Source organism: Rattus rattus, chromosome 11 (assembly GCF_011064425.1).
Source record: "Rattus rattus isolate New Zealand chromosome 11, Rrattus_CSIRO_v1, whole genome shotgun sequence".
Classification (NCBI taxonomy): domain Eukaryota; kingdom Metazoa; phylum Chordata; class Mammalia; order Rodentia; family Muridae; genus Rattus; species Rattus rattus.
Genome location: NC_046164.1, coordinates 66,870,026 through 66,939,019, shown reverse-complemented (window position 1 = coordinate 66,939,019; position 68,994 = coordinate 66,870,026). Strand labels below are relative to the sequence as shown.

Below are 68,994 nucleotides of genomic sequence, written 5' to 3'. Positions count from 1 at the left end.
CTCCTGAGAGCTGGGATTAGAGTAAAGGCATGCAGCACCACCTCCTGTCTTGAGACTTGAGAATTCTAATGCCCCAGGAGCCTCATCTTGGCGTTCACAGGCCCCTGGAGTCAGTGCCCAGTGAATCTTAGTTGTATCATGTTTGTGTTTTCCAATCTGATGACGCTAGCCCAGCCTTTCACGGTGCTGCCATGGCGATGATGTTCAGCAGAGAGGCACCCGGCCTTTGCAGCTTTCTTGAAATGCGTGCCCTGAGACACTTTGAGTCCTAAGAGGCAGTGTAGCCTGGCAGCTGGGAGCTCAGGCACGGGTCTTAGCTGTACCTCTCCACCAGCAGAAAGACTGTAGCCTAAGACCTTTGAACTCTGACCTGTGCTGTGCTCAATCAGTACTTAACAACTGAACCCCAAATGAAGTGGTCCCTCAGATCAGGGGAGCAAGTGAAGCCCTCCACATCTCATGCCAACACATGTTGTTTCCTAGTTTCCTCACACGGTCAATGAGAACCATAACAGTAGAGACACTGTAGAACTGCTATGAGGATTCACTATCCCTATCCCATCTCTACTGTTTTCTGCCTCTGCCTCTCTGCACACACAGCAGCTTCAGCCCTTTAAAGCTGGTCTTGTCTCTTCCCACTGCACCTTGGAATTGACAATCTGCTATTCCCCGGATGCCTTTCATCATGGGTCAGACTTTACCTTAGTCACGGCTGCTCCCTATTGAGGGAGCCCTTCTGCATGCCCTGGATGAGTGTCAAGAAGTTTTGTTTGCACGTTTGCTTGTTTGTTTGTTCTATGCTTCTCCCAGGGAGGGTAATGAATCCCATGAAACAGATGAATGTCTGCTGAGAGCTTGGAAACCCTGTCGGGTCATACAGCAAATGGCAGGATCTGCACTGATCAGGATTTTTCTCTGTCCCAAATCTTCCCTAGGTCTCCCCTCACAGACCTTGTTTTCATGTGACTTGTTTTGTTTGTTTGTTTGTTTGTTTGTTTGTGGCAGGGTCTCACTATGTAGCCTTGGCTGGCCAGGCGCTCTCTACAGAGACCGGGGTGGCCTCAAACTCACCAAGTTCTGATTATCTCTGCCTCTTGAATGCTGGGATTGATGGTGAGTGCCACCATGTCCTACCTGAGTTCTTTTTGTCTGTGGTTTTTTTTTTTTGTTTGTTTTTTTTTTTTTGGAGCTGGGGACCGAACCCAGGGCCTTGCGCTTGCTAGGCAAGTGCTCTACCACTGAGCTAAATCCCCAACCCCTTTGTCTGTGTTTTAAGAAGACAACCAACCCAGGGGATTTCTGGGTCACATGACCAGAAAGCACTTTTTATTTTGTTGTTGTTCAGTGATGACTTGGGGTGCAACTCAGGTCCTTGAACACTTACTTACCCATTCCCTACCACAGTACTTAAGTGGGTGACAGCCATTCAAAAATACGAAGGCATGGGCTGGAGAGATGGCTCAGCGGTTAAGAGCACTGACTGTTCTTCCAGAGGTCCTGAGTTCAAATCCCAGCAACCACATGGTGGCTCACAGCCATCTGTAATGGGATCCGATGCCCTCTTCTGGTATGTCTAAGTATAGTGTAATCATATACATGAAATAAATAAATTAATTAAAAAATATGGAGGCCAGAGGCGAATGCCAGCAGCAAACCACTGAACTGAGAACGGGACCCCTGTTGAAGGAATCAGAGAAAGAACTGGAAGAGCTTGAAGGGGCTCGAGACCCCATATGAACAACAATGCCAAGCAACCAGAGCTTCCAGGGACTAAGCCACTACCCAAAGACTATACATGGACTGACCCTGGACTCTGACCTCATAGGAAGCAATGAATATCCTAGTAAGATCACCAGTGGAAAGGGAAGCCCTGGGTCCTGCTAAGACTGAACCCCCAGTGAACGTGATTGTTGGGGGGGAGGGCGGCAATGGGGGGAGGATGGGGAGGGGAACACCCATAAAGAAGGGGAGGGGGAGGGAGTAGGGGGATGTTTGCCCGGAAACCGGGAAAGGGAATAACACTCGAAATGTAAATAAGAAATACTCAAGTTAATAAAAAAAAATACGGAGGCATATGCTACATTGAGGGTATGGTTTTATGTGTGTTATATTGTGTGTGCAATGTACTGGTGAATACATTAGCGTGGGTGTATGGATATGTGCTTGTAGATGAGCAGACATGAGGAGCTGAGCCTAGAGTTGGGTATTAGGTAGTTTTCCTCAATGGTTCTCCGCCTTTATTAATTAATTTAGCTTTTACATTACATTCTAAAATCACCTTTTCCAGTAGTTGTAATCCACGAGAACTGTCGAGCCTGTTCTGTTTAATGTTGTCCACCTTTGTATTGTGAGGCAGGGCTGCTCGCTGAACTGGAAGCTGAAGGCACTCGTCAGCTTACACACATACCTATCCCTCAGCTCTGGCTTACAGGCACCAGCTGCCATGTCTACTGGGCGCTGGGGACCTAAATACAGGCCTCACACTTGCATGGCAGCATTAACTGGGAGATTTTCCAGTCCTGAGGAACTCTTTTTCTGAAAGGGAAAATGTTTTGGTCCTGTGTATACAGGTGACAAAAGTTGGCATCAACAGTCTAATTTTAGGTATGTGGGGAGGGCACCTCTATGTCCTCAGGCTTTGCCAGTATGATGGTGGCTTAGAACAGGGCAACTTAACCACACACTGTCCTTTCACAGAACCAACACTCCCAGATTGGGCCAGAAATCTCCAGGAGCACTTGGGGACACATACAGTTAAGGGTGCCTGCCTGCCAGGTGACTCAGTCCCCAGCCAGCTCCCTGATTCCCTATGACACTTCTCTTGTAGTCTTAGGAATGGCACTTTTCCTGCCCAGGTTTGTTAACTGACACCAACACCTGTCACCTTCTGGAAACAGTCAGCAGGGCTGGGGATGCCCTGTTTTCCCCTGTGAGGTGGATGACTTGGGACTTAATGAGGCTGTCTATGCTCTTGGTGCCCACCAGGGTCATGGTGACTCTCTACTCCACCAATGAAGTCAGGCTCATGCACAGACTCCCCTCCTACTCTTGCCTAAAATCAGAAGCAAGGCTGTTGGGGACTGAGATGGTTACCAGAGGAAGAAGACAGTGGCCACAAACATAATACCTTTTTTTAGGATGATCTTGCTATCTCTTTGTGGCAGACATTAGGGCTATTGGACACTCGCACCAGCCTGATTGAAGCTATTTTCCCTTCTGACCTTAAGGAACTGTCCAGAGAAACTCCAGTGTTTATTTTTAAAGTTCCGCATGGATTCCGTGATCGCAAAGTCTGTTTTGACTGTGACTCTTGTTACTTTGATGATTGGGGTCAGCTTTGTTCGTCATAGAACTTCTTCCAGAATAGTGAAATGACTATTTGTAAGCAATAACAAGGCTCATAGATGTGCTTGACTGGTATTTACAATGTTTTCAGGGTGACAGGTCTGATCTGGGGCTGATGTCCTAGTAACTCAGCAAACCCTGAAGCTACAGTGGCTTTGAAGCCCACAGACATTCTGTTTTCCAATAAATATGTGGCCATGTTAACATTCAGTTTATGTTAGACTGAGTAAGGCATCGACAACAACAACTATGAGTAAGACGGTCATAATGAGTGTATTGTAATGAGACTTGTATAAATCTCTCTGTCTCTGTACGCCCCTGCCTGGCTGGCTGGCTGCCCCCTCCCCACAGGGTGGCTACCGCATACAATGCAGATACTTTAGACAAAGGGGGCGATGTGTCCCTTGTGGGAGAGTGGGATGGTGCTACTCAAAAGGACAATTTCAAACTTATGAATTATTTAGTATTGGAATTGTCCGTTAATCCGGTTGGTTTGCTGTTGGCAGTGGTAAATGACATCTCAGAAAGCATGGCCCTTTGCGTCGCCCTTATCCAGGGAGAAACTTCTGGTGAGCAGAACCCTTAAAAGGCTGCTTGACACAGCTTTAAGAAGTGAAGCACGGGGGGGATGTTTGCCCGGAAACCGGGAAAGGGAATAACACTCAAAAAGTATATAAAAAATATTCAAGTTAAAAAAAAAAAAAAAAAGAAGTGAAGCACGGGATGAGAGGCATGGTTTGAGGACGATAGAACCAAAAGATTGAAACAAACCAGAAAAGTAGATCCGAGACTCAAAAAATATCCATGGTGAAAGTAAGCAAAAAGAAAATGCTCCCTGAAGAGGTCACACATGTGTGTATAAATGTGTAGTCCAAGAAAAGCATGTTAAAACCACAGTCTCCCCTCACCTGTCTAACGGGAAACACTTATCAAATTGAGCGAGTTCATTGATGGAGAAAGTGCAGAAGATAGATGGTTTCATCTGCCCCCTGCTGGCGGGAATGCAAAGTAAGCCCCCTTTTATTGATAATGTTAGCAAATACTGCATGACGTTAATATTTGATCTTGCTATACCATGGTAACACTATAGCTCTTGTGGAAGTAGCCAGACATATGTGTGAAGAGCTACATATGTCATTAATTTTTTTATGAATGAGGGCATTTTTTCCCTCAAGGTTTCTTCTTAAAATGAAAGGCTTTAAAATGCTATTTATTAATACTTATTGGGTGCCTTCCAGGTGATGGGTGCTTCACTAAGAGCTGTGCATGTATTAGTTTTCCCGGAGGTTCTCCTGGACTATTTGCTGATTTATAGGGCAGCTACGGAGCTCAAAGGAAAAAAGAGGGCTGGATCAGTCTGGCCACAGGGTTGTAGGAACAGGAAATGACTTATGTTAGTGATTCTTCCCCTTACTGTGATAGAATGGCTGATGGAAACTTAACAGAAACAATTTATTTTGGCTGGTGGTCGCGATCCATCCTAGCAGGGGTGATTTGTAAAGTTCCCAGCCGTGGGACTATGCAGCAGGGTTCCTCACATCAGGACAGCAAAAGGAAGCAGGGAATGGGACTAGACATGAAGCAGGGCAAGGCCATAATCCTCAGAGGTTCTGCCCCCGCAGTGGTCCACGTCCATTAGTCACATCTTTCACCACCAAGGTTGTACGACCTACCCACCATATCATCCTGGGGACCCAATGGTCAGATTCATGAGCCTGTTGGGGGAAACACTTTATATCCAATCACAACATTACTCAGAAGAGCACTGGTGTGGGGGAGCTGACTCAGTTTGTGGAATGTTTGTCTCATAAGCCTGAGGCCCTGAGTTTGCTCCCCAGAACCCACAGGGAAATGGAAGGCAGAGTGGTGCATGGCTGTAGTCCCAGCACTGGGGAAAGGGACACAAGGTGATCTCTTGGATTCACGGGCCAGCTAGTCTAGCCTATTCGGTGAGTTCCAGACCAACGGCAGACCCTGTGTGAAAGAAGTGGCCAGTGTTCTTAAGGATGGCACATGAGGTTTTCCTCTGCCTCCATCTGCACCTGTAAACAGATGTGCACCCACCAACATACAAAGACATGCATATTCATAAACTTAACACATGTGTTGGGGGTGGTTAAGAAAAATGTATAAACTCTTCGCAAAGGATAAAGGATAAAGACAGCCACACTTAGTCCAATAAGGCCTAGACCTTCGAATCCTTCTCAAATAGTGCCACTCCCTAGTGACTTAGCATTCAAATATCTGAGTCTATAGGGGCCGTTCTCATTCAAACCACCACAGCCAGTAATGATGGCCAGTGAGGCTACCAGCTCCAGAGCTCACATCGAAAGGTTTGATTTTAGTTCTGTGTTTGTGGGGGTGGAGTGGGGATAGAGTTGTTCACACGTGTGCAGGTACCTGTGGAGGCCAGAGGCCTCAGCTACCTTGGAGTCTGAGTTACAGGTGGTTGGGAGTGGGCTGCCTGGCGCTGGGAAAAGAACGTGGGTCTCCTTCAAGAATGGCAAGTGTTCCTAACCACTGAACTATCTCCATAGTCTCCTGGGGTCCACATTATAAACTGGTCTACCTAGGGTTCAGGAGGATCCATGAATGGGAACCCCCCCAACACATGTGTTAAGTTTGTGAATGTATGTGTATGCTCCAGGGACTGAGAGGTCTGGTTTCGGTCGTGTTCCTCTGAGACAGCCTCCTGAAAACAACCAGGACCACAGCAGGAAGGGAGAAAGGTGGGAGGTGCCGTCTGTGATTAGGTTATAGAGTCCCAGATATGTGTTCCGTATTTGCCAGACAATGAGACCATGACTGCCTCTTCTCTGGTCCAACTGAGGAGAATTTTGATAGGTGGAGAATGACGATCAAGCTTGATAATTGGAAAGGATGACACGAACAGTGGGGATCTAGATTCTAAGGACAAGAAAATGATGAATGAACAAGTGGATCAAGGCTGGCCATAGCTCAGTGGTTAGATCACTTCCCTGGCAAGTGCACAGCCATGGGTTTGACCCTCATCAGCATGTATATCCATACACATGCGTGCACACGCGCGCACACACACACACAGACACACACACACGCAGACACACACGCACAGACACAGACACAGACACACAGAGACAGAGAGAGACAGAGAGAGACATAGACAGAGAGAGACAAAGAGAGAGACAGAGACAGAGAGAGAGACAGAGAAACAGAGACAGAGAGAGAGACAGAGACAGAGAGACAGAGACAGAGAGAGAGAGACAGGGACCGAGACACAGACACAGAAAGGGAGAGAGACAGACAGACAGAGACAGAGAGACAGAGAGATAGGGGAAGGGCACAAAATGTATCAGATGTCGGATCTTGCAGGCGGGCAAGCCTAGAGAATGGCAGGTACCACTGTCTGAATGCGCAGGCCACAAAAGGCATGGAGTGATGCTATCAGAACGGAGTTATCTTCCTTCGAGTATATGCAACTTCATGGATGAATAGACTGGTATTTATCACTTGCCCCAGAGCCCACAGACAGGGAGCAGGATTCAATAGAGTATAAACATGTGGACTTAACTAGACAGCTAACGGGGCAAAGGTCACAGTCAAATTCATTTTCTCCCACAGGTAATCAACGTTGAAAATGAAAATTTCTTTGTTGGTTGCGGCCTGTATCGCATATCTATAATTAAGGTGTCACGGTGAATACACTGAAGGACTTAGGAGACGGGCCTCGGCAAAGAAGATGTCATTAAATATTGGACTGGTTCCAATCAGCTTTTAAGTATCATCAACATGGTGTAAAGGCAGTACCGTTAAAAATACCAGGGGAGATACCTGGAAGGATTTCAGATCTAAATACAAAGTCTTCAGAAACACCACAGGGGAAACTTGACCTGACCCAAATATACCACATATGGAAACTCCAGAATGGCTGCGACTCTCGTGGGACTATCCAGTTTCCAGGGAGACCCAGCAGTGACCCTTCTTAGTTGATGGGACAAACTGACTGTTCTGTTAACAAGACTTTCTGATCTTGTTCGGGGGGAAAGGGGGAGAGCAGAGAAGAGCTGAATCTGGTTCTTTAGGATCCTGGAAAGAAAAAGAAAAACCAGGAAAAGGGAGTTATTGTTTAGAAAGGCCATCCGATCTGCTCAGCAGTTGCTCTTTGCCTCAAAGGACGTAGAAAGGCTAAAGTAACAACAGAAGCAAATTCAAAGAAACATGACCCCTTTCTGGACTATTTCTTCATCAGCCCCCAACACTATATGGAAGAGTGTTCCTGCTGGGATGTGATGCTGTAGTCAGCCCACCTCTCTGCCTTCCTTACACACCCTGGCAGAACACACGACCTCTCTTCCATACTCCCCAAACCCCGCATGCTGATTTCTATTATGGCACCGTATTGACATTATCTCCGCCATTACATTCCTACCCTGTGCTCAACATTTACTGTCAGTAGTTGGTCAGAAAAATGTTGCTTGGATTAATAATAACGCTTCTGGACATTTCTAGTAGCCCTGTACTATCTGCTATATCTCAGGCAGGTTTTGAACCGGGGGCACTTGAAGAGCAAGGTCAGTTCTTACTCATCTTGTTTCCATACCCTGGCCTCATGCAGGGCAGTTCTTAGTAAACAGCAGGTGCAATAAATGCTTGACTGGTTAAACGCAAACTTTCTGAGCTCGTGACTCACTAGGGAGAGTAGGAGAATAAACAATAGGGTTCCTGATAGACAAAAAAGTTGTGATCCAGTGAAATGCACGTTATGGACATTGGGTGGTGGGAGCAATTGGCTGGAAAAGCAGGCTGGTTCCCACAGTCCAGAGAGGGCCGTTTTTCACAAGCCCAGAGAAGAGGCTCTAAACCAGTGGTCTTCCCTTAAGTCCAACAAATCAGATATAGAGGTGGATATAATGTCTATTAGGCAGAAAGGCAAATAGCCTTGGGTTCTTTTCTTGCCCAAAGACCTGCAAACTGTCGGTATTACCAGAGACAAAATGAACAGAACACCAAAGTAATGATCACAGAAAACAAAAAACCAAAAGCAAACAAAAAACTTATCTGCAGCAAATGGGAACAAGGGGAATTGCTTCTAAAATGAATTCCCAGAAACTGGGGAAAGCTGAAGTTTATTTTTAAGAGGAATGCAGACTCTGGAGGCAAACGGTGTCATCACATCTGGGAGGGAGCGTCCTGCAGAGTTAGTCTGATAGCAGCATGCTTTCACTCTTCTAGGCTATGAAAGTGAGAGTTGAGGATCTTGAGGCATTATCATCTGTCTCAGAGTTATACTTCTGAACAACCTTGAAGGTGAGGGAAAACACCTCATCATTGGGGCTCAGAATACTGAATGGGAACTCTGTCACTTTCTTGCTTTTTGGTAAACCGACTGGGGTGTGGGGGGAGTGCGATTTATTTTTATCTCAGAGGTTGCTTCTCCCTGATATGACAGTTCTCTGCTCTTCCTGGGACTGCCTACAATTCATCTCAGACTAGCGGAGCAACCCTCTCAGAGCAAGAGTAGCCAGGAGACTGGAGTTCAGGCTTGGACAGAAGGTTTTCTATGCTTAGAGGCTGGAAGCTGGATGTTCTCGGGGTTGCGGAGCCAAAGGCAAGGCTAATCTTGGTCGTTTAGAGCTTCCATAGATAGGAATAACCCAGGGACTAACTGCTCCTGAGACCAGAGATCAGTATTTTAAAGTTCAAATTTGTCTTGGTGATTTAGCGCAGGTTCTTTGCTCACTAAAACCGCCAAGGTAATACAGTTTTAATCCGAGCGTCCGGAGACTCCGCCCCTGGGCCTGGCGTCGGAAGTGCTGCATGCAGTCACTTCCGTCGCACTGGCGGGCGTCAAGATGGACGCTCCGTGGGCTCGGGAACAGCTTCGGCGGCGTTACTTATTTCCTCCCGAAGTGGAGCTGGACTGCGAGGAGGAGGCCAAGCCAGGTGAGGCTCCCCAGATTCTCGGTCCCAGGGCTTACCTTGTAGGGCCGCGAGTCGGTGTCCAGGGTCCTGACAGGTCTTGCAACCCTCGCATCCTCCCCTGAGCTGCATTTCCGCATTCCGTGGAGAGCTGACTTAACACACCAGTTTGGAAACACCCTTGAAAATGAAAACTAACCGTATTTTCCTAGCCTTAAGAATTAACCCAAGAACCTATACAAAGACGTATGCAGAGTGTTTCACTTCAGCTTTGCTGTGATATGGATGGATGGATATACCTAGCTGCCTGTCAGCAGAAAGCTAGCTAGTTTGGATGAGATATATCTCTGCCTGGTACATCAGATAGACTTTTCTATGTCTCCTTGGGTAGTTTTCAGAAGGAACCTTAGAACAATACTTGACATGCCACCATTTGGGTACCAGCTACAATCCGTTATGTGTTTTTTCCCCCCTGTGGATGCACAGAATAAGAAAATTCCATAGGAACTGATAATGTTGGTTGCCTATAGGCTGGAGAACGGCAAGGATGAGAGACGGTTTATTTTAGAGCCATTTGACCTGGATGTTGTAGAACCTTTGTTTATTTGTTAGCTTTTCAAAATAAACACTGGCAACATTGTGCCAAGGCATGAAAGTGTATACATTTTGAGACTATCTTCAAGAATTTGTGTTAGGGCTAACCTCTCCAGAGACTCTAATAGTCATCCGGACCAGTGCTAACCTCTCCAGAGACTCTGATAGTCATCCGGACCTCACTTGGAGACCAGCAGTCCTCATGTGACAATACAGAGAGGGCATGCTAGAATTCCTTCATTTTGTTTGCAGGGAGAGCCATGACTTGCCTATCAACCCTGCAGTCCATGCTGTGTTCTGGGGCTAGAGCTCTGGTGTTCCATTCCATGTTGGAGCTACCCCAAAAGCTGATGTCTGTTTAAAATACCTTGTGTAAGTTTTACTGTGTTTGGCATTTTCTTTTTGTTAATGTATGCACACACATTAATTGGTGCACGTGCTTTTGGAGGCCCGAGATTATTAACGTTGGGCGTCTTCCTCTGTTGGTCTCTGCATTCTTTTTTTTTTTTTTTGAGACTAGGTGTCCCTTGGCCCCAGGATCCACCTGTCTCTGTCCCAGTGTTGGAGTTACAGTCATACACTGCCATGTTCAGTTTTATGTGGGTGTTGGGGATGAACTCGGATTCTCATGTTTGTGCAGCAAGCATCTTACCCACAGAATCCTTTCTTTCCCATGCTTTTGACATTTTATGTAGTTAACATGACTAATTACTTTCCTAGAGGAAATGTGAAATAAATGACCATACTTCTGGATGCCATTGCTGTATCTAGAGGATTACGAAAGTTTAAGATTCCAAGATTCTTTTTGCAGGAATAAGTAGTATATTGAGCATATTTTCTAGTGAGCACCTATTAACCATTTCAGCAAATGTTAATCTACCTTTTTAGTTATTTGTTTGGTTGGTTCTTGGTGTAGAACTCAAGGCTTCATGCATACTGAAGATGTATTCTACCATTGGGCTACATCTCTGCCCCTCCATAAACTTATGCTCATGGTCTGACAGAAGGAGTTGGCACTGTAGTGGGTGGGGGTCTAGTTCCTGGGAAGCTCTAGGACATGACTTCATCTGGTATAAAACACTGGGCAAGTTCATAACTCAAAATCTCCCCTATTTTATAGAGACACCCACAGCTGTTGAGAGAAAGGAGAGGCCTCTTCCAAGACTTAACATTCACTCTGGATTCTGGATTTTGGCATCCATCGTTGTGACCTATTACGTTGATTTCTTTAAAACCTTTAAAGAAAATTTTCACACCAATAGGTAAGAAAATCTTGTTTTGACAGGTATAGTGAGTGACACGTGCTCTGAATCCCAGCACTCGGGAGGCAGAGGCAGGTAGATCTCTTGAGTTCAAAGCCAGCCTGATCTACACATCGAGTTCTAGGACAGCCAGGGCTACGTTAGCGAGACTGTCTCAAATAACCAAAAAAAGAAAGAAAAGAACAAAATCCCTCGTTGCTTCATGTTCCGTGTGTTTTAGCTTGTCAGTTGAATTCTCAAAACAGGTAAGAGATGGTGAGCTGGCTCGGTTGGTGAAATGCTTGCTATTACAAGCACGTTGACCTGAGTTTGATACCCAGAACCTACATTAAAAGACAAAGAACAGAAAAAAGAAGAAAACAAGAAAAGAAAAAGCCAGTTTGGTGCTTACAATCGCAGCTCTGGGTAGGTGGAGATGGGGATCCCTGGACTTACTGACTGAATCAGGGAGCTCCACATCTGTGAGAGAAGGTGGAGAGTGACCAAGAAAGACACCCAGTGTTGACCTCTGGCCTACATATACACACATGCGCATGCACGTGCACATGCATTCAGGCACATATATACATGTGCGTGCACACTGTTGACCTCTGGCATTGTTAGTCTCTATCAGACATGATGTTGAATCAACTGTTGGTGATACAGAAAAAAGCAAGACGCTTTAGCCAAAAGGTGCAGGTTTGCACATATAAGCCTAGTAAGTTTCGGGGGTACGGTGTATGTGAGATCTTAGTCATCCTATGTCGTCCTCTCAGGACCCCTTCCATTACCCTTATATATACATTGTTAGCTACCTGATGTAAGCTGATTCTAATAGTCATTTTACCATGTTACATGCAGTAGATTGTGCCATTGTACCTTGTATGGATGCAATTTAAAATTGTTACTTGTGCCTCCAGAAGACTGGAGAAGAAAGGCCTGAGAACCAGAGGAGGAGTGGGAACTGTGACCCGGGAAGGGTGTGTTTCAGAGCAGTTAGGGCCGAGTAGTTACCACGGGGGTGATTAGAGGGTGTGACTCAGAGTTAGTTGCCTTGAAGGTCAGTGGGAGGAGTCAGGCGCTTAGGTCTGAGTCCTAGTGTCAATTAGCCCTTCATACCCAAGGGCGGATCCTGTCCTCTCTCATCCCAGGGGCTGACCACGGAGCAGAGGTTATGTACCATGCGTGAATAATGTGGAGGCTGTCGGGTATCAGAAAAGGGGGAGATGTAGGTGGTGTCTGACCTGGCACATGAGGAATACGTTTAAATGTGCCAGGAACAGTGGCTAGACACAGCAGCAGAGCCATAAAAGATGCAGACAGGAACTTGGTCATGCGGAATCATGGGAAATGCAGTCCTCCAAGTCTCCAGGTAGAACCACTCGAGACGTGAAGTGGCTCATTTAAATTCTGAGAAAGAGACTGCTCGATCTTTTATGAGGAAGCAATGTTTTAACACTATCATCCCCACCCCATGCCTGTTCTTCCGTGTGTTGGCGCTTTGGTAGGTCATGTGACTTGCCTAAGTGAGTTTTACATGGAGAACTGGGGCCCAGCACCTTTCTCTTGAGTGTCTGCTTCCTGAAGGGGGTGGACTCCGCTCGCTCTCCAGGCTTTTATTTCCACACTCCCACAGGCCACACGGACAAGGGGGAGTTCGGGGTCTGGAACCAAGGAATGTCTGTGTGTGGGATTTAGTGTCAAGAGAAGTTCTGTTCGCACTCCCCAGAGCCACGCTCTTCCCTCAGCTCCATCAGTAACAAAACTGACACATGGTTTTAATCAGCCGGCCAGCTTCAGCTCTCTGCTGGTTTAGAACCTGCTGGGAGAGAGCAGAGTATCTGAAATGCCACCTCAGCGGCTGCTCTTATGTGACCTATAACTTGGGTGGTGCTCAGGGTGGGTCTGGCATGGCGGCAGGGACGCCTCTGATTTCAGCAGCGTATTTTCTGTTGTAGCAGACTCACTACCAGGTGTCATGGTGCCTGCTTGGCAGGGCTTGGGCAGGATGCCAGGAGGGCCTGGGGGTGTTGCTTGGTGCCGCCATGCTGGGAAGGTCGACTCTTTAGGGTTTTAGGTGTGTGTCCTTTCATTAGGCTTTCCTAGGACTTGAATGTGAGCGAAGTAGCCATCAGAAATGACCCCACACAGTTCAACCACAGCATGAAGTGGGGGGCCTGGGACCACATGCCCTCCAGTGGCAGAGGCAGTATAGACATTAGACACTGGGCCAGGGCTGTGGGGATGAGCAACAGTTGAAAGCACAGGCCTGGTGTCAACGTGGTGAATGCCCAAGGCCCCCTACCAAGCCAAGGCTATGGCCTATACTTCCCCCAGCACGGCTGAACCCGATTTCTTCCTCTTTGTCTCCACAGTTGGTTTCTCTTTGGTGGGGCCTTGTTGTTTGTCAGCCTGTCAATTGCATTTTACTGCATAGTCTATCTGGAATGGTATCGTGGGATTGAAGAATATGACGTCAAGTACCCAACGCTGGTGCCCATCACAACCGCAACTTTCATCGCAGCAGGGGTCTGGTGAGTGGATGTTGAGTGTGAATGAAAAGCAATCACTTGGCGTTCGGGTAACGATGAGTGGGACCCAGAACCCAAATCAAGCCTCGAGGTGCACCAGGGAAAAGGAGGTCCCAGGCACACTGCTCTTTGGGGATCTCCTCTCAATTTCTTTCTCTCTTAATCAGCCTTAGTTCTTTAAGACAGAGAAGGTGACTTCTGCGCATACTCTGCGATGTGTTTTGTTCATTAAGTGTCTTTCATTGTGATGGATGAGACAAAAGGAAAACCAAGTGCAGCCGAGTGAGCTGATCACAGGGCGAGTGCTGCTGCCTTAGGTTGGGGAGGAGTAGAACTGCTGTCCCGATGGTCCCTCCTGACCCCTCCCTTTGCCTCACTGTGCCTTCCTGCCACGGGCAAACGCTGCCCCCTCTCTGGCCTCTTTGTGCATCCCATAAACACTGTTCTGTTTGTCTGTGTTTTGAACAGTACAGTCACCAGTCTTTAGTATTTAACTCTACACACGCAGTGTGTGCTGTTCACGTGTAGTTTGCTCCCAGCAGCTACTCACTCCAGTTGTCACACCACCGTGTAACTGAATCCTAGTGTATCTGTTATGCAGCCACACTGTCGGGCTGTTTACAGTTGGTGCTGCTTGGAAGGATGTTAGGAGCCCCCTGCTCTCTGCTGGGCTTCTGTGTGTATGCATATACCCAGAAAGGTAAGGCCTGTGCATCTAAATGTCCATTCCTCCAGCTTCCTTACATAGCATCAGGCTCTTCCTAGGTGGTTGAGCTGTCTCACCAGCCACTGTCCCCCAAAGTGAATGTCCTCTGTGTTAAACATGTTCAGTCCTTTTTTCTCCGTTGTTCTCTAAACAACACAGTGAATAGCGCCCTGGGCAGCAGTTCACAGTGTGTGGCACTGCAAGGATCCTAGGGATTTGACATAAGGACGTGGGGAAGGTCGCAGGTGCTCTGCAGAGGCAGTGCTCCCGTAAGGCCACTGAGCATTTCGAGACTTGGTGTCTCTGCAAGATTTTCGAGCTAATGATCCCTAGGTAGGAAGGGACGCCTGTCATGCTTTTCCAGATTGTCTAGTGGCACGCTGTAGCGTGTAGTTCTTCTGCAGGGGAAGTAGCTGTGCCTTTTAAAGGTTATATGCCTTTCCCAGTGTGCACAGGCCAGGACTGTTCAACCCATTCCCTGTTGCAGGCGGGAATCCACTTTGTAAATTCATGTATGCTCAGTGAAGAAATGAGGCTATTTTAGGAAAAGAGAAAAGGAAAGGTAACACTTGCTCACTGAAGAAAAACTTGTAAATAACAAAAAAAAAAAAAAATGTAGAGTAAACCAAGCTTCTGCTCTTAGGGTTTTCTTTATGTAAACTGGATTCTGCTTTTTGGGAAAATCTTAATTCTTTATGTACATTCCGCTCAAACGCCCTTTCTTTGACCCAGTTCCGCCTGTAGTTGGACACTTGCCACTGTGAGGTCAGGGTGGACCAAGGCGAGGGTGGACCAAGGGTGCTGTTTTACTTTGCATTCTGTAGCAGGAACATCCCAAAAACCATCAAATTAGTTTTAGTCCTATGGCTTGTGGCTATTTGACATCTCTATTTCTCCAGGATTACAGATTAAAACCCATAGCTGTCTGGAGAGCGTATTTAATTTTATATGCTTTCCCTGATAGCTTCTGCTTCTATCAGTTCAGTCACTGAAACTCAACTGCTTTTTGGAAGTGTTTTATTTGATTTGGTGACAGGAATACTGTTTTTTGGGATGAAGGCTTTATAGCATCATGCACAGCATTGGTTTTTCATGCTATTTTAAGAGCCATTTCACTTTTTTCCCATGATAATACCTGAGACGATAAAGTAGTCAGCAGCCATTTGAGTTTGAGGGCCATCCCACATGCTAGCGATGAGAGGCCGTGTTACCCCAGGTCACAGTGCAGCTTCTCTCAGCACAGGCAGAAATCTCCTTCCCAGGGTTGAATAGATGGCTCAGCGGTTAAGAGCACTGACTGCTCTTCCAGAGGTCCTGAGTTCAAATCCCAGCAACCACATGGTGGCTCACAACCATCTGTAATGGGATCTGATGCCCTCTTCGGGTGCGTCTGAAGACAGTGACAATATACTCATCATATATATGAAATAAATAAATCTTTAAAAAAAGAACTCTCCTTCCCATCAGGTCATGATGCCGGGTCTGAAGACCTGCATGGGTGGACATTCTCAAGCAGAGCTCCCACCCGGACTCTGGAGGGTAATATACTTGTGTCATCCTTGCTGGTGTCAGCTGTTTGGTTTGGTTTCTTTCAGCTTCAACCTGGCTCTGTGGAATGTGTGGTCATTTTTCACTCCCTTGCTGCTGTTCACCCAGTTTATGGGGGTCGTGATGTTCATCTCACTCCTCGGATGAGCTCCAGGTAAGATGCCTATTTCTCATGGTGAGCTGTGGAACCTTGCAGGTCCTTCCTGAGAGCCCCCTGACAGGCCGCCTGGGAATCGCTTCCTGTTGTGTCTGTGCTGTAGCATTTCACCAGTGAGCACGGCTGCAAGGACCGAGGCCACCTCCCAAGCTGCAGTTTTAAGTGCTCAGCTTTCAGAGACAGCATCATGCCTTTCAAAGACAACATGTTCGTCTCAATGTAGATAAGCTCACAAGAGGCCATTTTACCTTGTGTGCATGACTGTTGGCTGGATGGCTCCTAGAAGTAGTATGGGAATCAGGAGATCCTAGCCAGCTTGGGACAGTTCTGCCATTTTCTATAGATATTGGGTGAATGGTACCCTAGCCCTTTTTAAAAAATTCTTTTCGGGGACTGAAGACATGGCTCACTGGTGAAGATCACTGGTTCCTCTTGCAGAGGGTCTGCTTTCAGTTCTTGCCATCTCTGTTGTGGCTCACAACTTCCGTAACTCTACATCCAGGAGATCTAACACCTTGGCCTCCGCAGATGTCAGGCGCACATGTGCTGTACATACACAGACACACACACAGACACAGACACAGACACACACACACACAGACACACACACACAGAGGCAAATAATCAGGTGCATACAATAAAAATGAATCTTAAAAAATTCTGCCCTTTTTCTACTATTTAGAGAATTTATGTGTCCCTGTGGACCAGCCCCTGCCCAGGTTGGGAGTATTGATAAACATTTATTAAATAAGTGTATAGGGTGTTAGGATTAGGGTGAAAGAGACATTATAATTCCTCCCCTCATGCCAGATACATCTGACTTGGAGAAAATCCTCTTGAAAGGGGCTACTTGCACACAGGGGAAGTGAGACTCAGGGAAGTGGAGGTCAGAATGATGGGCGGGGCTCAGGGCCAGGGTGTTCCAGCTGACTGAGTGTGTGCCCCCTGCGGCCCTTAGTGTGGAGTGTGGTGTGGAGGTACACTAGTCAGAGGCAAGTTGCTGGCCATCATCACGCTGACACAAACGTCTTCCAGCATCAAACTGTGTCCAGAGACCAGTGAGACCTGTGGGACCCCTCGTTCCTGTGCACGTCTCACCTTAGGAGGTTTAGAGTCCCTGTATCCTATCCCCACAGCTTGGCTGGCCCCGGTTCCCACCTTTCTCTCCTCACACCCCTGCCCCAGTGGATGGAGATCTTGGGCTCTGACGATTTGGCTGTTCTTAGGTGTTTGGGTGCTTTGGACTTCCACGTGCCTGGTGTATGGTTGACAGTGAGAGTAGTGTGGTGCTGGGAGCCGTGCAGATCGCCCTGTTTTTCTTTTTTAAGTATATATTTGTGTGTATGAGTGTTTGTATATATGCTTGTTTGTGTATGTATGCATCACATGTGCCTCTGGTACCCTCGGAGGCCAGAAGAAGGCACAGGATGCCTTAGAACTGGAGTTAAAGAGATGGTGAGCTTTCATGTGGGTGCAGGGAATTGAACCCCAGTCTTCTGCAAGAACAGCCCGTGCCCTTCACCACTGCACCATCTCTCCAGGTGCAACACTTTGTTTTTAATGGGAATTCAAGAGCTTGCGATGTTTCACTTGGCACATAAATGCTGTTTTCTTCCAGACTTAAGAACATGACCATTTAAAGTGAACAAAGCGTCCAGCTTGTCCGCTGACACAAAGGAGAAGCTCACTGTGCACTAGTGTCTCTGAAGTGAGTTGTTTCCATGGAAAAATGGTGACTTTCTAGATCTGCTGTGGAAATCAGAATAAATGATCTTTCTCTTGGGTGTTCAAAACAAGTGATTGATTTTCAGCAGTTTGTGTTAGACAGAGCTATTGAGCAGCAAGCGTTAATCTGTCAGATTTTGGAGACGGTAGTGGCTCCTCACAGGAGCACAGTCCCACAGGTTTACAGAGTCTGGCCCATCTACTTGAAGGCTAGCTGCCCTTGTATAGGTGGTTGGGTGAAGCATGACAGAATCGTGTTGCCACTGTTAGTAGTCATTGGAGAGCTCGTATTTGTCACAGCTTTTTAGGTAAGAGGACCGAATGTGTCTTATGGTTTCCTGTTATTCTGGATTTTATCTTATGTAAGTTATTGGGTTTTTAACATTTTTCAACTTAAGTTCTTTTAATAATGTTCAAGTATATATACTTTTTTTCTGTAACATCAATAAAATATTTTTATAACTTTCTTGTGCATTTGGTTAATACAAATTTGGGGCTAGCTTCCGTCTTTTGCTGTTTGTATTTAGTTAACTAGAAATAATGTAGCCTCTTCTGAGAGTAGGCTACCCTGTTCTTAAGTGACTGGCACACAGTAGAGGCATCATCAGTGAACAAGAATAATGAGGGAAAGAGAAACTGGGTTGTATGAGGGCTCAGACACAGAGTAGACTCAGTAGAGCCAAGCCAGTTTGTCGTCTTGTGTGGGGAGGTCTATGGAGACCAGGCCAGAGCCAGCTGGACAAGGACGTCAGCACTGGTGGCCCAGGACAGGCTGGCGGACCTACCAGTGGCTACACGTGGTAGAGTGGCTGTCTGGCCTTGTAGTGAACATGGCTCTGATAGTCACTCACATAAACTGTCCTGGCTTGAATTTTTAAAATTTAGTCTACGCTTTAAACCCCAAGTGGTCAAGGGACAGACACTGTGTCCGACTAAGATGGTAGGAAGAAGACTCCGTTGCTCTGGTATCCTACAAGAGCAGTACATGCTCTTAGCTGATGGGCAGTCTCTCCAGCCCCAGCCTTTGCTTTTATTGTAGTGACTAAAGAAACGAGTGATGTCATGCCATCTCACCACATCTAAACAGCCAAGGGGAGGGGCACCCCTTGTGAGTGATGAATGTTGTAAGTTCTAGTCATCAAGGTGACAACTGTGACAACAGAATGAGGCATTGCTCCTTGACGGTCAGTGTGAAGAACAAGTGGACATTGCCCTGGCCCTCAGGCTCTGATCCAAGCCTGCTTGTCTTGCTTGAAGCACTCCGGGGTGGTCCTAGTGAGCAGCTGGGGTAGAGACAGCCCTGGAGAAGCCAGGGTGCTAGGGTGAGTGGGAACATATCCAGATGGCAAGGACAGGAACCAGATGAGGACTTCCCCAAGTCTTCTGGGACCTGGCTTAGGAGGCATTGGTTTTTCTAAGAAACCTAAAGCAAGATTTAATGTTCCTGACTGAGTCTGCTTTATGTAGAATAGAAAAACAAAAGGGCTTGTGTGGCTAGAGAGAAGCGCTTGTTGTGCAGATGTGAGGGCTGGAGTTTGGATTAACCAGAGCCTACACAAGAGCCAGAGGTAGGTGAAGCCTACCTGTGGTCCCAGTGCTCAGGAGTCGGAAGGAATCCCTGGAACAAGCTGGCTAGCCAGACTACCCAGAAGGGAAGCTGTAGGTTCAGTAGAGAGACCCTCCCAGCCTTAACATATAAGGCATAGTGGAAGACCCCATGTTAATCTCAACTCTTCACACATACACATATACTCCACTACATATGTGCACACACATGTGAGCATGTGGGCACACATGTATACTACACATACTGTATTTACAAAATAAAAGAAGCCTGGCTCTCCTTAAGCAGATCTTGTTAAGAGTTTAGGGGGAGGGACTGGGGACTGGGCTTCAGTGGCTGAGGTTAGAGTAAATGGTCTTGAAAGTTTGGGTCTGTAGGCCAGGCTGGCCTCAAACTCAGAGACCCACCAGCACCTGCCTCTGCCTCCATAGTGCTGGGATCAAAGGCATGCACCGCTACTGCTTGCTAGATGACTCAGAGTTAAGACTAGCTACTCTTCCAAAGGACCCAGGTTCAATTCTCAGCACCTACATGGTAGCTTACAACCGTCTACAACTCCAGTTCCGGGGTGTGTAAGACTCTCACACTGACATACATGCGGGCAAAACACCAATGCACACAAATGAATAAATTTTATTTAAAAAGAAACGAAACAAAAAAGAAAGTTGGGCAGTGCTGGAGGTGGAGCCCACGGCCTCACTTCTGTGAGAACTCTAGCATGGACCTGCACTCCTTCAGTCTTTACAGTTTATGTAAAAAAATTTTTTTTTTACAAGTTCTTGGAATCTTAGCATCCTTGAAGTGGAAAGAGTTAAATATTCTAGTCAGTTGTCTCCAGATATTTTAGAATTGAGATTGTAGTCTGTTGGTCACACAAGGGAGTAGAGCAGCAGAGCCGTCCCAGGTCAGGGAAGGTTGAGAAGGTGGGCAAGTCCAAGAGTGGAGGATTGCTTATTCCACAGAGGACATGAATTCACGAAAGGCCTGCAGGTCTGCAGCTGAGGAACTCTGTCCCTGTGGCGTTGGAATGTGATTCACTTCCAAACCGTCTGAGCCTTAAGGGCTGCTGTAGTTTGTCTTTCTTCCCTCAGTCAGCAGTTTCGAGACTTGGATAGCTCAGGCCAGCCCTGAACTTGCTACATAGCTTAGGCTGGCCTTGAGCCTGTAAACTTCCTACTTCAGCTCTCTTAATGCTGGGGTTGCAGGCCTTTGTCTCCATGGCCAGTTTCCAAATTTTCACATCCTTTACTTGGAATGCAGTCCACGTGGCGTGGAGGGAGCCATTCCTGTGGACAGACAAATGTAAGATTTCCCACTTGCAGATAAACGTCATGTTAAACTGTCTCATGTTTCTTGAGTGAGGCCTATTTCTTTCATCCCTCTATACTGCAAAACCACCAGAGAATTTCCTGTTTATTGTCCATCTCTGTTCCTCTCTTAAAGAAATTACAGGGAGTGTGATAATAAATGCCTGTGATCTCAGCTACTTGGGAGGCTGAAGCAGGAAGGTTTTTGGGTTTGAGGCCAGTCTGGGCTACATAGGAGATCTTGTCTCGATTTTTTAAAAAGCGCTGGGGATATATATATGACTCAGAGATGGGGTGCTTGCCCACTGTGTATAAAACCCTGAGCTTTCACCACAGAACCTTGAGAGTGAAAAAGAAACTTCATTGTGGCATGTGAAGTGCAGGGGATGAGTCCGTCATGTGTGTGATACGAAGGAATCACAAAGGATATGAAATGCTTTGTCCTTGCCAGCTCATACCTGGCAGGAATGAACAGACGTGAGTCCAGCATGCCGTGAGCCAAATATCCACGGCATCCTTCACCGCCCCCAACACTCGCACCATTTCTTTTGTGACCATCAGAACTTTCCTTACGTAGCTCTATGTCCCATCAACAGGGGTCACAGAGAAAGCCTCCCAGGTCTCATTTGATCTTTGGACCAAGTCCCACTTTCGTCTGTATGTTCCGGGTATCTATTGCTGCATAACAAACCACACCCTAATGTACGTGGCTTGAAACAACGGCCACCATTTATTCTGCTCAAGAATCTGAAATCTGAGCAGGAGTTGGCAGGGACACCTTGTTTCTGCCTCACAGGAGCAAGACTCAACTGAGATTGGACAAGCCCCTTCCAAAATGCTTCACTGAAGTGAAGCAATGGGTGCTGGCTACAGGGTTCATTCTTTGTTGACATCTCTATGAGGCAGCTTGGATTTCCCAGATCCAAAGGGAAGGGCTGTGGCTTTCACCATCCTTAAATACATGTATGACTTACGGGTGGAGCCTACAAGTCAGCATCCCAGTTCTGACTGGGGAACAGCGATATGATGACTCTAGTCCACCAGCCTGTACTTTCAGCTGCTCTGGCTTGGATCTTACAGTCTAACAAAGCCGAGGACACATGAGGCAGCTTTGGCTGGATAATGTCTGGCAGGAACCAACAGGAGAATCACGGTGCAGATCTAAAGGGTTGTAGAGTCAAATGGCCTTTTACAGATAAGTTATTTTTCCATCAGACAACTCTTCTATTTCTGAGAATTAAGTGACCACAGTTTCCATTATGAGCTAGATATTAATCTGATCTAGCCAACCACATGGTTACAAGTACACAGTCGTGTCTGTTGTCAAGCAGATGTGGCATGTAAAACATAGAACAAGTTGACCAGCAGGTAGTCCATTATCCCTTTGAGATTGACATCTGCCTCATGGCCTCGATTCTTTGATCCACATCTACAGGAGCATGGCAAGACGGCACCAACCTAAAGTGGACAACTACAGTCTTGCAGTCCCACACATTGCCAACCCTGATGGACAGTAGTCAATAAAACCTCCTGTGTGCAGAATGATTGACTGGTGTGTCCTATGGTCTGTCTTGTCTGAATAAAGAAGTGTAAAGAGCAGAAACCTGCCTAGGACCATGGTTCTGGGAGGCTCAGTGATCAATGACTTGGAAAGATGAACTATCTGAAGACCAAGGCATGTGGGAAAGAGGACTGAGGATGGATGTCCAAATGGATACTGTATAAGAACATGCACCCCCAAAGAACTATGACCAGCAGGAACCCACAGTGTTGGGTGGTTTAGCAAACTGATACCCAGAAAGCTACAATGAGCCCAGCAGTAAGCTGCCCACTGGACACCTTACTCTGCGGATCTGCTTGGGAGAGGTAGGGTTGTGTTGGGCCTTCTTATCATGGAGGAAATGGGGATTTTTCCCTCCTGGGCTGGCCGCACAGGGCGTCCTATCAGACTGTTGCTGACATCCTCATCTGTTCACTTATGGGTGTCTCATTATCATGAGACCTCACACACATTAATGAGAGGTGTGACCGCAGGAGGGACTGAAAGCCTTAGCTCAGTCGGTAAGTACTTAGCCTGCCTCTTAAGTATGAAAACCTAAGCTCAATCCTCTGAATATCCATTTTAAAAAAAAGTCAGAATGATGGCACACATGCGCAACCCCCCCACTGAGGAGCAGAGATAAGTGGATCCCTGGGGCTCACTCATCCTAGCCTAGGTGACAAGTTGAGGCGGAATAGGCAGCAGGAACCGTGCTGGACGAGTGACACCTAAGGTTGTCATTTGGTCTCTACACATGCACACATGTATGTGCACCCCCCCACATACACCCACGTGACCATGGTATTAGCTCAGAGCCCATTTTAGTGTTTACTACAAGGTCTTTTTAGAAAATGAAAGGACACAGAGAAAAAGTAGCCCCACTTGGGTGAAATTTCTTGGGCAGTTGGTAGTATTCCGTCTGTGTGGATTTCCTACTTTGATGCCTAGCCCAGCACCGTGCATGGAGGGGTCAGGAAGCTGTATGGAAGGTGCTCTCCATCATTCCAGAAGGAAAACAACCCCATGATACTGGGAAAGGCATGCAGGAAAAGTGACAGGATACAGTTGCAGAGTTTCTTGAGATCCGTTCCCTTGGCAAGCAAAGATTCGTTGGGATCTGTAGAGTGACAGATTTGGCACTGACCAGGGTAACATTTGTGGGCTTTTGAAGTTGCAGTCACTTATTTAGTGATTTATCGAGGGTGTGTGCATATCACTGTGGATCAATAGGAGGTCAGAGGAAAACCTGTAAGGAATTTGTCCTCTCCTTCCGCCAAGTGGGGGCTGGGCATCCAACTCAGGTGGTCAGGCTTGGTGTCAAGTGTCTTTACCTGGGGAGGCATCCCGCTGGTGTCATTTCAATCATTCTTTCCACACAAGGGAAGCCCCTGTCTGCACCGGCCTCCCGCTTTCCATAGGATAGCTATTCTAGGCTTGGAGCTTGCTGCTTCCTCCTGAGACCCTCTCAACCTTCTTGGCAGGGGTCTTCCAGCGTTGCTTGTATCTCCAGGAAGGGCTGAGTTGCCTTAGGGTGGCAGCTGTCTGCTGTAGGACCTCATCTGATCATTGGCTGAGTCTTCAGGGCTAAGTGAGTGCAGAAAATATCTCAGTGTGGATTACCTAGATATAATTAGAATGAACAAATGTATTTAATGATGAAGTCAAGGCAAGTCTCCAGAGCTCCTTGGGCCCACGACGTCTTGCCCCGTTTCATCCCATCCCCCTTTAGCAGTCACCACCAGCTGTTGCCGTGTCCGTGTGCAGAGTGTCCTGCTAATAAAAACCGTGGGTTTCCTTGTTAAAATATGAAGAACTTGAAATCAGCTACAGCAGAGCGTTAAAACCAAGGTGGAGCGGGCGTCTCGGCCTGTGCTCTGCCCCGCGTTGCCCTCTCCGAACCCTATGTCCCGATTGCTCCCCATTGCCCTCTCGCACCACACTGATGGGCTCCAGGCTCTCACCAGGTCACGGCCAACCATAGTAAGCTCTTTCGCAGAAATCCGCTGCGCTTCCTCTTGGCACCGGAGCGGAGCGCCTAGGGGACTGTCTCAGTACAAAGCTTTGGAATGGAAGCAATTGGACTCTCGAGACTACGGGGACCCTTTTCCCCTGCTCACCTCCCTCTGGGAGCATCTCCAGAAGAGGATACCGAGGGATGACTTCTTGTGTAGCGGTACCAATCTCAGTTATTGCCCAGGCTCGCGCTCAGGTTCCCACACAGGCACCCACAAGGATCAAACGGACCCCAAAGATGTCTATCCCCTGCTTCTTACCCTGAGCCACTCATAGGTCAAAAAGCACCAGTAGCCACAGAAATTAGGACACACAGGTGAGAAAGACCCATGCATGCTTAGCCCCTGTGGGCCCACCCAAAAGTCTTGGGGTCGGGGACACAACCTTGGCGCAGCCACGCCCTCAACAGCCCTCTGATCTGGCTCCCAGGACTCCGTGTGTCCCCTGGTATCCCACCCCTTCCCGCCAGTCCCGGAGCCGACGGGCGGCACCTGTTTCAATACTGCGTTTCCGGGGAGCCGAGGTGGGGTAGGAGGGCTGGGCGCGGGGGTGGGGTGCGGGTGGCACGGGCAAAGCAGAGGTGCAGCAGGGCTCGAGGCTCAGCGGCAGGGGCAACGGGCTGCAGGGACCTGAGCTGGCATCAGGAGCTCGGGGAGGGAGGCCAGCGAACCTAACTGAGGGCCCGGAGTACAGGAGGAGAGCAGGATCTGAGGGCACTGGCGAGCCGGTTGGTGCCCAGAGGGCGTGGGGAAAGGACAGGAGCCAAGAGCAACGTGCGGGGCGGGAGCAGCCGCCTGGGGACCAGACTAGAAGATGCCTGGGGACCGGGGCGCACTATCTTCTCCCGCAGCATCATCAGGCTCCCCGAGTGCCGCGCCGTCGGGGATCGCGGCATGCCCTCCGCCCCGGTCTCCCCTAGCCCGGGGGTCTCCACAAGCTTCCGGTCCCCGACGCGGTGCCAGCGTCCCGCAGAAGCTGGCGGAGACTCTGAGCAGCCAGTATGGACTGAACGTGTTCGTGGCGGGGCTTCTTTTCCTGCTGGCCTGGGCGGTGCACGCGACGGGTGTGGGCAAGAGCGACCTGTTGTGCGTATTAACCGCGCTCATGCTGCTGCAGCTGCTCTGGATGCTGTGGTACGTGGGTCGCAGCTACATGCAGCGCCGCCTCATCCGCCCCAAGGACACGCACGCGGGTGCGCGCTGGCTCCGCGGTGAGTGCAGCCCGGCTGTCCTCCACACCTCTCCTTGAGAACTTTAGCTCTATGCATCTCTTTTCTGCCCTTCACTCGAGTTTCCCTTGTCTGCCTTAGGCTGGGCTGGAAGGTCTCTCTGCTTAAAGTTTTGTTACAACGTTTCAGGCCTGGGCTTGCAAGTCTCTCTCTTTCTCTCTTTTTCTCTCTCTCTCTCTCTTTTCTCTCTCTCTCTCTCTCTCTCTCTCTCTCTCTCTCTCTCTCTCTCTCTCTCTCTCTCTCTCGCTCAAGTCTTCTATGATCTGATCTCAGATAAACTCTTTCCTTTTGAGCCCTCATCCTGGGTTGTAGGCTGTCAAAGACTCTCAGTTCCAGTCAGTATTGAAAGCCCCGGGGTCTTTGCATATTCCTTTCCTCCTCTTGGAAATGCTATCCCATCCTTCCCCCTGTCCTGCTTTCCACGCCTGGGCTAAGGCTTCCCTGAGTCTAAAGTGTATGCTACTGCTCCATTCCGTGTTTCCGCTCACACTCCCACCCTCGCTGTGGCCTGGACTTCAAGCAGCTGCCTCTTCACTCCATTGGGGGGGCCTTTGATGCTCGGTTTTCGAGCCAAGGCCTGGCTTGGAGGAGGTGCTGAGAGGAAGAGGAGAGTCCTGAGGGCATGGTCTTAAGGGACGTCCTCACCGCATGCTAGAGGGGCTGCCCATATTGAAAACAGACCCAAATGGGTCAAAGGGGGTCAGAGACACGAGGGCAAAGGGAGAGAGAGGGCTGCGATCCAGGGCAAAGGGAGCGGACGGGATCCAGGGCAAAGGTGCCTCCTCCCACTTCTCATCTTAGACTGTAATTTCCCTTAGAGGCTGCTTCCCAGTTTTTGCACACTTGACCTCAGGCATATTCCTTGGTTCTTTACGACCCCAGCTCCAGTCTGAGCCTCTGCAGAGGAGGATCTCAGGCTGGATTGGACCAGAGGGAGCCAGGAGACGAGGATTCAAAGGTGTGACCCCAGTGCCCTTGCATCAGAATTGCCCTTGCCATAAGAATCACTCTCTTGCCTTGAATAAAGACATTCAGAGATCGGTTTATGTAGCCTCCAAGAAAATTGTACACGACCACAAACTGCCTACATTTTCGGAAATGGAGGTGTGAGGGAGCTCGTGGGTTTGTGGATTAAGAATGACGGCTGGGGGATCTACATCACATAGACAGGAGTGGTACGGTTATCCTAGGATGTTGACATTTTAACCCTTTCCCGAGAAGAAGCATCCTTCTGACTCATCCCCTCTCTTCTCCATCTCTTTCCCCTTCAGCTCTTCTTCAGCCTCTCCCCCTCCTGACTTCTGCCTCTACTCTCCCCTCACTTCCTGTCTCTCTCCCTTACCATCTTTTTCTCCTTTCTTGCTTCTTCCCGTAGCTCCCTTTCCTCTTTCCCCCACTTCTGTCACTTCTTTTACCCTTCCTTCCATTCTTCCCTACCCTTCTCTCTGACTGACCCTGTTATTGCCCAAGGTTGGGAAGCAGGGAGCGAGCACAGACCAAGGTTTTCCCCGTGGACTCACTCCATGCTTTTCAGGCAGCCTGTGGGGATGAAGTAGACTAGGCAGGTGGAGACCAACATAGAGTAAACTGCAAACCCTCAAGAAATGGTACCCAGGAGGAGGATGAGCAGGAGGGCTCGTCCTGTCTAGATGCTCAGAGAGTCCTGGGGAGGCCGGGACATCAAAGAATGTTGAGTGGCTGGCCTAGGAATCTATAAAGACCAGGGTGGGGTCCTGGGGTGAGGAACGGTATCACAGAGAATGGGGGAGTTGGCATGGGTTCTCTGGGATTTCAGGTGACACCTGGGAGTCGAGCATGCTGTAGGATGTGTGGACCCTTTGGAAGTTGCCCCATAGTGATGTACTCACTCCAGGGAGACCCATGTGCTGTGTAAAGCTGTTGGCCTGGAAGATGTGGCTTGCACTCCTCACTTCTCCTTCAGCTTTCTGAGTTCCAGCTCTCATGAGTTAGATAAGGATCACAGCTACCTCATGGGGAGGAGCAGGAAGATGTCCACGCACTGGCCCTTCCTGCAGAAAGTTGACTTCATGTGGAAGCAAAAAGACGGTAACCATTACCAAGGTGCCAAGAGGAAGGCCCCAGCAGGTACTGAGGTTTCCTTTGGACTCTTAGCTGGATAGACTGGTTTGTGGCAGAGTCTCAGTCCTGGATGTATGGGGGGTGGGTAGGGCAGTGTCCTGAGGCTGATGTTTTGGGATGGAGACCCTCCGGCCCTGAGGTTTTCTATGGGAAGTTGTGGGGCTTGGTTTGATTTCCAAGGTACCTCTTTGAGCAGGAAATATTACATTCTACTTCCTGTGAGGGATGAATTATTTTATTTGTAATAAAAAAAATAATGATCCACTTAAATAATTGGTAGCAATGGTACACTATGAATCTAACTCCATCTTTTATAGTTTAGAGAGGAGTTCCGCTGGAAGGGATGGCTGTAGCCTGTCTCTTCTGTTTCTCTCTCTCTCTCTCTCTCTCTCTCTCTCTCTTTCTCTCTCTCTCTCTCTTTCTCTCTCTTTCTCCCTTTCTCTCTCTCTGTCCCTCCATTACTCCGCCTCTCCTGACCCCCCACCGTGTGTGTGTGTGTGTGTGTGTGTGTGTGTGTGTGTGTGTGTGAATCTGGAGGGAACCTGAGCCTGCCCCCTGTGCAGCCGGTAAGCAGCCTTCTTACCAGTTAATCACCAATCCTGATTTTCTTCATTGCTCAGAATGGGATGAGGCTGGGAGGCTTTTTGTTGTTGTTGTTTCCCCTTGTTTTTTTGTCTGTCTCAAGATGAAAAGTCCTTTGATCACAAATTCTGGAAACACCAATGGTTACAAGCATACTTATTGAGCGTGCCAGACTCATCTCAGCCCATCAGAGAGCTGTTTCATGAATAGGGGATCACCCCTGAGTTTATTCTACAATTCAGATTTTCAGTTTTTGTTTTTCAATGAGGCACATCTAAACTTGAGTTTTTCCAGAGCTCTGTCCAGTGTGCTACCACAGGCCATCCATGGAGATGGGCTACATGGGGACTGAGGTTTGTAGTGCTCCTGAAGGACTGGGAGAAAGCAGACAGATGTGAGCTGGTCTAGGGGTGGCCTTAGGACAAGCTGCAAAGGCAAATGCGAAGGTCCATGCTTGGAAGAAAGTTATCCACAGTGACACACTGAAGGGGTGTGTGTGTGTGTGTGTGTGTGTGTGTGTGTGTGTGTATGTGTTGGTGTCATCAGGCAGGTTGGCTATGAATAGAGGAGGAGGGGAAGGAGAAGAGAATGGGGAGAAGGGGAAGAACCAATGGAGGGAGAGAGAGAGAGGCTGTTAGGTCAGAGGACAGGTTGTCCCTGCCATCTGTCCTGGCTGACTTTGGGGGAGGCACAGCAATCGTGAGACCTCACCTGGAGCTCCACTTTGCATCTCAGGATGGAGGTCCATCTTAATCCACAGCCTCGCTTTCCTGCAGGCAGCGCTTCTCCAGGTGCTTTTGTTTGCTTGGGCTTCTGTCCTTGTCACTGGCATAGCGAGCCCATGCCACTGCCTGAGGTGGTTTCTCAGCTCTCATTTGAAGCAAAGAGAATCAGTGCTGCTGTTGCTGCTGCTGCTGCTGCTGCTGCTGCGCTGCTGCTGCTGCTGCTCCTGCTGCTGCTGCTGCTGCTTCTTCTACTTTCTAAATTTATAATGTAATCATCCCACATCCTCCTTCCCTTTCCTCCCTCCAAGCCCTCTCATCTATCCCTCCTTGCTTTCTTTCAAATTCATGGTCTCCTTTTCATTGTTGGCTTTCAATGTGTGCGACCAGCCAGGCCACCACCACTGAGGAGTACTTTGCCTTACCTTTCCTGACCATTGTTGTGATAAACGTACCCCGGCAGAGCAACTTAAGGAGGAAAGGGTTTATTTCGCTCAGAATCTCACAAACTGAGATTGCAGTCTCTCTTGTCAGGAATGTCGTGAAGTCTTGAACTTCGAAGGACTAGCTGGTCACATCCACGTTCAAGAGCAGACAGCAAACCTGCTGGGTAAGAAGCAGGAAGACGATGAAGGTGGCAGACAATGATGGATGGAAGCATGGCTCCTGGACAGAGCATAGAGCTTCACTTTTCTGCCTCAGTTTCCTCACCTGTAAAATGGGGGTTATGTTATTGTCCATTATATCAAGCTATCATGAGAGTCAGGGACTTTGTGCATATAAACTGCTTAGAAGAGCTTCTAAGAGAGATGAGTACGTTATTACTGAGAAACAAACGAGTCAGGAGTACAATGCACAAGGTGGGGGCAGATGAGGAATCTGGAAAGGACTGGGTGCTTAGAGATTGATCCCCAGAGGCCATTTTATGGAACTCAACAAGGCGACCACCAGACTGCCCACCCTTCTGTCTCCTAGACTCAACATCCTTTCCTGCCTCTGGGACCACTGTCCTTCACATACCTATGAGACCCCTTCAGTCCTACTCCCTTTCCAAGATGCTAAACTGCATCTAGGTTATGGGATGGAGGAGAGTGAATGCATGCTAATCCCTATCGTTCATGGGGACCCATCACAGGTTACTAAGAAAGAGGACAATTGAGATAGTGCACCCAGCTAAGGTTGGGAGATGGGCACATGATCCCGAGACGCTTCCAGAAGCATGGCTAGGTCTTGCTAGCTCCATCCTTCATCCATCTCCTTTTCCATCCCCTCCCCTTCCCTCACCTCATCTTCCTCCCCCTACCCTTCCCTGCCTTCTCCTCCCCAATCTTTCTCTTTTCTCTTCTACTCTCCTCCTTTCTCTTTTCTTTTGAAAAGGCAGGCCCCTCATGTGCATCCCAGGCTGGCCTCGACTCTCCTATGTACTGAGGTGACTTTGGACTCCTGATGCCCCTGCCTCCTCCTTCCCCATGATTACAGGCATCTTCTCCCACATCTGGCTTATGCAGTGCTAGGGATTAGCATGCATTCACATTCTTCCATCCCATAACCTAGTTACAGTTTAGCATCCGCTGGAAAGGAAGTAGGACTGAAGGGGTCTCATAGGTATGTGAAGGACGGTGGTCCCAGGCGCAGGAAAGGATGTTGAGTCTAGGAGACAGAAGGTGGGAGTCCATGATAGGAAATGCGATAGGCCTTCATCAGTCAGCTTCAGAGGAACTCTGGCCTTTTAACAAGCGAGTGTCATCGGGAAACCTTTCCTGCCTGCCACCTTTAGGCTACAGCTCTTGCCTACTGTTCTCATGACATCTGCCCTCCGTCTGTCCTGCACCCATCCTGCAGGAGATTGCATTAGCCAGTTACTGTTTGTCAGGCTAAACAGACTGTGAGTTCCTGAAGGTGCAGGCACTTCCTGAACATGTTCTCCATGGCGTCCTGAGATCCAGCATCAGACTTACTGTGTAGAGAGGGCCAGATGGTGTCTGAAGAATCATTGAATCAGTGGAGGCTATGTGTGATGGGCGGTTAGTGGGTGGGTGGATGAATGGCTGGTGGGTGGGTGAGTGTATATGTGTTTATGGGTGGATGGGCTGATGAATGGGGCAATGTATGCGTATGGTGAATGTATGTATAGGTGAATGGGTAGATGGATGGGTAGTGTGTGTGTGTGTGTGTTTGTGTGTGTGTGTGTGTGGATGGGCTGATGTATGGGGAAATGTTTGAGCAGATGTATGGGTGAGTGTCTGAGTCCATGTTCTATTGCTGTGAAGAGACACCTTGACTACAGCAACTTTTATAAAGGAAGACATTTAATCGTCTTATATTTCAGAGGTTTGGTCGGTCATCATGGTGGGAAGCATAGCAGCACATAAGCAGACTGTTAGAGAGGCAGCTAAGAGCTCTACATCTGGATCAGCAGGCAGCAGGAAGTGAGAGTGACAGTGGGCCTGGCTTAGGCATTTGAAGCCCCAAAGCCCACTCCCTGGGACACGCTTCTTCCAACAAGGCCACCTCCACTTCAACAAGGCTACACTTCCTAAAAGTGCCACTCCCTGGTGACCAAGCATTCAAACATATGAGTCTATGGGGGCCATTCCTATTCAAACCACGACGGTGAGTGAGTGACTAGATGGATGGATGGATCATGACAGAAACTCCAGGGAAGAGGGTGAAGAACTCTGGGAGGCATACTGCACTTCAAGATACGGACGCGCCTTCAAACCTAAGTAATAGCCACTGTGACAGATGACACACTGTGGGAGATTCTGAGCTTCCCAGCACGCATGTCCAGGTGGAGGCCGGATGATGGCTGATCATGATACGCTGGGAGCATCTCTCCAGGGAGTAGAGATGTAGACTAACTGGGACTGTCCACCTGTTCAATATTCTAGACTCCTAAAGGGGTCTGTGGTGCCAGCAGCAGAAAGGTGCCTGGGCTTGGATTATTGTCAAATAATATAGCTAGTTGATTATCTTTTTGTCTTTATTTTTTTACAGTGTGTGTGTGTGTGTGTGTGTGTGTGTGTGTGTGTGTGTGTGCGTGCCCGCGCGCACGTACCATAGCATGCATGTGGCAGTCAGAGGACAATTTGCCGATGTTGGCTTTTTCCTTCTATTATATGGGTTCTGGCAATTTCCTTCTATTGTATGGATTTTCAGACTTCACACTTTTATCTGCTGGGCCATCCAGTCCACCCTAGGGTGCTGGACATTCAACCTGATTCCAACTCATAGAGTTTTCTTCTTCAGTGGAATGAGGAGAGGGTATTGATGGTAACGTCCTATCTATAGAACTTTCTGGGTATTCAGGGGAATTCTATGGAATGACTCCCTGAGCCTTCTCAGCATCCCGAGGCTTTGTGGGAAACATTATAATAATTATCCCCATATTATAGATTGGGGAAGTGAGGCACAGAGGTTACATAAACACACAAGGTCTCAATCAATACAGGGCAGAAAACAGGACCTGAAGGTAGGCAGCCCCTCCTCCATGTCCCATTTTGCTGCCTCTTAGGGCATGATTGACACTTTTCAATGTCGTACAGACAGAAAAATTATATGCTCTGTTTTCAGGTGAGGCAGAGTTTTACACAGAGAGAAAATTGTGTGATTTTGATTCTTATGTGACCTCACATATTCTGCGTATATGCTCTGAAAGACACATACACATGCACACACACACACACACACACATATTTCATCTATGGTTCTGAAAATTTCTGCTCGATTTTTAATTAGTAGTAGTTACACATAAAAGCAAATTGTTATTGTAATTGTTTGAGGCAGGGTCTTACTCTACAGCCTTAGCTGGCCTGAAACTCAGTATGTGGATGAGGCTGGTCTTGAACTCATGGAGATTCACTTGCCTCTCTCTGCCTTTCAAGTGCTAGGATTAAAGATGTGTCCCACCACCGCCTGGCTAAACATTCTATTATTAAGCTGTACACCCTGTTACATTTTCCTCATTTATTATGTCTTACTGTTTGTAATGTGAAGGATTCTTTGTTCTAAATTCTGTATGTTCTGATAGTGACATTCCCTTCCCACTCTCTGTGTCGCCTGCTTCCCGTCTCACACCCACCCCTAACCTCTCACTAACCACTTAGTCATAGAGAGAGAGCACATCCCCCATTTCAATTTTAATTCCGTCTTTCTGACCTTGCTTCCTAGTAAATGAGACAATCTGGACCATTCTCCGATGCTTTGTGGTTTTTATATCTCACTATTGTTTCTCCACTTAATTATGATTATAATTATCTGTTTTACATTCTATCCTCATGCTTGCCTTTTAAATTATGATTTTCTTAAAATAGCTACCCCTTGATAATTTCACACATGTATACAATGTATTTCAAATTAGATCACTGCCCAATCCCTATATCAGCTCATCTCTGATCTCCCCAAGTTTGCTTCTTCTTCTTGAGCATTTGGGATTTTCTTGTTTTTCCGCCCCACAGATGGCTACGTCATTTTCTCTTGCCTTGTAACCTAGGGCACGTAACTCTCTTTCTGTTTGGAGGAAAATAGTAAATGCCTGCTTCAGCAAGTCAGCCTGCTGCGTGCTTTACAGCTCCGTGCCTCCTGCCTCTCTGGACTGTCCAGATTCAAATGCTTCTCTTTCTTCTCCTCTGGCCTCTGCTTTCCTTAACTTTCCTTTCTTTACTTTTTAAATCACCAGACTTTCAAAAACTTCCTCCTCCTCCTCCTCCTCATCCTCATTCTCCTCTTCTTCCTCTTCCTCCTCCTTCTCATCTGGCCCTTCTTTCTCTAAGTTTTAGGTTTTGTGGAGACAGCTCTTGCTGCAAACCACCTGTACCCCAGGGAGCTTCTCTCCGGACTTCTGAGCTCAGCTGCCTGCTCTCCCATCTATCAACCCATCCATCTGTCTATCAGTCCATCCATCAACCTGCTCGTCTCTCCTTGTCTGATGCACCTTCCAAGCTTTTCCACAATGTACTTCCCTCCCCTTTCTCACATCTTGAAGACTGTCCTCCTAGAGCTGGGATTAAAGCATGTGCCACCACATGCCTGACTTCCTTGTGTATCTTTGTTTCTTCATCAACCTCTTTCTTTATCCTTGAATAGGTGCCTTAGTGGGTTTTGTGTTGCTGTAACAAAATACCCAGGGCTGGGTACTTTCTAATGTAAACAGGTTTATTTGAGTCATGGTTCTGATGTTTGGTCCATTTAAACAGCCAGGGCTGGGTTCCTATCCAGGGTCCTCTTACTGTGTCACAGCAGTGTAGAAGAGCAAAAGTGGACCAGTGGCATGTGGGAAAGACTCCTTCAAACAACCTGTTCTCATGAGAACAAACTGGGCCTTTGAGAGAACCATATTAATCTTTCCTAAAGACCATCTCCAATGATCTAAATGCCTTCCACTAAGTCCCTTTAAGAACATGTTGGTTCCTTGAGAACTTCATACAGTGTGTTTTGTTTGTACTCACAGGCCAAAACCCTTCCCTTTCCATCCACCTTTCTTGCCCCCCCCCACCATCAAGGCCAATTTATGCTGCCTAGATATTCTTGGATATGTGACTTTCCATTGGAGGATGACTACCAGAGGCTATGTTTTTAGAGAAAACTGAGAGTCTCTCAAGATTATCATTTTGTTTTTAGCTAGCCAGGAATGGAATGTCATGCTAAGTCTACTTTTTAAAAAAATTTTTTACTTGTTTTATTTTTGAAAAGAGACCTGTTGTATCCCAGGCTGGTCTTGAACTTGCTTCATAGTTAAGGACGACTTGGAATTTCTTATCCTCCTGTTTTTACCTTTAGGATGCTAAGATTACCAGCACCCACCACCATACCCAGTTTATGTGCTATGGGGATTGAACCCGGGGCTTTCTGCACACTGGGCAGGGACTGTATCACCTGAACCACATCCTTAGCCCTGGAAGTCATATCGCTTCCCCTTTTCTTTTAAAGGTTCCTACTCCCCACCCCCATCGTCACAATGAGGGCTGGGCTATCAGCACATGTGCTTTGGGATGCACATAGACTACAATGGAATCCAGACAGGGAGAGCCCTCAAACTGTATCAGGAGAAGAGTGAATGGATGCGTGGAAGGAAGGGAGAACCTAAAGCAAGAGGACCAGGGAGGATTTCGTGGCAGAACCAATGTCCTGTCAATCACAGAAACAATACATCACTTGGGGCCCCAGAACAACCTCATCTACCCAACCAGGGAACTTGTTGGAGACAATGAGGTCCCACCTATCAAGTCAGAGTGGAGCCAGGAACAAGATCTTCATCAATTCTCTTTCCAGGGCACTCTGATGTATGCTCAAGTTTATAAATCACTACTGTAGACCTTCACTTAGTAGGTAAGGACACTGAGGCTAGGGTTAGGGAGATGACAAGTGGGAACACACACATCTGACTGGTGCCTAAGCTCCGGGCTTGGCTGTTGTCGCCAACCTGACTGCCTTGATACTATTATTTTTCCCCTAAATCAGAAAGAAACTTTTCATCAACCATTCTGGAAGCATTGGGATTAAATCTCCATTTATACAGAGGTTCTGATTTCCCTGGGGGATTCCCAGGATTAACAGAACTTGACCTCTTGACTTCTCATCATTTCTGCAGGGCTCTGAGCTGCAGGAGTGAGCCAGGCTGTTGCATTGCATTTCACCAGAGGCCGCTCTGACGGTCTTGTAATTTGATCAGTCCTGCCTGGCTCCTACCTTCGTGCCTCAATGCCCAGCACATGTGATCCAGTTTCCTCTGTGCGTGAGAGAGGATGTGTGAGTCATGCCACTGATGCCAGGAAGGCCCAGGAGCTCAGATGCTGCCCACAAGTCCAACATCGCTGCTTTTCTTGCTTAGATTCGCATTTGCTCAGCACCTTCCAAACATGTTTTGTAATTCCTGGACAGACTCCTCTATATGCATGTTTTTGTTTGTTTCTCTTACTCAGTCAAAATCATCGGTATCAAGAAACAACTGCTTAACCCTTTATCTTACCTGGCAAGGCCTTTTCTGATTGCTAGTAGAGACACTCTTCCTACTGAGTTTTAAGAAACCAACTTTCTGGTTTACATTTATTTATTTCTCTCTCTCTCTCTCTCTCTCTCTCTCTCTCTCTCTCTCTCTCTCTCTCTCTCTCTCTGTGTGTGTGTGTACCTGTACATGTGAATTTGGCATATGTGGATGTCTGTGGTTAGCATTTGACAGGTGCCTTCAGTGCCACTCCTCAGGTACCTTTTGCTTGAGATAGGTCTCTCACTAGCCTACTATACCACCAAATAGGCAAGGCTATCTGGCCAGCAAGCTGCAGGGATCTGGCTATCCAAATCTCCCACCTCTCCATCTGTGGGATGCAGCCGTGCTCAGTTTGTATGTGGGTACTGGGGATCTGAAGTCAAGTCCTCATGCTTTCCAGCCAAGTGCTTCAAAACGGAGCCAACTACGTGGCGCTTGGTGTTTGTTTGTTGATACCATTTACCTCAGGGGCTGGAGAGATGGTTCAGGGTTAGGAGTACTTGCTATTCTGGCAGAGGATCATGATTCATTCCCAGAACATCACAACTATCTGTATCTCCAGTTCCAGGGGATATGATGCCCTCTTCTGGCCTCTGAAGGCACTGCAAACATATGGTGCCCATTCACACACACACACACACACACACACACACACACACACGATTAAATAAATCTTTAACAAAAATAGCACCAATCTAGCATCAATAGCAGGGATGACTTGGTGTCTCTTGGTCTTGGCTTGCCTCTCAATTTTTAGTGGTTTAGGGCATCTTTTTCTGTAGTTAGTGGCTGTTTGTAATATTGTCTTTGGAGAAATGTCTGTTCAAGTTTATTTGGTTAATTTAATACTGCACATGTCTTTGTATGCTCTAGATATTAATGGTTCTGCAGAAAGTGTAGAAAGGGTTTTATTGCTGTGAAGAGACACCATGACCATGGCAATTTTTACAAAGGAAAACATTTCATTGCTTTGGCTAATAGTTCAGAGATTTAGTTCATTATCATCATGGTAGGAAGCATGGTGGCATGCAGACAGACATGGTGCTAGAGACATAGCTGAGAGTTCCATATCTGGATTGGCAGGTAGCAGGGAGAGAGAACGACACTGGGCCAAGTTTGGGCTTCTGAAACTACAATATCATCCCCCTGACACACTTCCTTCAACAAGGCGACATCCACTCCTTCAAGGTCACACCCACTTTAACAAGGCCACACCCACCCCAACAAGGCCACACCTACTCTAACAATGCCACACCCACTCTAACAAGGCCACACCCACTCCAGCAATGCCACATCTCCCAATAATAGTGCCACTCTCTATGAGCCTGTGGGGGTCATTTTCATAACCAGCACAAAAGGTAACTTTCAAATAATCTCTCCCAGTTTTGGAGCCCTCTTTCTTTGTTGGCAGTGTTCTGCGGTTCAAGCACTTTTTCATTTCGATGTAACTCATTGCCTGATTCAATCTCATGAAACGTTCTCTTATTTTTTTTTTCCTAATAGTTTTGCCTTTTTTAACTTTGATATTTGAGCATTTGAGTAGTTTTGGGTTAAGGTTTGCATACAGTATAAGGGAAGTCCCAGTTTTATTCTTTCGCCTGGGGGTGCTGAGTTTCTTACTGTTTGATATTGGTACCCGCCTGTCACCCACATGCTCTAGAGCTTATGTAATTTGTTTGGGATGGCCCTATGCATGCTAACACTTGTGTGTCTCTCCTGTCTAGGAAGCATCACATTGTTCGCATTCATCACCATCGTCCTGGGTTGCTTGAAAGTCGCATACTTCATTGGATTCTCAGAGTGCTTGTCAGCTACTGAGGGAGTTTTCCCAGTCACCCATGCAGTGCATACATTGTTGCAGGTAAACCATTGGTGCTTATTCATGCTGCCTCTGCTCCTGGGTGTGTGTAAAAGCCCACTACACCATCACATTGATTTGGCAGAAGTCAAATTTAGCATGTTTCTGTGGTTCCCATCAGGAATAATGAACTGGTCTTGTCACTTCTCTGGAACACTGGGACTCTTTCATTTCACCTCTTGTGGGTTGAAACTTTTTAGAATAGCATGGGTTTCTTGTTTGTAGCATGGACGATGAACTCAATTTCTCTAAGAAGTAAGGATTTGATAGATGACCTTTAAATACACAGTTCACAGGCAAGAAAACACTTGCGTGTTAGACTGGGGCTCTACGAATTGTGCAACATCTCACAGTCAGGCATAGAATAGCAAACATCTCCTGCCTGCAGAGACCCTTAGACCCCAGTTCAGTGTCTGATCTCAGAGGGGCTCTCTGATGGCTGTGAGTTATGTGATAAGGAGAGGCATGGTTGAGTCTGCATAGCACTTAGGATACACAAAGTGTTTTCACGTATTGAGTTTGTCCCCCAGCTGGTGGTGCTAATTTTGGAGACCATAGAATTGTTAGAAGGTTGGCTGTGGCAGGTAGAAGTAGGCCCCTGGATTGGAGTTTTGATGGCTACAAGCACAGCCACTGAGTCTGGCCTGGTTCCAGCCTCTTTCTCTGCTTCCTGGTCTGGCATGATGCAATAAGTCTCTGTCACACACACTCCTGCCACCATGAAATCTGCCATGCAGGAAGAGGACCTTATGAAACAGAGCCAGTACAAGCCTTCCTCCTTTAAGCTGTTTCTGTCAGGAGTTGTGGTCCAGTTGATGCTAAGTAACAAATACAGAGCCCATTGACAGGTGAACGGAGGAAGAAAGTTGCTCTGTACCCACAGTGCAATGGTAGTCAACCACAGCATTAGTGAAACTCCATCGCAGCAGCGACACACCAGAATGGGCGGACAGTTACATTGAAATCAGTCCAGTTTGAAGGTAAACTTCGTGTAGCTCAGATTGGCCAGGAAGCCACTGACCTCCTGACCTCCTTGCTTCCATCTCGGAAGTTCTGGGATCCGAGGCCTGCTGGTCAAGACTTTGATTTACATAGTGCTGGAGATTGGACACAAAGCCTCTCACACGTTATCAACTGTGCTACATCCCGCAGTCAGGCATGGAGAGACAAACAGTGTTCTCTCACGTATACGTGGATAGGAAAAGGCTGATCATGTGGAAGTGCAGAGAACATAGTTAGTGCCAGAGCCTGTGACGGCTGTAGGCGTGTGAAGACTCGTGAGGGGACAGCTGCTCGCTACAGAGGGTAGCTGCACAGGGGCAAGAACTAACATTCTGCAGTCCAGGAGAGGGGTCAACTACAGATGGCAGAGATTAACTGCATATTTCCAGGTAACTATAGAATCTGAATGTGCTCAACATAGAGAAGTGGCCAGCAGAGTGGCTCAGCTGTTAAAGGTGCTTCTGTGCATGCCTGGAGACCCAAGTCATAGCCCTGGAGCCCATGAAAAGGGAGGAGAGAGTCATTTTTACTAAGTTTTCCCTTGACCTACACACACACACACACACACACACACACACACACACACAGAGAGAGAGAGAGAGAAAGAGAGAGAGAGAGAGAGAGAGAGAGATACAGACAGAGGGAGACAGAAAGAGACAGAAAAAGAGAGACACAGAGAGACACAGAGAGGGAGATGAGGAGACAGAGAGACAGAGACAGACACACAGATGGAGACAGAGATACAGAGACAGAGACACACAGAGAAAGACAGAGACAGAGACACACAGAGACACACATGGAGACACAGAGACACAGGGAGACAAAGAGAAACACACAGAGACAGAGAGATAGAGAGACAAAGACTGACACACAGAGATATAAACAGAGACACAGACAGACAAAGCACAGAGAGAGACAGAGACACAGACAGACAGAAAAACACAGAGAGACACACACAGAGAAAGCAGAGAGAGGCCTTATGTGCTTTCCCACTGTACAAGTGGGAAATGCACTGCGCAGCTTAGCTACAGACAGTTAGTGTGCTAATCAATATCAAAGTACTTTAACATCAATCTTTTACTCTTTCTCTACTCCACATATTTAAGGCATATAGAATGATGTTTTCACATATGAGCACACGGTTGGTGATTATAGTCAAGGAAATTGCTATAGCTGGTGCCTCAGTTTCCCTTCTTGGTCTTATTAGTGGTGAGAGCACCTATAAGCCCATGTCAACAAGCCTGCAGCAGACAACACAGTATCCCAGCTGTAACCTCATCTTGGCCATCAGCTCTCTAGACAGCCGTCCTGCATGCTTGCCAGTTTGGGCTCTTTGCCTGCACCGTCCCACTCCTCCCCCAACTCAGTCTCTGTTCTACTGTGTATTCAAGCCTTCATTTTTGAGATTCCATATATGGTGGGCTCGTGTGCTGTCTGTCTTCCTGTTCCCAGCTTATTCTGTTTAGCATAATGTCGTCCAGGTTTGTCCATGTTGCCATAGATGATAACTAAGCCTTGTGGTTTTCTGAGAAGTAACTGTTCCTCACCTGCAGCAGACATTCTCAGTCAAACTTAACCTTCCACCTACCTCAGGCATTATTCCTGGAAATTTTGGGGAACCATCAGGAATACCACACATTTCTGGATAAATCAGGATCCCCTCTCAGGGTTCATTAAGAAAGTACTTAGAAGGAAGCTTGTAGACAGTTTTATTAGAGTTTAAAAGAAAAACAACAGAGCCAGCAAGCTGCAAGTCTTGACAGCTTCTGGGAAAAGGGAGATGGGGAGGAAGAGAGAAAAGCATGACTCTTGAGTTAGGCCAAATGTCAGCCTCTGATAAGCTGCTGTGTGAGGAAGCAGGCTTCAGAGAAAGAGGAAAGAATACCAAGAAAGTATCTAAAATAAAGAAAATGAGGGAGGGAGGGAGGGAGGGGGGAGATACACACACATACAGAGAGAGAGAGAGGGAGAGAGAGAGAGAGACAGAGACAGAGACAGAGACAGAGAGAGACAGACAGAGAGACAGAGAGACAGAGACACAGAGACACAGAGACAGACAGAGACAGACAGAGACACAGAGACACAGAGACAGACAGAGACACAGAGACACAGAGACAGACAGAGACAGACAGAGAGAGACAGAGAGACAGAAAGAGACAAAGAGACAGAGAGAGAGACAGACAGAGAGAGACAGAGAGAGACAGAGACAGAGAGAAAGACAAAGAGAGAGACACAGAGACAGAGAGAAACAGAGAGAGATGGAGAAAGAGACACACACAGAGACAGAGACAGAGAGAAACAGAGAGAGAGAGAGAGAGAGAGAGAGAGAGAGAGAGAGAGAGAGAGTTATACTTTTCCAAGTAATTTAGAAAAACGGACAATCTTAACCTAGCCCTATTGGTTGTAGTTCTAGTGACCACACAGAGGGCAGGGATTCTGGGAAGGAAAAGTATATCTTCTCATTATGGGAATAATTATTCCTTCCATATGCTTAGCATGGTGTAAAGCGGACCTACCTTCCTGAAAGGTGGTCCCTTGGCCAGGAGATTATTGACAGACATAGCTGAGTTCATGCCTAGTGACTGGAATGTTAGGTTTCCACCTAGGCTAGAGATTTGGTTTCCTTGGCTGGGAGGAAATACATTTCCTTAGAGTCTCAAGAGAGTCCTGGCCTTTCAATGCTACTGAAATAATATGTGTAGCCCTACAGCCACAGTGGGCATCTTTAATCAAATGTGGGCCTCCCTCTGCTTCAGATAGCCTCAGACATAGTCCTTCATTCATTGCAGAAATCCTGTGACCTGACTTAATATGGTTTCGATGCCCTGATCTGGGTGGCAGAGCATAGAAGAGGGTATCTGGCCTGTGAGGTGAGAATCTATGTCTGCCAGGGCACTGTCCTAAGCTGGAGCCATGTGATGAGTCAGAGTCACAGGAGCAGGACATGGTGAGACAAGTGATCTTTCCATACGTGAGGTGAGAGAGGAGGTGTGTGGGCTTGGGGAAGCTGAGGTAAGCAGGGACAGGGACTGGAGTCATGGCTTTTGCTAAGGCTTCTAAGATTGGACAGTGGCCAGATTGGTTGGTGCTGACTGAGGTCATTAGTGTGACCTTGGGTAAGTTCCTTACTCTCCCTGGGCCTTCAGGAGTTATTTGGGGAAAGGGGACAACCTTAGTACCTCTGCTCGGCCTTGTTCTGATGCCAGAAGGTGTAGGGCTATAGGCAGAGGAATGGCCTAGACAGACATTGGCAGGTAGAGATCTCTATTTTCCAAACTTAAACATTTGGTAAGTCAATCAGTTGAGGGTTGTGTGGCCACTGGACACACATTTACCATGTATTTTTCTACAAGATGACTGAAAAAGGAAAACCAAATTTTTTTTTTTTAAGAAAAACTACTCATGTTTCAATTGTGATCAGAGCACAGAGCAGTACTTAAGAATCCTGACTGTTTTGAGTGGATCATTCTGTAGTGTTAAGCATGGTCACTTTACTGTACAACCATCCCCACTATCCACTTCTAGAACCTTCTCATCTTGTAACAGAAACCCTCTTCTCCTTGAACAATCTGCCGCTCACCACTCCTCACAACCACCACTCTACTGTCTCTAGGAGATAGACTATAGCAGCAACATAGATAGACAGAAATACAAGTGCAGCCCTCTGTTCCCTTGTGGTTGGTTTACTTGCTTCATATGATGTCTTCAGGTTGGCTCTTCTTGTGGCATGAAATAGAAACTTTCCTCTCTTTTGCAAGCCAAATCAAATACCACTGTGTGTGCACACTGTCTGTGTGTGTGTGTGTGTGTGTGTGTGTGTGTGTGCATGTGTATGTGCATGTGTGTGTGTTCATGGTTAAGCATGTGTACATTCTTTAAGAGGCATCTGTCCTATTCTGCTTCTTTGTTGATGTGAAAAAAATACTGACCAAAAGCAACTTGGCGACAGGTTTTATTTGGCTTACAGGTTGTAGTCCACCATCGAAAGAGGGCAGGGCAGGAACTCAAGGAGGGAACATGGAGGCAGAGACCTTGAGGGACACTTCTTAGTAGCTTAGTCTCTCTAGCTTGCTACTTTACAACTTATTTTATTTTGTGTGTGAGTGTTTTGTCTGCATGTCTGTCTGTGCTCATGGAAGCCAGAAGGGGATGTTAGACTTCTGGAACTAGAGTTACAGACAGTTCTGAGCTGCCATCTGAGTGTTAGGAATTAGATTCTGTTCTTGTGGAAGAGCCGTCAGTGCTCTTAACCACTCCCCTTCCCCGCATCTACCATTCTTCTATTGCTCAGGCACACCTGCTTAGGGATGGCACCGCCCACAGTGTGCTGGGGCCTCCTATGTCAGTTAGTGATTATGAAAATGCTTCACAAACATGGCCATAGGCCAATCAGATGGAGGGGATTCCACAATGGAGGTTCCACTTCCCAAGGGACCTTGAGTTGTGTTGACAGCTGACGCTAACTATGACACCATGTATCTTGTGTTTTGAGGTAGATTTCTTATTGGCCTAGAGCTTGGCAGTTCAGCTAGGTTATCTGCTCAGTGGGCCATGGGGAGTCGGCTCTCATGTGGGTCCTGGGGGTTGAGCTCAGGGCCTCATGCTTGGGCAGCAAGTACTTTACGAATTGAGCCATCTCCCATGTGATCTATTCCCTTTCTATTTTTAACCTTCCTTGACCCAAATTTTCTGATATTAAAAAATCATATTTATACTCCGACAATTTTATGCACGTGTTTAGCATACTCTGGTCACATTCATTTCCACCTTACCTGATCCCCCTCACACTCCCCTCCTCCACCAAGTCCCCTCCTAGTCTCACACCCTTTTATTTTGATTTGGTCATTGCTTTGTTTAATCAGGGCTACCCATGTAAACCCTGGAACCTGAAACACTTTTGGTCCCAGCATTCAGATCCACAGGGAGATAGCCTGGGCCCACAAAGCCTCTCCTGCATTGTTGGTGATGGCATGGTCAGGGGCTGGATGCACACGGAAATCAAACGGAGCCCAACCCAAATCAACCCTGCTCTTCACTGAAAGTGCTCAGCCTTTGGTTTCTGGACATTGGTGCAAAGTAGCTGTTCAATGGAAAATTATTGGATAAAACCTGACAAATATGACTAAAAAATCAAGCTAGTGAGTTTTATGACAGACAGACTGATGCCCATATGCCTATCCCAGAGCAGACATTCTCAATCAATTGCAGCACACGTCCATCCACAGCCATTATAACCAGTCATTTCTCTCTACTTTTTCAGGAGACACCCTCAATCAAATACAGATCTCCATCCACAGCAGACATTCTTAATTAATTGCAGCACTCCTTCCTCCTGACTTGGGAGGCCCCACCTTGCTTCCCACTGAATCACTATTCTCACTGTAGAACAGCTCTGGTGGGACAAAGAGAGCCATCTGTTTTCTCCCAGTTTTATATCTTCTCAAGTGTTAAACAGAACAGTGTATTCCCCACTAATGTATTTTCCTTTATTTCCATGTAGGTCTATTTTCTCTGGGGCCACGCTAAAGATATTATCATGTCTTTCAAAACACTGGAAAGGTAAAAACTACCATCGATTGCTTTACATGTTGGTTGGTATTTGTTTAGATTAGATGTTAGAACAAACCAGACTCAGGACTGGCATCTGTCTGGGGCTATAAACCCTGAGTGCAGATTTCTGCTCTGTCTCTAAAGCAAAGAAAGCCCTTCTAGTACTTCAGTTCCTTCCAAGCCATCCCTAGAAGACAAGAATGTAGGCGGGGACTCTGCTGTCACCGCCCACTTTCCTTTCATGGCTCTCAGTTTACTCAGCTGTGAGTTGGGGAGCAGGAGAGTGGTCTACCTCTGAGGGTAACGACTCAAAATGTGTGACCTGTGTCCATTGAGTGCTGAGCCTACCACCCCTTCTCCCTGGTTATTATGTGGGTCAAAAGAAGAAGGTCAGGAAGGAGGGGTGAGCTCTCTAAGGGCAGGCTAAACACGGATGGATCAAGGAATCAGCACTTACTCTATGGAAAGATCCAGTATTGTGTGCCCTTTCCATGGGGAAATCAAGTCCCCCCTTCCAGTATTCGAGATGACCATTGGCCTTGAGCAGATTGGTTGACATGTGACCACTGGGTAGAATGGCTTCCACAGGCTGCAAGCATAGAGAGTGAGTCTATTACCAAATGCATTCTTTGTTTCTCTAGCTGGTACAGGGTTGGTGGTCTGGTGCTGTGGGGTGGGTGGTGCTGATGCTGAGGTGTCCTTGGCTGTGTGAGAGGCACCATGGAGCGCTCATTCACATGTGGCCCATGCAGTGGCTTTGGCAGTGATCTTTAACGTTGGTGTCAGAAAGGTCCGCTACCTGGGTAAGGTGGTCATAGCCAAAATGTGCTCTCCTGGTTCCCTCAAGGGCAGGGGTCATCAATGAGATCCAGGACCTCCAGAAGCCATCACTGACAGCTCTTGGGGCTGGGAAGTTGGTGGAGTGTTTTTGTAGCATTCATGGTCCTGGGCTCAATCACTAGCACTGAATAAATCAGGCATGATGGCATTTGTCTGTAACCCCAGATTCAGAAGTCTGAGACAGGAGAGTTGTGGGGAGTCAAGGGTCATTCTTGGCTATATAGGGATACTGCTGGTAAGATCAGCTGAGGCAAAGGCTTCCGTGACCATTATCATATCTGGTCTATACCCATTTTAGTGTGAAGGTACTCTTTCCTCTTTGCTACTGTGTGTTGAGCGAGATGGGAAACATGTTGAAATTCTACCACCCTTAGATTTTAGATGTCAACCTCTTTAGAAAGAGTGGAAGATGAGGTAGCCCTAAGCATGTGTCCCGAATGAGGCTAGGGTTGAATCCAGGATGCTCCTCTAGGAAGGGCTGGCTTCGCCTGCTGACAGTCCCCGTAACTCCACTGTGCCAGCACTTCTGGCTGGGTCAGTGGGCCTCTGACCTGTTAGCCTCCTGCGGGAGCTGTGAATGCCTCCATCCTGTCAGCTCCTTCTTCAGTAGCTTCCAGAAGGTTTGCTGCAGGTGCAGAAATGCTCCTTTCAGGCTTCCATCCGTCTCTTTCCCCAGAGAGGGACCATGGTTCTTCATACATCTTAAGAAGCACAGACGAATACCAGAAATGACTCCCAGGATGCATTCTGTCATTGTGTGCAGGCACAAAGCACGGGGAAAGACCCAGGCCTGGGACATGACACTTGCCCTTAGCTTAAAGGTTCCCCCTTTTTTTTTATCCAAAGTGGTCTTAGAAGGCTATGGCTCTCAGGGTGGTGCATGGCCCAAACAGCATGACCTTTGGCGATCTCACACTGCCTCTATGGCTTCAGCAGGCTCAGGATTGGGGAGTGCTGCATAGAACAGGGAGAGGGGAGACGGAAGAGCAGCTGCGTGCACTGTAATAAAAGGGAAGCCACCTGCCAGAGGTAACAGCATTGTCTGGCCTATATAGAGCAAGCTGGCTGTGAGCTGTGGTAACAAGGCAGGCACAGGGCCAGGCTGGTAGGCAGACACCCGTGCTGTCTGGTTTTTCTGCGTTAGTTCTAGCTGTTGGGTAGATGTCAACAGCGGCCTCAAGGCCTGGGTTCAGCTGGGGTGGACATGGGAAGGGCCTGGGTCACGGATACTCACGTTTTCCTGTAAGTGAATCATGGATAAATTGGTCTCTAAGATGGATAGGCAAGCACACAGGGCTGCCCCTGGGTAAGACAGTGGCACCCATAGCAGCCTTGAGGCTCTCCTTCCCAATCTACCTAGGATGCCTTCCTGAGATAGCCAGGCAGCTGAGCCTATAGACTGCCCAGAAACTATCTACCAGAAACTCCTGCTTCAACCTGCAGCCATAGTGGAACGCAGGGGATTGCATGGAGCTGCATGACCTTCCTGTCTCTTCTATTCCCTAGGGTCCAGAGTCCACCTGCCATGTTTTCTCCTCCTGATGAGGTGCTGTGGTTTAGAGGAGATGGCAAAACTCTGGACTGAGATTCTTCCCATCACTCCAGTGTGGCCACGTATTCTAGGTGTAACCATGGGGGGAATGCCTGAGCCTACCTGGCACTCCAGAGGCTCAAAGTGTCGCCTGGGACAGGCCTCTTCTGTGTTGCATGCTGCCATCCTCTGTGGGTTGGGGCTTCATCCTGTGCTGATTGTCTCATGATCACAAGATGGTGGACACAGCTCAGCCTTCAGCTCCTTGCTTCCAACTGTTAAAGGCAACAGTGGTCCACAAACAGGCTTTCGCTATCTTATACCTCATACCGTCATTCTTACACCATCAAATAAGCAAAAGTTTGGCAGTAATTGACCAGACATTACACACTGTGTGTCCCTAGAAAGACTAGCTAACTCCCAAAGAAGCCATGAGCCAGGGTGTGTGGATTGTTTTAGTGTCTTTCCAGACAGGTGGGAAAGCAGAGGGAATGGTTGGTGATTTCTGGGTTGGTCAGCCAATGGTGAGGGTGTACGTGCTGTCCACAGTCCACTGACCTTCCCGTCTCCTTCATTGTTCTCTCTTTGTGTCCCCTTCAGAGAAGGAGGGGAACTGTGGGCACGACTGCTTGCCTTTAGTCAAATTTCCTCCCTGTTATCCCTGCTCCCAAGATGCATTGTCTTTGATGTCCTACAGATAATGAGTTGAAGAGAGGCAGGTTCAAGGTGAAGACAGAATGCCAAGATGCTACGACTCTCAGCCACTTGGACCAATGGCTGAAGGAAGAGGAGTGTGTGTGTGTGTGTGTGTGTGTGTGTGTGTGTGTGTGTGTGTGTGTGCACATGAGCATGGGCCGTCTCTGTCTTACCCTCAGGCTTCGCACCTTCAGGGCCACTCAGGAAAATGTGTCTTGCATCTGTGCTTTCCAGGTTTGGGGTGATCCATTCAGTGTTCACAAACCTGCTGCTGTGGGCCAACAGTGTCCTGAATGAGTCAAAACACCAGCTGAATGAACACAAGGAACGGCTGATCACTCTGGGCTTCGGCAACATCACCATAGGTGAGGAAGCCTTCCTGCCCCTGAACCCTCTGGGTCCCCGGGTACCCACCTGGGCGGATGGTGTCCACTGTGGACAGTTTCTCTAGCCCCACAAGTCTTCATTCTGCCTCTCCAGAGTAATTATAGGCTTCCCCTGGCTTGGGCATGTGGCAGACCAGAGTTATCATTTGTGTGTCTTGTCTCTCACAGCCCATTGGCTGGAGACCTCTGTGCCTATTTTCCACTGTGGAAGATTGGTGGTTTTCTCTGTTAGCATTTTAATTAGGCCTCTTTCAGCAAATCTCTCTTCTGAGAGGTTGGTCTGAGAGCTCCGGGGAGTTCTTACCCGGCCTGTGTGCGCGTGAAAGCTTTTAGCTGACTGCATTTGACTCATTCACTCATAGGTTCACTCATATTTATCTTCCTTTGCTCTGCTGGAGAGACAGCCTGGGGGTGGGGTTAATCCTCACATATTCCCCTGGAGTTCTTGAGTGTGTATGACATCACCACATCTGCCTGAGAACACCTGGACTGAAAAGGCAGAGTGGAGCACAGTGCACTGGGAAGAAGAGGACTTAAGTTTGTCTCTTGTTCTCATCAGTGCTAGCTGTGTGACCTTTGGGGGTTATTTAACCTCTCTGGGCCTGCCTTTCCTCTTCATAAAGTAAGAAGATTTGAAAACCCTATGCTTCAGATACCTGGCTGTGTCAGGCTACAGGAGTGACTTCTGTAGCCCTCTGGTGGGGATGGCACTCTGTCTTTGGCCTCTTTCCTTCTTTGGAAATGCAGCCAGAGCAGTGACAGTTTCATAATAGAAGCAAACGTTTGTTAGGCACTTCCTGGCTTTTATTAGGCACTTGTTGACTACCTGGCAGGACTCTTACGCATTTTACAAGGCTCATTAATTATGATGTGGGCAGTATTAACTATTAATGGATAGAGCCACTGAGCCGCTGAAAGGTGATGTGTCTGAGATTGCACAGGCAGTGAGAGATCAAAAGTTCCCGGCCATCTCATGCCATGGTAGCGGCATTTAGGTGAGAGCTTTTTTTGAATCAAAAGGGGCATTTCCCACAGAGCCCTGAAAACCACAATCTAAACACACGCACGCACACACACACACACACACACACACACACACACACACGCGCGCAGAGGGGGTGGGGAGGAGGAAGAGAATTAGCACAGGGAAGTAAGATCTAGAGGAAAACTCAAACCTTTTCCTCTTTCCACCAGAAAGAAATGCTACTACCCTTCTGGTTTAGACACTTGGGGATCAACCTGTCACTGACACCCCTCTCTTACATAGGTGCTGTCATAGTCTCAGCCCTCTGTAGAAGCCTGCTTTTGAAGTCCAGTGCTAGCTCTGGACCATCTTTATGTGGTGACCAGTATAATCTTTATAATGGTGTCATTACATGCTAACATATGGATAGACCGTGGCTGATGCTATTCGGGGTGAATCTTAGCTTCTTTGTCTATCAAGCCATAGCGTTAAACATGATGCTAAATATGACTCCTGTGCACTTTGGCTCTAAGTGAGAGGTTCAGGCTGATAAGACTGTTAGTCTCCTTGTTGCCTGTGCTGATGGCTGTCTTCTATGCCTTGCTCACTGCCCTAGTTTTGGATGACCACACACCACAGTGTAACTGCACACCGCCTGCCCTCTGCTCTGCCCTCTCCCACGGGATTTACTATCTGTACCCCTTCAACATTGAGTACCAGATCCTGGCCTCGACCATGCTCTACGTGCTGTGGAAGAACATTGGGCGCAGGGTGGACAGCTCCCGGCACCAGAAGATGCAGTGCAGATTCGATGGGGTCCTGGTGGGCTCAGTGCTGGGCCTGACAGTGCTGGCTGCCACCATCGCGGTGGTTGTGGTGTACATGATCCATATCGGGCGCTCTAAGTCCAAGAGCGAGTCGGCTCTTATCATGTTCTATTTGTATGCTATCACGGTGCTGCTGCTTATGGGGGCTGCGGGGCTGGTAGGAAGCTGGATTTACAGGGTGGATGAGAAGTCTCTGGATGAGTCAAAGAACCCAGCCCGCAAGCTGGATGCCGACCTCTTGGTGGCCACTGCCTCGGGCTCCTGGCTCCTCTCCTGGGGTTCCATTTTGGCCATCGCCTGCGCCGAGACCCGCCCACCGTACACCTGGTACAACCTCCCCTACTCTGTCCTGGTGATCGTGGAGAAGTATGTCCAGAACATTTTCATCATTGAGTCGGTGCACCTCGAGCCTGAGGGGGTCCCCGAGGATGTGCGCACTCTGCGCGTGGTCACCGTCTGCAGTGGGGAGGCTGCTGCGCTGGCTGCATCGAGTCTCGGGAGCCAGGGGACGGCCCAGGATGGGTCACCTGCTGTCAATGGGAATCTGCGTCTGCAGCAGAGGTGTGAGAAAGAGGACCAGGAGGCTGACTGGGAAGGAGCCACGGGGACAACCCGATGTCTGGACTTCCTTCAGGGCGGCATGAAGAGGAGGCTGCTTAGAAACATCACAGCCTTTCTGTTCCTTTGCAACATCTCGGTAATCTTCATCAAGCTGTTATTATTCTCTGTCTCTGTCTCTGTCTCTCTCTGCCCCCACCCCCTCTCTCTATCTGTGTGTGTGTGTGTGTGTGTGTGTGTGTGTGTGTATACAAGTATGTGAAAGCCAGAAGTTGATGTTGAGATGTCTTCAATCTGTTCACTACCCTATTTTTGTGAGCCAGTATCTCTCACTGAATCCTGCGCTAATCAAATGGTTAGACTAGCTGGCCCATGAGCCCCAGGGGTCCTCTGTCTCCACCACAGTCCTGGGGTTACAGGCACATGCCTTTCAGCTAGACTTTCTATATGGTCCTCATGCTTGCCCATTGGACACTCTCTGGTTGACAGTTTCCCTAGACCTCAGTATTTTAAACGAACCAATATCGTCCTCACCTTTCCCCAACAAGGCATGGGGACTGTGATACAAACAAGAAATCCCCCATCCCCGGAAAATGAGTGGAAATGGACCACTAGGGTAGAAAGGAAAAAGGAAGGCCAGCAGCAGGGACGGCTTGGCTGGGTGCAGGTGGAGACTCACAGAAGGACTGGGGGCATCTCACTGAGGATTGGGTGGTGGGGTGATGTGGGAGAGGCTGAGAGAAGGCACAGATGATGCTTGGAGCTCAGGGCAGACATCTGGGAGGAAGGCGATGATGGTAAGAGGGGAAGTGGGAAAGACAGGGTGAGTTGAGATGTGCTCCAAACACTTGAGTGGCCAGTGGGAAATAGATGCAAGACTCCAGAGCAGGGGAGGTTAGGTGGGAGTCAAAGGTCTCCAGCTAGTGTTTATGACCAAGACGGATGACAGCCCTAGAGGGCATATACAGGAAAAAGAGAAGGTAGACTCATAAAGAGTCTGAGCAAACGAAGAGCAAGAAGGGAGGGCTGTTAGTCGGAAAAGGTCTGAGATGGAAGGGTGAAACCCTTTGGAAGTCCAAGAAGCCAGAGAGAAAAAGAGAGCAACCTGAAACCATGGGTATTTATCTTGTAGCTTCTCCAGGTAGTGAACCAAGAGCTCGGACTGTCTGCTTACGATCCTAGTCTGACCGTAGGCCGTTGGCTGCAAAACTTCCTTTTGTGGGTTTGACTTTAGCCCCTTTGTGAGTTGCTGGGTGGAAAACAGGAGTTCCTTTTGGCTGCTGGCCTTTGCTATGTAAGCTCTTCATAGGGCAGCTAAGCTAGAGGGTCTAGCCCAGGAGGCATTGAGACAGAACCATGCACTAAGTAAGAGAAAGGACCCAGGACCATAGAGGGGGCCCAGGTATCACTTTCTAGTGGTCAGTAGGAAGGAAAAGGAGAAGCTGAGAAGGAGGTGAGGACACTGTGTAGTTTTTTTTTGAGTGGCAAGAGCATCCGTTTATTAAGTTTTGCTGGTCACTCTCATTAGCGCCCCCTAGAGAGAGTTAAGTTACAGATGAGAAAGCTGAGTCAGTCAGCCTTAGGCTGTTGGAATGGAGAGAAATGGATGAGTTTATTTGGGTCTGAGTGCAAAATGACGGATGGAGAGAGTTCAGGGAAGGCTCATAGATTTGTTGGTTCTCATGGAGATGAGGACTGCTGTACAACCACACAGCCATTGTAACTCACACTGGGTCAGCATCTATGGTGCCTGGCATTTGAGGGAGGACCCCCAGGTTGTCTTGAAAGCTTCTAACCAGAGAGTCAGCCTTTGCACACTGGGACAACAGCTCCAGAGAAGGGGTGGTTTGGCCTCACGTTTTTGAAGGTTTCAGTCTGTGGTCAGCTGGCTCTGTTGCTTACAGGTCTGTGACATCATGGTGGAAGTGAGGAGGAGGGCAGCTTACTTCCGGCAGCAAAGTGACAGAGATACAGGGTTGGGGATGAGATAGGTCCATTGGAGTGGTCCCCGGCGGCCAACTACTTCTTCTGTTTCTCACTTTATAGTAGCCCATTCAGCCATGGTTCTATCCTGGGTTAGCCCACTGATGAAGTTAGTTCCCCATGATCTAGTTGACTTGCAGTAGTGTGTCAGCCAGGGACCAGGCCTTGAACACACGCATCTTGGAGACCTTGCGTGCAGCGAAGCCGTAGCATGATTTGTGGTGAAGTGGAGACGAAGCCTGCCTCTTCTCTTTCAGCTTTGGATTCCCCCTGCCTTTGGCTGCCGTCCCGAGTATGACAATGGACTGGAGGAAATTGTCTTTGGCTTTGAACCCTGGATAATTGTGGTCAACCTGGCCATGCCCTTCTCCATTTTCTACCGGATGCACGCAGCTGCCGCCCTCTTTGAGGTCTATTGTAAGATCTAGCTTGAGTCCTCATGAAAGGAGAAGGGACTGGAGAATGAGGGGGCTCTTCAGCCACCTGCGAAGGGCAGGGCTGAGCAAACACTGTCTGACAAAGGCAGGAAGGATGCCTTTTGTCTTGTCTGTGTCTGGAGTTGCCCTCGTCCTGGGCGAGAGCAAGCAGTTAGATCAACTGCATGAGGTAGCTGGAGCCTGTCCTTAGCCAGCCAATTCCAATCAGATCCAAAATGATTCGGGCTCCTTTTGGCTGAGACCCTGTGTTTTAGAAGAAGGTGATCCGAGTTTGGGGTGGGAAATGATGGAGTTTTTCATAAAAAGAATTTCCTGTCTGCAATTTATAGGACTGTGTACAACTTTTTCCTGGCCATCTGCGTTTCGATCCACTCACACTTTTTTCCTGCTCAGGGTTGCTGGGCTTGGAAAGAAACGCATTTTAGTTTGTAGTTTAATATTTGAGCTGGTTTAATTTGGGGGCAGAATTATTTTCAATCAACTGCCTGAGGCTTTGTCTCTAGGCTAAGACAAACATGTGGCCGTCCCTAAATTTTCTGTTCATTTTTATCTGTGATCATTTTGAAGCATTAAAAAAATAGACATTGGGGTTGGGGATTTAGCTCAGTGGTAGAGCGCTTGCCTAGCAAGCACAAGGCCCTGAGTTCAGTCCCCAGCTCCGAAAAAAAAAAAAGAAAAAAAAAACATTGATGTTCTCACTTTTGCTACATCTAGATCCAGTTTATTACATAGAAAGTCTGAATATTTTTGCAATGGGAGGCAGGAAAAATGGCCCACGTTGTATTGTTAACGGTTACTTTGAAACAACATGGTGTATCTTTCAGCTGTGATGATGTGCAGGTTTTTTTTTTTTTAATTATTGTACTCGCTAGTGATAACCTGACATTTATAATTTTATCTTCCTGCTTTCCTGTTTGACAGTGTGATGACACATTTCTCTACACTGTCATAAATTCCTGGCAAATATCATTTTACTGCTGTCAGAATCTCAAACGAATGAACCACAATTGACATCCTTGGCCTCTTTTGATTTTAGAATGCTCATGATTTTGCATTCCTAAGTGGCCCAGCAAGAGCCAACCATGTTTGTAAAACATCTCTCTTATTTAAAATGGCATTTTAAAAGAGATGGTTGGCCCCACACATCCATTGATCCCACATCTGCATTCAGCCACCTTTGCATAGAAAATGCTTTTTAAGAATTGGGTCTTGGTGGGGGGGGGCTGGAGAGATGGCTTGCTGCCCTCGAAAAGGACCAAAGTTTGGTTCCTAGTATGGCATAGAGGCTTACAACTGCCTGTAATTCTAGCTCCAGAAGAACTGATATCGTTTTCTGGCTTCTAGGGACACCTGCACTCACACACAAGAGTGCGCTACCCCCACAAATAAAAGGAAAATAAAGCTTTAGAAAAGGAATTGCCTCTTACGAATTTTTCTTTTCTTTTTTTTTTTTTTTTGGTTCTTTTTTCGGAGCTGGGGACCGACGAATTTTTCTTGTCATTTCCCCATAAACAATATAATCTGGCAGTCATTTATTGGAATTTGCATTGTGTTGAGGAGTGTGTGTGTGTGTGTGTGTGTGTGTGTGTGTGTGTGTGCGCGCGCGCGCGTGCGTGCCTGTTGTACCTGTGTGTGTTTTGAGACAGAGTCTTATGTTTTACCTAGGTTTTTCCTCAAACTTGCTGATCCGCTTGTCCCTGCCTCCCTAGTGGCAGGGATACAGACTTGTACTGCCATGCCCAGTTTTAAGCAGTTTTAGCGAACTGACCCCCTGGAGAGCAGACATGTTTAGCTGCTCACACTATGGGAGTTGCTGTCACCTAGTGGTAGAGACCAGGGACATTCCTGAGCATTCTATAATTCAGAGGAGAGCTCGACCCTAAACGACCTCTTGGTCTCAAGCAGTAGTCCTGAGGCTGAGAGACAATGGCCCAGGCACAGTGGCCATTAACTTGAAGTTCCCAGGCAGCCACCAGTAGACACACACAGACACAACATGCACGCGTGCACGTGCACACGCACAGGCACATGCACGCACCACACATACACCACAAAAAAAGGTCATTCTTACATGTGCTGACCTTGGATGTGACGTTTTAACGCTCCATGCCTCTCGGCCATTTCCCAATCCCCATGGTCCTGGCTCTACCCTTTGGCCCGCATAGACATCACCTTGGCACTTCATGATGACCTCTGCCCTCTGGCTCCAAGTCCAGAGACGGTTCATCTGGCGTGGCTGGGGCCTGCCCTTTCATGAGGACCTCAGCACCCGTGCCCTGCAGAAGCATCTCTCAGGACTCTGCTGAGTAATTCAGCACTGCCAAGGCTCCATCATGGCTCTCTTCTCATGGTATTGCAATATGGTTATGGGTGACTTCGGAGAGCATTTCCAGGAGATAGTTATACTACTGTTTGGCCATCTGTGACTTAGGAAATTCTGGTACATTCAGGAATTTTCTTTTCTTGTTATCCCAAGCTGCACCATGGAGAATACCTTTATTTCTGAGGTTTTGGACTTGTCCAAAGAGTCCTGTTTGGTCATGGTATGGGATGGCATTTCTGAGTTTTGGTTGGCATGAACTTGACCCCTGGAGGCCTTGGTTTCTGGGTTTAGGCTTCTGCCAAGAAGGGGGAGGGAGCCGTAACTTTGGGCCTGACTGACTAGGCTGTAATTGAGTGACCCTGTTAGAGGTTGGCCAAGTCAGCTCAGCTTCGCTGGGTTCACAGTCTTTTAGGGGCAGCCCTTACAGGAGTGAACCTCCTTGCCAAACTGAAGGCGGACGGTGGCTGTCATCAAATTCCTGTCATACCTTTGGTAAGGATAAGGAAAGGGTTATTTTCTTCATGCCAGGGCAGTTTTCAGGGGAACATTAAGGTGAACAATATCCAAGCTTTGGGCTATTGCTGCTATCGTAAAGGGAACACAAATTCAGGCAGCGATGAATGAATTTCCCACACATACGATTGGCAAATCACACTGGTATGTTTTCTGCTACTGTGTATGTATGGCACCATGGCCGAGTGTGAGTGTTTAACGAGAGAAGACATCTGTTTATTTATTTCACAGTTTTGGAGGTTTAAAGTCCAATTAACATGGGCCAACTCTGTTTCCACATGGTGAAGGCCCTGGGGCATGGCATTGTGGTTGGACCAAGTGAAAGAGAGAGGTGTCAGGGCAAGACAGGGGGTCCGAGTAAAGGGAAAGTCAAGGATTCTCTTACAGAAATGCTCTGATGAGGATTAACTCTTTGTCTTGTAAGAACCACTTTGATCCCCCTGAGTTCACACCCTCAGGGACTCAACCACTTCCCACTCGTCTCCACTTCAGAAGGTCCCACATCTCTCAGCATCAACACGGAGAACAGAGCCTCCAACACACTCGTCCTTCAGGGACACCATATGTTTGTCCAAGTCAAAGCAGTGTGAAAGAAATCATACCCATGCTGGCTGTAGATGAGAGATGAACTGGTAGAAACCAACCGGTTAGAGTGGCTGGCAATGCTGGGTAAGGCTGGAGGTACACATTACCTAAGAATGGGCATGTCCAGACCTCTAGGGGCTCCTAAGACAGACTTAGGGGTGGCCAGGTATTAGTGGAGCGCATTCTGGTTGTTGGTCAGTAGCGGACTGCTTCTACATTGCAGTACCCACAGGAGTGTAAGGGGGGGATGACCCAGAACTCTATCTTTCAATGTGGACCATTCTCAAACAGTATTCAAGGAGAGACAGCATAAAGCAGAAATATAGACAGCATGAAGTTCCAACAAGGTGCTTAGAAACAGACAGGACAACTCTGGATGCACTAATGCTCTGGGAGACACCTTGCAGTAGGAAGTTGCTGACACATTAGGACAGAACACCAAGTTCAGTGCAGTGGGCAGGAATGGTGCCGGATGGAGATCAGGGGTCAAGTACATGCAGTGCCTCAAATATTTTCACTCTTAAATAAGGAGATCAGACAGAGGCATCTATTGTGTTTCCCTTGGTACTTTTTTTTTATACGCATGAGATGTTTTATAATAAAAACATCTAAAAGAAAGGAGAATAAGGAAGAAGTCGGACAAAGCGACCACAGGAGGTTTTCAACGCTCATCCATGGTGGCTGAGAGGTGGGTTTCTGAGCCAAGTGTACTCTGATCCCTGAGGTAGGAGATCCTCAAAGTGGGGTAAGCTCAATGATAGGAGCTGTTGCGATCACGTGACTCGTTCCTCAGAGAGAATCACATTCTCATCAGCTGACCTGATATTGGCTAAATTGACACAACACCTCACTTTTCGCCTAGTTTAAAAAAAAAAGAATACCTAAATAAACAAACAGAAAACCACCACCACCAACTAGATTTGGCATAAAATGTTTGGCTCTGTGCTGCAGAAGGGAGCCCTGCTTTGGGGAAGTGTGACCAGGAGGGGGCGCGCTGGCGGCCACTCCGTCTCTCTCGCGTTCTGAAAACAAACCCGAGACCAGAAGCCCTCGTGCTCTAAAGCCAACTTGACCAGAAGCAAGTGGATGTCCCCCGCAGTGAGGAGAGATCATCTTCTATCAAAACAGAGCCCTTGGTCCTGACACTTCACCTTTGCCCCTTCCTTTGCCATACTCCTGTAGCTTTGCTGGCCATGGTTTGCGGCTCGCGGATCCAGGCTTACATTCACCTTCCAAGCGCTAGAGGGCGCTCTCAGCCTTATTGGAAGACAGTGGCTCGCAGACTGCAGGTGTGCGGCTCTGGCCAGGGGAAGCTCAAAGTATGGAGTCGGATCTCCTGCTGGCTAGGTCAGGAGGTGACTTGTTGCTCGGGACTACAAAGTTCACTACGCCCATCCTTGCTGGAGGAGGGCACGGAATGGGAGATGCGTGACAAGGGTTCCAGGAGGGGATGGGGAATAGGGGTGGCAAACTGCCTGCAAAGTAAGAGTGATTACATGCACATCACTGCACAGAAGACAGGAGACCGGGACCTCAAGAACATAGTTCTAGACCCATTATCTACTCAAGTCCTTTCTTAGGAGACCTCATCAAACGATGTCAGCATTTAAGCCAGAGATGGGTTAACTCTTTTTTCATAAGGAGTCAGATAGAAAAGTTATTAGATTTTGTGGGCTATTTCTGTCTTCTAGTGAGAAGGGGAACATGGTGGACTTAGTGAATGGATGAAGCTATGCCCATAACAACGTATAAAGGAAGAACTGAGATGGATTTGGCTACAGGTCAGAGTTTGGTGACCCCCTGATAGCAACCAGACTTATTTGTTGCCTGTAGCTGACCCAGCTTAGCCACACCCCAATAGTCAGCCTCAGAAGTGCCCTTGCATTCTAACCCAGAAGAACCTGTCTGAGAATGAGGGCATCGTGAGTCCCACCCATTGGCTGCAATTTTCTACATGTTCACTGTCCCACTGCTTCCGGAATCTTCTCAGATGTGCCTGAGTCAGCCCCACAGCGGTGGGGTAGCATTGCCATGCATCTCTTCAGTTCCACATTGAGCACAGTCTTTGATCTGACGTAACTGGTAAAGAAAGGCTCTCTTGGTGTATTTATCAGCCTGAGCCACCCAGAGCACCAGGGTTGCAGAGAGCATCTGTGTCCACAGGGCCACATGGCACAAGCTAGGCTGGAGAGGGACAGCAGAGGGTTCATCTTCTATGAAAGGTAAAGTGGGGCCTCCCAGGGTGTGCCCAGGAGAGAAGACGGCCGAGTCCTTTGGACCAGTGGCCATGGATGAATCGCAGGAATGCATGCGGTTTTCGATGCTACTGTGAATCTGGTCACGATGCAGTCTCCTTGATGAAAGAGGAGATGTCAGTAGAGGCCAGGGGTGGCATCTTCTGGAGAGGGCTCGCTTCTCTGCTCAGGTGATGTGTACAGAGCCGGATGGCCCCTCAAGGAAGTGCCTGGTATGGTGTGGGAAAAGACTTGAATCTAGAGGCTGGGTTTCAGCTGCTGTGGTATCACTTCCTACACTCAGGGTATTCTGGTGTCACCGTGGCAGTAGAGGTCTTCACAGAGGGTCATCAAGTGACTTGAGATGGCACCCAGGCTGCCCTACACGTAGTCTGCCATGAGGAGCCCTTATCGTAGCTCTGAGTATAATTCTGATTGAACCTCAGCGGTCGCTGAGTGGCACTAGCTGTTTCTCTGCAGATAGGCAGCGCCGATCTCAGACAGCCTGCTCCGCTGTTTCTCCACACCATCCAGAGAGCCTGAGAGACAGCAACCCATGTGCCAAACCTGCCTCTTGTTTAGAACCTGTAAATGGGAAATGGCACCCAATAGACAGGGCTAAGCTGATGGAACCGTGTAGGTGCTATGTCACCCTAAATGGAGTCAGAGGAGATGGTGTGACCCCTAAGACAAAGATGCAGGTTAAGGTGTCACAGGTGAGGGAGGCCAGCTGCTGGTGGAGGCTGGGCAGGGCGGCAGGAACACCTCACGTAGTTTTCCGTTCTATTATAGCCAGCAAGACTCATTCTGATGGTCCACACCTCCAAGATGCTGATATGGCACTGGTTGCTTTCTGCCTCTGAGAGAATTGGGGTAGCTGCAGGGAACCAGCCTGCCCCCACCCCCTCTGTGCCTCAGACACAAATAGAAATGTCAGAGAGGTGAATTCGGGGACTGTGATCTGAGTTTGTGCTCAACGCAGGGTGACCTGAGTCACGAATCAAACCATTTGTGACTCAGGCTCTCTGCAGCGTGGGGGTGACCCCAAAGACATGCATCCTCCAGGCTGGCCCTGCCCTCTGGCTCTTCTCTGAATTATGTGTGTGGGCTCTCCCAGCTTTCTGAGCGTTTGAAGTTCTTTGGTGGTCCAAAGGGCCTCTTGACTCCTCACTTTGTTCTCCCGGATGGTCCAATTCGGGAGCAAGGGCTCCCTTAGCATCGGGACATTGCCAAAGCCTAGATTTGCACCTCAGCTCCACGCTGGCCATGCCAACTGACTACTTGGAGGGCCTAAAACTCAGTGTGCCCATAGCCAAATTGAGAGTCCCCTCTGCTCTCAGGTCTCCCTTGCACGGTGAAGCTCAGGAGCTGGGGCTGCTGTCTGCTGCGTCTGCCTCCCACCACACTTCCTTCTGTTATGGCTTCCCTGTTATTCCCCCGTGCAGTGCCTCGGGTTGCCCTGGCTCACGCCCTCACCCGTGCAGCAATTCTTTGACTCCTTGTCCTTTTGAGAACTGGTACCCTCGTGATGTCGATGTGGGCAACTGTTCTATGGCGCCCAGTGTTTTTATAGCCTTTGCCTAGAAGTCTGTTCAAGTCATTTGACCTTTTAAAGCTGATGGGTTCTCCTCACCCCACTCCAACTGGTCATAGGAAACTTTTTAAAGTCTTACCGTTTGGGCATGGGGTTCTCTCACTTTCTTCATAAAATTTATTCCTTTTTGTGCAATGATAAGGATTTCTTTCTTGGGTAGGTAGTTAGTCCATAGGAAGATGCCATTGGATTTTTGCACATCGATTTCATAGCCTAAGTCTTGTTAGAGCTCATAGGGTTTTTTGTTGCTGTTGTTGTTGTTTCGTTTGTTTTATTTTTTAGTTTGCTTGTTCATTGTTGTTGTTGAAGTCTTTGGGGTCTCCCCCAGTAAGACCGTGTCATATACAAATAGGAATAGTTTTACTTATTCCTTCCTAACCTGAATATTTTTTTTTTCATGTCTAACTGCTGTTGGTGGTGACTCAAGCTTTGTTTTGAGCAGAAGTCGGAGTGTTGACTAGTGATGGTGAGCATGGGCATCCTTACCTGGCACAGATCTTAGCGGTAAGCGTTCAGCACCTCCCCACTGCTAGCGCCACATGTGGGTATGGTGCCCATGCATTACATCACAGCGGTGGGCTTGTGTGCTGCCGGAGTGCAAAGACGGCGGCTGCCTGCCCAGAGTCGTGGGAAGGATTGGGCATAGGTATAGGGTTTAAGGACAAGTATAAGCTCCTCTCCACTCAGGAAAGAGAGAGTAGAACATTTCAGTTAGGGACAAGAGCAAGGGTAGAGTTCAAAGACTCAAAAGGAGTGGGCTGAAAACTGACAAAAGAGGGGGCCGGGTGATTGGGGAGCCTTGTGTGGCTAGAGTCGAGGCTGGGAAAGTGGGAGGTGACTGGTGGTTAAGATGTTTGGGGTTAATGAGTAAATTTTATTGATTAAATTAATGATAACTAACAGGTCCCAAAGAATCATGGGAGTGTGAAGAAAGTCACATGTTTTTGAGAAATGTCATAGTGGGAGAGGACCAAGTGGAGGGCAGGCACTTATCCACAGAAGACGCTGGGCAATGGTGACTACAAATGTATCCAGGACCCAACACAGAAAACGACAGAGGAGATGGGTGTGAGGGTTTGGTTGTCAATCACTCTGGAGTAGTGAATCAACTTTGGGTTCTATGTGTTAAGGACCGTGTATGGGTAAACACCAGCCCACAGTTCCATCCACAGCTCTAAGTGAATGTGGGGTCAGAATGGGCTTGCTGAAACCCCTGTACCAAGAAAAAGGCAAACACCGGGAAGCTACTACCCCAGAAGGAAAGACATACAGAGCAAACAGAACCTGACTCCTCGTTAAGGTGAAGCTTCTCCTGCTGGTTGCAAATCATTAGCAGGAAATACAGCTTATAATTCTCCAACTGTCAAGATCCCAGGTCAGTGTGTTACATAGCATTGTTGTAGCACAACTTGACTGAGCTAGACATTTGCCATTTCCTAAGGATAGCCTCTTATTTTCCCACGCCACCTATGCATGGCATAGTAACATTCCCATTTAAAGATGGAGGCTCTCAGAGGTCAGTAGCTTGCTCACAGTGTCAAGTCAGGTAAAGAAGGGATTGTACCTCAGATGGCTTCATAAGCCTATGCTCCTTTCTACACCGTGCTGCACTGTGAATGCACCAGACTCCTTTTGTTGGGTCCAGGGTGGAAGCCGAGAAGGCTAACTTCAGAAGCTTAAAATTGAATGCTTTACTTTTGAGTACACAGGGGAGTGGCCAGTTTGGGACCTGAACTGAGTCCCCAAAGGGAGATTATCCAACATTTTTATGGTACGGGAACACAAAGCAAGGGGGATAGAGTGGGCTGTTGCATTGACCTTATGAAAAGCCATATGTTACAAAGTCCTATGAAATTCCCAGGACTCTCCATGCCTCTGACTGGGGTGAGCCAGAGGTGGCCTGCCTTTTTCAGAAGACAAAGGAGCCAGGCTAAGGCAACACAGAAGGCTTCTCTCCTCTTTTCAGAACAAGCTCCAGGTGTTTCAGGCTGAGTGAGTTGAGGGGCTGGGGACTGAGTCCTCAGGGGTGAACCCTATTCTCCTTGTCCTGTCAATGTTGAGTCATGATCTTTATGTCAGGGGAATAAATCCACTTAAGACACTTCTTCATCAAAAGAAGAATCAATGGATTCCCAGACGAGCATTTGAATGGGGAGACCACCTTGTGCGCGGGTGCTCAGTGAAAGTCCTGAATGTGGAGTTCTGCAGGAGCCAGCTGAGGAGAGAACCATTTCCCACACTAGCCCCTGAGGGCGAGGTTCTGGTTGGATAAATGGAAGGGCTTATAAGTAGTTAGCTGTTTGGAACCAGCCCTGACAGCCCCAGTGAGGCTGATTACTATGATTCAAAGGCCTCTGGTTTTCAGCTCTACTCCCCTAAACTCTGGTGAGAAAGAGGCAGGTGAGAAACAGAGGTGGCCATGCATCACTCCCCATCCCCATTTAAAGTCCGGGTCTCAAGACACTCATTGTGGCTTCAAACTCACGTCGAAGGCAAGAGGGTCGTGAAACATCTGTGACAAAACATGACTAAGGCCACTTAGAGAAGAAAGGTTTTGTTTGAGGTTAGGGCACCAGAAGGATGAGACAATCATGGCAGAAAGTATCAGACATGGTGGCAAGAGCATGTAGCATGAAGGCTACATCTTCACCTTCAAACAGGAAGCAGTGAGAGTGATCTGGAAATAGCACCAGTCTTTAAACTCTCAAATCCTGCCTCCAGTGACATAATTCTTCCAGGGAAGCCATTTTCTCCTTAATCCCGTCCCACCAGCAGCATCAACCTCCACAACTTCTGCTTCTCCTGCCTTCACTCCTGCCTGCTGGGATGACAGGCCCGCATCACCTTATGCAAGTAAGTGGCATGGTGGTTCATGCATGCTAGGCAAGTGCCGTGACAACCCAGTCACCTCTCTAATCAAACTATTGATCAACCAAAGCTGGCACAAACTATTGCATGGAAGGGGCCTGCAGAAATGCACACCACACCTCCTAGGCTATGTGTTCTGACCCTGTAGATAAAGTCTTCACCACAGAGGGGAAGCCAAGACGTCTTCCGGATAGCAGAGTACACCGTGAGAGTTTCAGAAATCCTTTCCACACTTAGGTCTCTGTGCCTTTGCATATACTGCTCCCTTTCCTAGGCATACCCTAGTTCTGAAATGCTGGTGAATTCCACCTGCTCACCAGTTGTGCTGTCCCTTCCTGTCCGCTCAGCCCACCCTGTCAGCCTAACAGGCACTCAGGCAAACTCTTGTTCTCATGCCCCTGGGCAGTCTTTGCTCACCAGCTTTGCATGGGTGAGCTTTTTGATGGCAGATGGCATCTGAACCTCTAAAGACATCTTTCAGTCAAAACAGATTTATTGGCTTTTACAACTGCAAAGACCAGGGGGTACGACTGAATTACAAGATATTCTCTTTCTCTTTCCTTTCTCTCTCCTTCCTCTCTCCTCCATCTCTCTGCCTTTCTCTCTGCATCTGTCTTTGTCTTTGCCTTTCTGTCTCTCTGTTTCTGTCTGTCTCTGTGTCTTTGTCTCTCTCTCTCTGCTTCTCTGTCTCTCTGTCTCTGCCTCTCTGTCTCTCTTTGTTTCCCTTCCCCCCATACCTGGTCTGACCCGGTCTCTGCTTTGCTCTGTTCTCTGTCTGAGCCTCATTCTCTTCAACTGCAAATATGGAAAAAAGACTGTCTGTAGAGGCAAGCCTCACCCCAGTCCTCAGCCTAGCTTCTTAGTGGGAGGACATTCAGCTCCTCTCTGCACTGTTTGTATGCTGGGCCAGACGAGCAGGCCTTATGACCTGTTTGTGGGGCCATTTCTATACCTCTCCCACCATCGAGGCTGGAAAATTCTGCCTGGCAAGTGGTGCTTCCAAGATCGTGACAACCAGCCTCAAGCAGAGGTGACTATGGCTAGAACAGGCTGGAATGTCTGAGCCAGTCCACCCTCAGCTGGCAGTTAGCGCTGGCTGTGTTCCTGAGACTTCAGTTGTTCTGGAGTTCAGGGGAACTTCATGCATCCTTTCCTCATAGCTCACACTTCTGATGGTGGGTAGGATGCCCCTGGAGAAGTAGAACTGAGTTAAGCTCAGACCGTGGTCTAGCTGCACGCCTTCTCAAGACCTAGCCACATGCTTTTGACTAGAACCTGGCACACAGCCTCCACCTAGCAGCAAGGGAGTCTGGTGCCATCGTTGCTGTAAAGGATCACAGTGATGTCTGTCCAAGGACAGCTGGAGCTGACTCTCATGAGAAGGGTGATAGGGACTGCCATGAATGTTGCAGAGATGGCCATGTGCATCCAAAATGATGATGGTGTTAAAAGGGAGAGTTGCGGATTTAAACACCAGTCATCTGGTGCTTAGAACACAGTTCAGTGTCTTCACCATGGCAACGGGGCTCACCCCCTTCTCAGTCTCACACCTTTGCTTTCTCTTGGAAACTGTGCTGTAAGAACCCTACTGACCTTTGTGCTTTCTTCTCAGGCAGACTCATTCTGCCTCTGGGCCTTTGCATCAGCCTGTCTTCTCTTCCAGAGTGATTGGCTTCACCCAATCTCGCTCATCTTCCTTATTGGCGAGAAGCAGTTTGTGCCTTCAGTCTAGATACTCTTATTTTGCTTCCCGAATAGCACTTAGCACAAACCAAAACTGCCTTACTTTGAAATTAAGTTGTTATGACGATTAATTTTTGGAGATGGGGATTGAACTCAGGGCCTCAGGCACGCTAAGACTGTGCTCTGTCACAGAGATATACTCTCAGTCCAATGAGTATGTCCGAGATTCTCCCCGTGTCTCCCAGGCCTAAGCAAGTTCTATAGGTTGTAGCTGTGTCCCTGACTCGAACAGCGGTTTGGGGACATGGAGAAACAGAGTGTGTTGTTGATCTGATTCTCTCTTGCTTCACTATGCAAACCTCTTCTATGATACACATGGGCTGTACCCCTCCCATCAGCAGGTGCCTGGGTATTGATTAGTGGAGCTGCAGATTTCTAAAGAATGTGAGAACAAATATAAATTTGTTCCTTGAACATATACCGTATTGCAAGCCTGACAGCTCATGGATATCCGTATTCTGCATGTATCTCATCCATCTGTCTATCTATCTATCTGTCTGTACTAGAACCTCGTATCTAGTAGTTGCTCAATAAATAGCTGGACTCTGAGCCTATTTCTAACAATCATAGTTCTTTCCCAGCATCATGAGGGGTTGCTCGCTAGGGTGTCATGGTTGTGACAGAGGTCGACTCAGGTTTGGAAATCCCCATCTGACCCATCTGAGCTTTCTGATGACTGATCTTTCTTTAGAGTGGTCCTGTTGCCTTCTCAAACACAGGTCAAATTCGGAGGAAGCCCGGGAGAAGCAATAGGAGCTATGGGTAGAGACAAGCAAGCACAAGCTGATGAGCCATCCTACCGATATGCCTGGCCAGAGGCCCAGCCTCAGAGGGAACTGTTGGGAACTTCTCCGTCAGGAGAAACCATGCTAGAATCTACCCAATCACAAAGTAGAAAGAGAACTCTGCTTGTGGTTGAGCGGGGAGGGGGTGTGGGGTGGGACCAGGGCAGTTCAGCACCTGGAGGCTGGGATGGTGACACCATAATGAATTCAGAGACAAGGCCACTGGTGGCAGAGAGGAGAGGCAGGAGTGAAGGGTGACTGTCCAGTTTGTGCTCTGGCACTGGGACAGGTGTTCTGTCTGTCTCCCCCAGCAGAAAGCGGGGAGCAAGATTAAAGGTGCAAGCGTATTTTGACGTTCAGAAGCAAGGACTCCGGGAGCTGCTCAAAGCGCAAGTGCTTCTGGGTGGAGGGCAAGCAGCTGAAATCGGAGGCCACGCCTACAGGGGAAGGGCAACCTTCAGGTGCTTGCTTTCTTTCACTCCATCTGAGCTCAGGAAGACAGGAGCATCTTGAGAGACTTGTGTGTGAGAGGTGTGTGAAGGCCAGAGAACACCGCTCTTCCTCTATTCTTTCCCCACAGTCCCTCTTTCCCTCTCCAGTTTGGGTTCTTACAGCTTCCGTTTCTGTGAAACACACTGAATCATCAGCCTCTCCCCAACCCACCCCCACTTCTGTGAATTGAACATGTCTGAAATTAGGAGAGGGGAGAAAAAGGGGTGGTCTTGTGGAGGCCTGTGTGCGACTGGAGTGCGAGAGGAGGAGGTGGGATTAGGGGCTTCTACTGTCACTGATCACCTTCTGGGTGACTCTCCCAAATCCTTGCGCACCCAGGAAGGAGACCTTTTATCTCTCCTTCTGGGAGAAGAAAGCAAGGATCAGAGAAACTGAGTAGAGAATTCAAGGTCCTATGACCCAGAATAGGGGTTCGGGATACAGTTGTGACTTCGAAGGCCACTCTCCTATCCTCTAAGTCTCTGGTTTGTCTAGAGGCCTCTGGATCTACTCCACCCATAAGTGTTCCAGGAGAGACACCAGGAGAGGTGTTTGGGAGAAGCTAATTCATGGGTTTGGGGCAAGGGTGTGGCACTGGGGTCACTCTCGGACCTGCGTGTGGCCTCTAAAGTTGGAAGAAGACATCAGAGAGTCATGAAGCTAGGAAGCAGGTGGGAGGGCGCGCGGGCTGCAGAAGCGTGGCTGATAGGGGCGGGCGCGCGGGACGCGGCAGCCACCGCGCTAGAGAGATCGCCCGGTGCCCGCGACTCCGGACCCCGCCCCCGTTGGCGGCCGCTCTGCGTTTCTCCGACTCCGAACCAGACACAGCGGCAGCCTCCGGTGTGCTGCCGACACAGGATCTCAGACCCGGCGGCCCGCGGGCATCGGTCGTTTCTGGTCCCATCGTGGGGACCAGAGGTGCGCAAGACTGTTACCATTACAGGATCCTAAGCGGTGCACGGTGAGCGCTCCTCGGGTCCGGGGACGGTCAGCTGCAGGGCCCGGAGCACCCTCTGGGGTGCCCGATGGGGCCTTCCACGGGGCGCAGGGGCGAAGTTGGGACCGCACGCAACGAGCCCGAGCTACTCAGCGCGACATGCTGCCTCCTGGGCGCAACCGCACCGTTCAACCGGCAAGGCTGGGATTACAGAGGCAACTGGCTCAGGTGGACGCCCCAGCGGGCTCAGCCACCCCACTGGGACCCGCGCAGGTGGTCACCGCAGGCCTCCTGACTCTCCTAATTGTCTGGACCTTGCTCGGGAACGTGCTAGTGTGTGCTGCCATCGTCCGCAGCCGCCATCTGCGCGCCAAGATGACCAACATCTTCATCGTATCCCTAGCTGTCTCAGACCTCTTCGTGGCATTGCTGGTCATGCCCTGGAAGGCTGTGGCTGAGGTGGCTGGGTACTGGCCCTTTGGGACATTCTGTGACATCTGGGTGGCCTTTGACATCATGTGCTCCACTGCTTCCATCCTGAATCTGTGTATCATCAGCGTGGACCGTTACTGGGCTATTTCCAGACCCTTCCGCTACGAGCGCAAGATGACCCAGCGAGTAGCCCTGGTCATGGTGGGCCTGGCCTGGACCTTGTCCATCCTCATCTCCTTCATCCCGGTCCAACTCAATTGGCACAGAGACAAGGCAGGCTCCCAGGGCCAAGAGGGCCTGCTGTCCAATGGGACACCCTGGGAGGAAGGCTGGGAGCTAGAAGGGAGGACGGAGAACTGTGACTCCAGCCTGAACCGAACCTACGCCATCTCCTCGTCGCTCATCAGCTTCTACATCCCGGTGGCCATCATGATCGTGACCTATACGCGCATCTACCGCATTGCGCAGGTGCAGATCCGCCGGATCTCCTCCCTAGAGAGGGCAGCTGAGCATGCTCAGAGCTGCCGGAGTCGTGGAGCCTGTGAACCTGACCCCAGCCTGCGCGCGTCCATCAAGAAGGAGACCAAGGTCTTCAAAACCCTGTCAATGATCATGGGGGTCTTCGTGTGTTGCTGGTTGCCTTTCTTCATCCTGAACTGTATGGTTCCTTTCTGCAGCAGTGGGGATGCCCAGGGCCCAAAGACTGGCTTCCCCTGTGTCAGCGAGACCACCTTCGACATATTCGTCTGGTTTGGCTGGGCCAACTCCTCTCTCAATCCCATCATCTATGCCTTTAATGCAGACTTCCGGAAGGTGTTTGCCCAGCTGTTGGGGTGCAGCCACTTCTGCTTCCGGACCCCAGTGCAGACGGTAAACATCAGTAATGAACTCATCTCCTACAACCAAGACACGGTCTTCCACAAGGAGATCGCTGCTGCCTATGTCCACATGATACCGAATGCAGTATCCTCCGGAGACAGGGAGGTGGGAGAGGAGGAGGAGGAGGGGCCTTTCGATCACATGTCTCAAATCTCTCCAACGACCCCAGACGGTGACCTGGCTGCTGAGTCTGTCTGGGAGCTTGACTGTGAGGAAGAGGTTTCCTTAGGCAAAATCTCACCTCTTACCCCCAATTGTTTCGATAAAACTGCTTAGAAACATCCTCATGGGCATATACAATGGTGGCCATATTTCCAAACATGCACAAATACGTACACACACACACACACACACACACACACACACACACACACTCACACAGTGTGCATATGCTTTCTGTAGTCCTGTTGCATAGAAACCAAACGATTCTTAGCTGAGAAAATGAACCGAGGCTGTTGGAATAAACTCAGACATTCTGGACAAAGAATGTTCCGTTTAGAGATGAGAAAGTGGAGCCTGGTCCTTTAAGAGTATATACCTCAACTTACCCTTTCTAACAAAGATTTGTTCTGTGACTTGCACCTGGGTTGCTTTTTAAATGACAGGTCTGAGTGGCAATTGTTGGTGTGGGCTGTGACTTTCTAAAGATGTGGGTCTGTAGCCCTGTGCTCTGGCAGCTGCTTTAGTGCAGGTTGAGGGGTCTTTCCTGTGACCCGGGTTTCTTTCTGATTTGTTCTGATTTTTCGTAAGCTCACAGTACATTCGTTTAAGGCTGGGGGGGGGCAGTCACCTTTCTTTGCTTTGCCAGTTGATGCTCTGTGTCGCTCCTGGAGAAACCACAAGTGCAAGTGCTCTTGAAAGACACATTTATTTTCTGAGTAGCTTTGCTTAGGGAACACACAGGACAAAGGGCCTTGAGGAACTTCTGACTTCTTAGCTTTCCTTTCCTTAGTCACACCTTCAGGACACACTGAAGGCTAGTTTCTCCTTCACACATGAGATGCGGGAATTCCCTCAAGCCTGAAACTCGATGAGTTTTGTTTTGTCTTTTGGAACTGTCTTCTGGAATTACGGGAGACAATGGTTCTGCTTGCTAGACAGATGTCAGGGTTCATCGGAAAGACCACCTAGCATAGCAACCCATCTTCTCTATCTCTCATCTGGGGGGTTTCAGAGTGACATGGCTTCAGG

The 68,994-nt window shown here is 48.3% G+C and overlaps 3 protein-coding genes across 5 annotated transcripts; all 3 read left to right on the top strand.

The window, feature by feature from the left end:
- The first annotated feature begins 9,161 nt into the window (after window positions 1-9,161).
- On the top strand, window positions 9,162-18,211 carry Tmem128 (transmembrane protein 128). Of its 3 annotated transcripts, XM_032916608.1 has the most exons (5): window positions 9,162-9,267; window positions 10,958-11,099; window positions 13,454-13,612; window positions 15,911-16,017; window positions 17,639-18,211. In XM_032916608.1, the coding sequence occupies exons 1-4, from the start codon at window positions 9,177-9,179 to the stop codon at window positions 16,008-16,010; spliced, it is 492 nt and encodes a 163-aa protein (XP_032772499.1). In that variant the 5' UTR covers window positions 9,162-9,176; the 3' UTR covers window positions 16,011-16,017; window positions 17,639-18,211. The 3 variants fall into 3 exon arrangements, with proteins under 3 accessions (XP_032772499.1, XP_032772497.1, XP_032772498.1); XM_032916606.1 differs by lacking the exon at window positions 9,162-9,267 and having other exon boundaries at window positions 10,765-11,099; XM_032916607.1 differs by lacking the exons at window positions 9,162-9,267; window positions 17,639-18,211 and adding an exon at window positions 16,411-16,472 and having other exon boundaries at window positions 10,765-11,099.
- Window positions 18,212-24,958: 6,747 nt separating this feature from the next.
- Window positions 24,959-52,409, top strand: Otop1 (otopetrin 1). The gene is made up of 6 exons (XM_032916979.1): window positions 24,959-25,379; window positions 37,511-37,647; window positions 44,147-44,205; window positions 47,498-47,628; window positions 49,230-50,137; window positions 52,239-52,409. Exons 1-6 carry the CDS (start codon window positions 24,983-24,985, stop codon window positions 52,407-52,409), a joined length of 1,803 nt encoding a protein of 600 aa, XP_032772870.1. The 5' UTR covers window positions 24,959-24,982.
- Window positions 52,410-66,651: 14,242 nt separating this feature from the next.
- Window positions 66,652-68,110, top strand: Drd5 (dopamine receptor D5). The gene has a single exon (XM_032916950.1). The coding sequence runs from the start codon at window positions 66,652-66,654 to the stop codon at window positions 68,077-68,079; it is 1,428 nt and encodes a 475-aa protein (XP_032772841.1). The 3' UTR covers window positions 68,080-68,110.
- Window positions 68,111-68,994: the final 884 nt, after the last annotated feature.

Coding starts and splice junctions, on each gene's coding strand:
- Tmem128 (XM_032916606.1), top strand. CDS start 10,780: ATGTATTCTACCATTGGGCTACATCTCTGCCCCTCCATAAACTTATGC. Junction 11,100..13,453: donor GAAAATTTTCACACCAATAG/GTAAGAAAATCT, acceptor TTGTCTCCACAG/TTGGTTTCTCTTTGGTGGGG. Junction 13,613..15,910: donor TTCATCGCAGCAGGGGTCTG/GTGAGTGGATGT, acceptor GGTTTCTTTCAG/CTTCAACCTGGCTCTGTGGA.
- Otop1 (XM_032916979.1), top strand. CDS start 24,983: ATGCCTGGGGACCGGGGCGCACTATCTTCTCCCGCAGCATCATCAGGC. Junction 37,648..44,146: donor CAGTGCATACATTGTTGCAG/GTAAACCATTGG, acceptor ATTTCCATGTAG/GTCTATTTTCTCTGGGGCCA. Junction 47,629..49,229: donor CTTCGGCAACATCACCATAG/GTGAGGAAGCCT, acceptor TCACTGCCCTAG/TTTTGGATGACCACACACCA.
- Drd5 (XM_032916950.1), top strand. CDS start 66,652: ATGCTGCCTCCTGGGCGCAACCGCACCGTTCAACCGGCAAGGCTGGGA.